This window comes from Phragmites australis, chromosome 4 (assembly GCF_958298935.1).
Source record: "Phragmites australis chromosome 4, lpPhrAust1.1, whole genome shotgun sequence".
Taxonomy (NCBI): domain Eukaryota; kingdom Viridiplantae; phylum Streptophyta; class Magnoliopsida; order Poales; family Poaceae; genus Phragmites; species Phragmites australis.
The window spans coordinates 28,075,428-28,126,811 of NC_084924.1; the positions used below are offsets into that span (position 1 = coordinate 28,075,428).

At 44.8% G+C, this 51,384-nt stretch overlaps 2 protein-coding genes and 1 pseudogene across 2 annotated transcripts; 2 read left to right on the forward strand and 1 right to left on the reverse strand.

Annotated features, from left to right (window-relative positions):
• Positions 1–17,966: 17,966 nt before the first annotated feature.
• LOC133915994 (phospho-2-dehydro-3-deoxyheptonate aldolase 1, chloroplastic-like) lies at positions 17,967–22,849 on the reverse strand. Its single transcript, XM_062359455.1, has 5 exons — positions 22,117–22,849; positions 21,718–21,995; positions 20,437–20,713; positions 20,098–20,343; positions 17,967–18,486 (listed from the first exon to the last, which is right to left on the reverse strand). Exons 1-5 carry the CDS (start codon positions 22,666–22,668, stop codon positions 18,202–18,204), a joined length of 1,638 nt encoding a protein of 545 aa, XP_062215439.1. The 5' UTR covers positions 22,669–22,849; the 3' UTR covers positions 17,967–18,201.
• A 22,085-nt stretch (positions 22,850–44,934) lies between these two features.
• On the forward strand, positions 44,935–46,630 carry LOC133915995 (metacaspase-1-like; annotated as a pseudogene).
• Positions 46,631–47,367: 737 nt separating this feature from the next.
• LOC133915996 (metacaspase-1-like) lies at positions 47,368–49,178 on the forward strand. Its single transcript, XM_062359456.1, has 5 exons — positions 47,368–47,740; positions 47,860–48,190; positions 48,279–48,399; positions 48,512–48,709; positions 48,814–49,178. Exons 1-5 carry the CDS (start codon positions 47,368–47,370, stop codon positions 48,871–48,873), a joined length of 1,083 nt encoding a protein of 360 aa, XP_062215440.1. The 3' UTR covers positions 48,874–49,178.
• Positions 49,179–51,384: the final 2,206 nt, after the last annotated feature.

Here is a 51,384-nt window from a genome sequence, read left to right on the forward strand (position 1 = left end):
AAAACCATGTGCGCAAGATATGTGACTGATGGCTCACCAAAAGAGCGCTTTGATCGCTTGACGAAGAGTATTGGCGTGCAAGGTGCTGAGAATGGCATGAACATGGCGTAGATGATTGGACCATGAGGAGCTGTAGATCAAAATGTCGTCAAAGAATACAAGGATGAACTGCCGAAGGTACAGGCATAGAACATCATTCATCAGCGCTTGAAATGTTGTCGGGCGTTTGACAACCCGAATAGCATGACCAAAAACTCGTACAGTCCCTCGTGGGTGCATAATGCTATTTTTTCCATGTTTTCTGGGTGCATGTGCACCTGATGGTACCTTGTACGCAAGTCGAGCTTGGTGAAAATGACAGCGTTGTGCAGTTCGTCGAGGAGCTTGTCAACCACTAGAATAGGGGAGGTGTCCTTCACTGTTCACTCATTGAGCGCTCGATAGTCCACGCACATGCGCTAGGACCCATTCACCTTCTTCACCTACAGCATCGATGAGGAGAAGGCCGACATACTATGCTAGATCAGACCTTGTGCTTCCATTGTGCAGCATTGCTACTCTAACTCATCTTTCTGCAATGCTGGGTAGCGATAGGGGTGCACGGCCACTGGTTATGTCCCTGGACTCAGGTGGATATGGTGGTCTTGAGACCTGGCCGGTGGCAACCCCTTGGGCTCGGTGAAGACATCTTGGAACTCGTCGAGGAGCGTATCGAGCAGATCACGGCCCATGCAGGAGCGCAGCTGCAGATTGACGGGCCTTGGTACACCTTGCCATTGAACTCGATGATCTTGGTGCCAGAATGACATTGTCAGACGCCTAAAGTCCCACAAGATTGGCCCTAGTGTGGCCAGTCATTGTGTTCCAAGCACCATGTCATATCTTCCGAAGGGAATGTCATAGATATCCGCCATGATATACTCTGTGTTGATAGCGAAACATGTGCGCCGGAACACGCCGACACAAGGAACCCGCTCAACGCCCGCCACCGTGACGTATAGGTTGCTCCTTAGCCAGAATTACAACCACGACTACGCCGCCATGGACTCAGAGATGAATTTATGCATCAAAACCGAATCGAGGAGGAAAGTCACCGTAGCCTCACCGATGTGGCATCAAACTTGCACCGTCTCCATGCTCTGATGCCTACGATGGTGTGAAGAGAGATCCACGGCGCCTCTATGTCGTTCTCGATCGCCATGTTAGCGTCCTCATCCTCATCCACCATCTTGAGTAGGAAGAGCCGCTTGCACATCTTGTTGCGGCCACGCACATACTGCTCATTGTAGTTGTAGCAAAGGCCCTTATGACATTGGTCCTCCATCTCGGCCTGCGATAGCCACTTGACTATGCGACACGCGACCATTGATGAATCAGCCACCATCATGCCTGTTGCTTAAGGAGATTTGGTGCTGGATTTTGTCAGGACCATCGTTGTGAACTGTAGAGGTGCATGTGAAAGCCGGGAGGCAGCTTGCATTGCTTGTTCCTAGTGCTCGAAGGAGTGATCCAAGTTCATTGCGACTTCCAATGTCCTAGGATTTTGTATCTGCACATCGAGGCTTAATGGTTCCTATAGGCCGATCGAAAATAGTTGGACTTGCTGGTTCTCCATGAAGGGACCTGCGCGGGCTAAGAGCTCGAGGAACTTCTCAGAGTAGTCAGAGATGGATTTGGTACGACAGCAGGCTACTAGCTCACCTAGAGGACAAGATCGCAGGGGTGGACTGAACCTTAGGTTAACCAGTTCAGAGAAGTGCTCCCACGATGGAGTGCCCTCCTCACGCTCAATGCGCATATACCATTACTGGGTTGCATCCGTTAGATGGAAAGATGCCAACCAGACTTTATCCTCCTCGCTCGTTCGTACGCCCTGGAAAAATTGCTCGCATCGGATAAGATATGATAGTGGGTTGGATTTCCCATCTTACTTGGGAAAATCAAGCTTGTGTAGGCGTGACGATCGATCGATCGTACCGCTGGATCAGTTGTCATGCCACGATTGTCTGCCCTGATGCATGTTCGGCAATAAGTTGTCTGTTGATGGCTACTGCGTCCCTTGGTTGGCCTCCAAGCGAGTGATGGCAATGTGATGCGCTCTCTGTTGGCCATCCACATCGCGGAGCACACCCCCATGGCATCCATAGTGGTCTTGAGGCGCTCAAGTTTCTCCAAGACGAGTGTCAATACTTCATTGACCGGCTTGTCCGAGGTCATGCCACTGTCATCTAACATAGCCATGGCGGCAGCACCAGGAGGCTTGGAGACTGATACCAAGATGTAATGGGCAATGTTCTTACTATTGTTGCGAAGGTTGTAGGAATGCTCGACAAGAGGGCGAGGTTGGGTACCTCGCTGCCCCGGAGCTATGGTGGAAGGCTAGTGCAGGGCACTGGGAGAGAGAGGTAGAATAGGGATAAATTCCGCTTGCCTTTATTCATCTCTTGTGCCGCTCCTTTAAAGAGAGCTGGACACCACAACCTAAACAAACTCCTGATTCTCCGCAACAAACTAAACCCTGTCTAACAACCTAACATTATCTACTAACGAATTTGAAAGTACCAAATGACAGGCAACTAACTATAGCGCTAAGCTCTCATCCTTGCCACTTCTGTTGCAATGGTCATACATTCGGCCCTACATAACAACGCATAACTGATAATTATATCTATTTTCACATACCTATCAGTTGTATGATCTATATTATATTACGCACAACTAACAATTCTACCTATTTTTTTCGCACGACAAACGGTTGTCTGAATTTGAAGTTGCAAAGGTGTTCAACAGTTTCTGGGTGCAACAGGAACTCATTCAATTAGATATTCAGATTCAAGAATTTCTTGAAAGTTATTTGAAAAGCTAAAACAGAAGTTCAACCTACCGTCGGGGAGCACGTGGAACAGGTCCGAGGGAGATAATTTTGTCTTGCTTAGCAAAATTTTCATTTGGCAGAGGTTTTCGTTGCACATGCGAGTCGATTTCACGATGTGAACTTTGACTATTCCAATAAAATCATGCTCCTGAAAGCTGCCGACAGATTAATCAAATAGATATCTTAGCATGTTTATTTTGTCTTGCCGGTGTTAGTTGTGCCGCGTCAGCTATAGAGTGCACGACAGCTGGTATCGATTCAGTTCTCCCCAGACGTCGTCCCAGGACGTCGCAGCCCTCAGCTCCTTCCACAAGCTGAATATAGCTCCCAAGACATTGTTCTCGTGTAGTATGCAGTAGCACCTGTTAACAAGACGAAAATGTCACTACCTCTGCAAGTGAGAATGCGAGTGGAGTTTTTTTTTTTTTTTATTAAAAATTTAAATAAATAAATTCCCTGCAGAAAAACTTGCAAAACTAGGCGCCTGCAGGGGGCTGCAGCCCTCTGAGAGGGCGGTTTCGGTTAGGGCCATTTTTTCCTCTAAAAATGTAATTTTTTTCATTTTTTCCTCTAAAAATGTAATTTTTTGTGTAATTAAAGAAATAAAAAGAAAGGGGTGTAAGGAAATTAAAAATTTAAATTTGGAGTAGGTTATGTAATAGCCGGAGAATAAAAAATAAGTAATTAGTAGTCGCAGCATTTTACGTGGGTATGGAGTGCGAACGAGGACAAACATAGTATTAAACATAGGGTGAAAACATTACAATACACTGTAACCGCGACGACACGATGAGGAAATAAATGTGACATGTATGGTTCGCACTAAGACCTACTTATTAGTGCGCCGATCCTAATCATAACATATCTTAGGGAGGGAAAGTATGTCAGGTTACATTAGGTACTCTCTACTGAGTGCATCTAGGATACTTTCCCTTTCGGAGGGCATCAGGACCTGCCACCTTAGCACGGCGGGCTCTCTCCCGCTTCCTTTCCCTCTCAGCCTCCCGAGCCTGAGCCACGGTACGGTCGTGCGCCACCTTCCTCACGCGCTCTTCTTCCTCCCGCTTGAGGCGAAGTTCCTCTTGCTGTTGCTCGTACTCCCGACGTATGTACGCTTCCCTTCTCCACCTCATGTTCATGTCGACTCACTACTTCTGTGAGTCATTTTGCTCATTGTCGAGCCACTGAACAAAATCACAGAGCGGTGGAGGGGACTGAACAAATGGAACAAGATGAGCGGTTAGTAAAAGAGGGTGCGAAATCGGAAGAGATGAGGCGGATATCTGTTACCGTACTGGTCGATAACCAGTTGTTGCATATCGAGGCTTGTCATACTCATAGTTGGCACACATGAAGAAGCGCAGCTCATAGGTATATGAGATGTCCTGCGACTCGCGGAGCTTACAAAGGTCACCACAGAAGCACATTGGTGGTTCGAGACCTTCAGGTATGGTAGTCCCCTAATGTTTCTTTAGTGGGTTTGATGGAGCTGAGGAAGACATTGCACTTGAGAGATATGAGAAATGAGCGATGCTTCAACGTAAGGAGGTTCGGCTATTTATAGTTGGGGGAGGCAGGAGCATTGGATTCGCTCGTGAAGAAAGGAGTGAGGGAAGGGGCGTAGCTGGTGGCAGGAGCATCGGATTCCATCTTGAAGAATGGGAAAGTTGTGTCATTGCTCATAGTCAGAGATTCCACATTTATTGGTACCCGTGTTGTCATTTATTATTTGGAAAAAGCTGGGTAGTGTTGTCACATCTTGTTTAAAGCCTGCGGCAGGAGGCATGTGTTGTCAAGTCATGGTTAAAGTTTAGTGGTGTGGTCACTTCTTCATTGAACGTGTCTGAATACGAAATGCATTTACGAAATGCTAAGTCGACCATACAAAGTAAACATGTCTTAATACATAAGAGTACATCACGAAGCGAATATGCATATGTTAGTTACATAAATTGTAAAATGCTACTGCTGCCTCCCTCGTTGCCGTCGCCCGTGCGCCCCATCGTGGTCCCGATGCCGCTGATTAACCCTCACGTGACCCCTGGAGTAGGTGAGGGGGTCGGGTGGACCGACGTGTCTGGTAGGCCTAGTAGGGACCACCGGTGTCGAGGGCTCATCCTGCGTGGGCTGTATCCGAAGGGGAGCACTGGAAACCTAGGACCGCTGGAGGATGTCGTAGTCAGGTGTGCCCCCGAAGAAGTCACGGACGATGTCGTATGCGGCGTCGGGGCCAGCCTCATCCTCCTGACTAGGGTAGGATGACTGTGAAGGCTCCGTAGGCGTCCATGTGTACTGGCTGGAGGGGTCTACGAACAAATAATCACGTTAGATACGAACAATATGGTATTGAAAGTAGTAGTAAAAATTGTATAATTGTACCTGCGTGGTACGACGGTGCAGCAGAAGAAGGCCACGCTGACGTGCCGTAGTATGGCTCGTACGTTGCGGGCGGGGTCGAGCGTGGGGCCGCCGAAGATGGACCGGCCTTGTCACTGAAGTAACCTGAGCACAATATTAACTTATTTTGCTGAAATTATTAGAAACTAGGATGAAGGGTGCCCGGAGTACCTGAGGGTGGACGCACAGGACTCGATCTACGAGGCTGCGTCGAGACTTGTGCAAGCGGACCTAATGAATGTTTAATAATAATAAGTAAAGGATATTGTTCAATATTATTCAAAAGTATAATTCGTACCATGTTGCTCCGTGCCTCCAGGACGTGGTAGAAGGCGTCGTGTGGGTGCCGACACGGAAGAACGTCGGTGCACGTCTGACGGTCGAGACGACTCGACGTGGACACCACTGGACCTGGGAGGCGCCCCTGCTACATCTGTGGTAGATCGGCAAGAGGTGAGCTTCAAGGCGCGCGTCGTCTTGTCGAAAACCCGTTTAATGAAGCTCGCAACATCCGACGCACTTAGGTGGTGCCCTTACTGGACGCGGTCCATGGCAGCAGCTGCATCACTATTTACATCATAAAGGATATCTGTCTGTGGATACGAGCAGAAGTGAACAATTACAGTATACGGTTATGTTCGTTCAATATGGACTACGGACTTCAAAAAGTAACTTACTGCTAATGCGGCGTCCTCGTCCCAATGCACCGGGTATGCCTCCGTTGTCGACGCGATGTGGGGCCGGACATCCTCAGGGGTGTAGGTGACACGGGTCCTCGTACGTGGTATATACCACCATAGGTACTCCCTGAAGTTCCGCTCACTGTGGGGACGAGCCTCCTCCACAACGTCTTGTAGCGCTTGGGCCCATGTTGCCACGTAAGGAGCCAAGCGCGCTGCCCAGAGGTTGCCAGTTGGCTGGCCTTTCCGCGTGTACCAACATTGAAACCACGGTAAATGTATGTCACAGTGAAACGAAGGTTGCTAAAACTGTAATTTTGCAAATGTACCTGTGGACTTGCACGGGGATGCTACAGATATGGACGAGCGGGAATGCCTGGTGATGGCCAAACTGTCGCATGACGCGGTGCGGTGAGTACTCTTCGACGTAGATGTCGAAGACAAGGGGCGCCTTCATGAGCCAGTACTCCTCGTCGCGGGTGCACAAGGGTGACAAATCCAACCCTGCACGCGCCTGCACGGACAAGATGCTGTATGGCTCCCATACCACATCGTCAGGACGTAGCCTGTCAAACTGGGTACGAAAATGCTCGTACGCGCTGCGAGGCTGCTCGTGCGCCTAGTGTGGCTGCGTGATAAACATCAATACAAATATTTAGAGACAAAAAGAATACGAAGGAAACTGTTAATGTAAAATACGTATCCAACGACGACACCACATCGAGGCCATAGTAGGCGCGTCCTCGTCCGGCTCGCCGTACCATTCCTCTGGGTACGGGGAGCGGTCCACCACTGGCCTGCCTATGGAGAAATGCTCGTACGACCACAACTGCAAAAGAAGTGAACACCCGGCAAAAGTGGCTAGTGGCTCCTTCTTCGTGCATGCGTCGCAGAGCGCCCGATATGTCGCAGCAAGAATAGCGGATGCCCAGCTGAACTGCGGTACGTCCTCCGCATCAGCGTCCGCTATCGACTGAGCGTACGGCACAAGCGCCTTGGTAACCAAGTGGCCTTGGCCACTAGTGAACATTACCCACCCAAACAACCAAAGCAAGAAGGCCTCCAAATGCCTCGAGACCGCGTATGCGTTGGCGTGTGGGTGTATGTACGCCGGTTGCACATATGACTGGTGTCGAAAAGGATCATTACGACATACTATATTAGTATTCGATAGGTTGTATGTTACCGTACCTGAAACTGTAGGATCCACTTCTTCGTTGGCCCTCGTGCATCGGATAAGAACTCAGGCACGTAGGGGGGTGCGTCCGCCTTTCGCTCCACCGGGCCAAAGTGCTGATGCATGTCGTTCATCCAGTCAGCCTGCATATCGATGACCCCAACCGTAGCTCCCGCGCAAGGAAGGCCTAAGAGGTAGGCGACGTCCTGCAGGGTCGGGGTCATCTCACCGCACGGGAGGTGGAACGTATGTATCTCCGGCCTCCAACGGTCGACCAGTGCTGCTATTAGCGACCGATCAAAGTAGAAACGACGGGCCGCAACCTTGGGGTTCTCCGTCGATCGGGCCTCGACCAACCGGCAAAGCGGTAGGAGTCCGGCCGCTGCCAACCTATAAGTGTTGCAGTATATCAATAATATGGAACAACAGCAGTGATATGGCAATTTCGTATCAAATTTTTGAAGTACCTATGCTTCCATCGCTCGTCTATCGTCAGCAGCTCTCTAGAGCCCCGTGGTTGAAACACTCCTAGCTCCGTCTGGTGCTCGGCGGATAAGAAGCTGTGATGCTTCTTGTCCACGGCAGGGTCTAAAAGCTCGGGGGTCGCAGGGTCAGCCATATCTGCATTTGAAAGACATGTACATTAATACATTGTTAAATAAATACAGTAACAATATACTTTGAATGCAAATTAACTATATCACTATATGCAAAATTAATGAATATTAAAATGGTACAAAACAAGCACAACACACATAAAACTCACCTAGACAACAGGTGCATCACTGCATGCATTTTTGGGACAATATTTGTAAGTGTTACCTACTTCATTGCACTGACTGCATCGCTTAATCCTAGGGCCAGCCTCGGATTCATCCATATCATTGCGAATCCGACGAGTTTGTCTTTGGCCCGGTGCGTTCTTCATCTTTCCCAAATCAGGCACATATATTCTTGCAGGCCCTGGGTTACTTGTAAAAGTGTCAACAATGCCGTAACCATATAGCTCCTGGTTCCAGGTGTTGAGTATTTAATCTTTCATAAAATACTTTGACACATATTGTCTGGGAAGCATATGGTGCTCCGCACACGCATGTGTACAAGGTTTGTGGAGTAATTGTGGCTTCTGACAACTACATATGCATGTCCCACTCCTTAGCACACACTCTTGAACATGACGCTCACGTCTACCCCCCTCCGACCCTTATCCCGACACAGGACACTGAACCTGTGCTCTGCAGTGCCCTCTTGATTTGCGTGATGCATGTGGACCTTCTTATTAGCCTTCTCCATATACTCACATAGCATCCATCCGTAAAGTATATGATTGTCCTCCATTACAACCTTAGCAGCTGCATACCGATCAATAAAGTACTTACAGGTCCCATGCAAAATGCCTTCTACAATTTCAACTAGTGGTAGGGACCTCACTCCTCGCATGACCCAGTTATAAACCTCTGCAAGATTTATAGTCATTACTTCATACCTTGCACCACTACTGTCGTACAACAGAGCCCATTTTTCATTTGGCTCATTGCGTATCCACTGTGAGAAGCTCCTAATAGATGAGCCTGATCTCCTTACAATCTGCGGAGTATCGGTTGGAAGAGGACCGAGAGCTATTGGTTCATCACCGTTAGGTGCAGCCTCCGCAGTTTGTTTTAGAGTCAGTTCATCAAGTCTTGCCCATAATGCATTGAACTTATGTTGCTAGTTCTGACTGCACAACTTCTTGAAGAGCTTCATTAACTCTTTGTTTTTAAACTGTCTGTAGAAGTTCGCACCCATATGGCGCATGCACCACCTGCTTTTGAGATCGGGCCACTGTGCTGCTACACCCCGTCGCACGCTACCATGTTGCATATCCAGCAAAGCCTGCAACAATCCTGCATATCTATCATGAATGAGACACACATCTGGTCGGTCAAGAACAATTGCATGTTTAACCCGCTCTAGGAACCAATACCAGCTTTCCCTGTTCTCACTCTCCACGAAAGCAAACCCTAGTGGCAGGACTTGGTTGTTACCGTCGACCCCTATTGCAGACAAAATATGCCCTTTGTACTTCCCAGTCAGGAATGTTCCATCTAGGCATATGATGGGTCGGTAATATCTAAATGCCTTGATAGTTGCAGCGAATGCAAAGAAAGCACGCTGCAACACTCTTTTTCCACTGTACTCCACATCAGTAGAGGGGTAATGCTTAATATCATAGTAGCTGCCTGGATTTCTTGCACAAATTGTGGCTAATTGACGAGGTAGATTGTGATATGAATCTTCATATGTACCGAACCTTATCTCAATAGCCTTTTGTTTCGCCCTCCATGCCTTCGCATAGTTTATTGTGTACTGGAACCTTTGCTCAATAGCACAGATTATTGATCGTGGCTCATACCTTAGGTTGTCCACAATCTCTCCGTACATAACATTTGCAATGAAAGCAGAAGATAGGTTCCGGTGGGCGAACTCTATTTCCTCAATGTGACAATTATGTTCCTTAACTATTGAGTATTGCCAGTAGTCTACCCATTTCCCTCTGAATGCGTGCACCCCCCAAGGGCACTGAGGCACCAAGCACTTTACATCGTACTCTCTTTTACTTGATTTAACAACCTTAAATTGCCTACGAAGAGACAACGACCAGAATTTCACTGTATCAATAACTGCCTCTTTTGTAGGGTACATAGCACCCTGTGACACCTCATTCTCATGGTACTGTCACGGTGTCCGGTCAGCCTCGCTAACCACCAACTTCAAAAATTCATGATCCCTCCACTCTGCAGGAACTGGAGCATTACCCTCCTCATCAGACGAATCCCCATCGGAAAGGCCTTCCTCCAACTCTTCATCCTCCAAATCCATATCTTCAATGATGCTAGGGATGTGCTCCCCTTCATCAGCAACACCCATCGGTTGCAGCTCTGGAACATCACCAACTTCCTCCCTGGATCCTACATTAGCCGCCTCTGACTCATCTTCCACTGCCTCACTTGGTCCTGCTACTGCTTCTGCAGAGTTCACCTCATTTTGATCTTTCAGGTACGCCTCAGCTAACAAAACAAGTGGCAGGCCATGTTCACAGCATATATCTACATACTGCCTCCAAGTTGATATGGCTTCGATGGGAACAAGCTCACCAAAGTATCAATGACTAGCATGGCTCAGGACAGCTTTCAACTTCAGCTCATATTGCTGCGGATCCAGTTGGAAAAACCGCATGAGCCATTTGCACACACCCACAATGGTCCTCTCATTAGCTTTACTAAACCCCTTTATGATATGACGAAATCCAGACAGATCTACACCGTTAGGACCGTACCTAATTTCACCCTCACCATAATATATCTGAAAAATTAATTTATCTGCCATCCTTGGAAACACCCGCAAACATAACCCATGTTAAGACAACAAACTATATTTCTGATTATCGGATAAAATAATTTCTAAATGCTACCATAGGTTCGCAAATTATCATCTACTGTTGCCTCCTACGTCCACAGGTACAAATAATATACTAAAAATAATATACTACAAATAATATACTAAAAATAATATTCTATATTGAACTGCCATCGTACCATTTTCTAAATAAATTTGACAATTTTCTAAACCTTAGGTCATAAATGTCTAAAACCTATGTCATATACTACTACTGCACTAATTAACAACAATAAAAAGGAAAAAAAACTTACCCGAAATTTTCCTTCAAATCCGCGGCCCAAATGCAGCAGGGCTTCACCGACCTCTCTTCCTCCCCTCTCCTCTCCTCTCTTCTCCTCTCTCTTCTCAATTTTTCCTTTTTTCAGATTTTTATGAATTTTTGGCCATTTTTCGGCCTTTTTATAGGAGAGGGCGGCCGGACGGGCACCGCGGCGCGGCGGGTGGGGAGGCCCCTTACCGCCCCCTGAGAGGGCGGTAAGGACCTCTACCCGCCCCCTCAGAGGGCGGTAAGGCGTCGGGCTGGGCGGGCAGGCCGTACCCGCCCTCTGAGAGGGCGGTTAGGACCCCTAACCACCCTCTCAGAGGGCTGCAGGCGACTAGTTTTGCAAATACTTCTGCCAGAATCTATTTATTTAAATTTTTACTAAAAAAATATAAAAAAAAACTCGTGAGAATGCATCATGTGCACACGCATTGCATGCCCGTAGAGCCAGGGGTGGAACCAGCCCTGGGCCCAAGCTCTAGGCTGGCCCATTCAAATTTAGTATGGGCCCTAAAAGTCTATTGTTTCTACAGTAAAACCAATGGAAATTACTGAAGCCCATCCTATCATGGGCCTGAGCCCACCCCTGCATGGAGCAGCCAAACAGATAGCATTTGGTACTGAAACTATGGGAGAAACTTGTAGGCTAGTGGTTGAGCCAATATATTTGCTTCTACCACAGTTGCGCAGCAAGCAAAATATACTTACATCATGCGATATGATGCCCTGCTGAACTTCAAATTTTGCAGACTTGTAGATATCACTGTTTGATCCCCTCTCGGAAAAGGAAGCTAGTAGCTTCGTAGGAACTCCCTGAGGAGATCATTGTCACCCCGGAAAACATCCAAGTGCAGCGGAATTATGTCACACAAAGGATCCCCTGTTAACACAAATAGAATTAGATCTCACAAGATCATTGTAAACTTCATTCGAAATTTTAAAAACAAAAACTACACATGTAGAGATCTTGTTCTATCTCTAAGAAGACAGATGAGCAAACAAGGGAAATGGACTGCCCAATTTATGAATCTCTCTCACACATGCTTATTACCATGGTTGAAGAAACCGACAGATAGCTTCTAGTATCTATTCAAAACAACAATTCTTGAAAAAATTCGTTTTAAAAATTCAAAGTTCGACACAACGGACCAGATTGATCCGGAAACCGGAACTCGGAACTGACCAAGTTCTGGGTTTTGCCCGACAAATGGTTTCATCAGTCAGTGATGCATCATGCAAATACTTTTTATATAGACATGAGAATAACATAATCAAAGCTTTGTTACTATGAAACAAAGTCAATCAGCTGCTCACCAAAGGACACATCACTGAAATCCTCTCTTTTTCTTCAAAGCTCAAGAACTCAAGAATTTCGCAAACTTAGCTCCAAACTCAAAATCGACCCACTAATTCATACATTTATACCAAAGGGAAGACTAAGGGACTTACCCACGGTGTTTGTAGAGATTGGTGACCACCGGATGATGAAGGAAAAAAAATCTCCCAGGAAGAGGAGTCCAATCGTAGTTCCTCATGCTTCAAGCAAAAACACCAAAAATAGCTTGAATCCTTCAGGGGAACAAAAATTAATTGGATGGATGTGGAGATTAGAAGATAGTGATCATATGAATACCACATGTGTACCTCGATTCAGCTTCTAGAGGAAGGAATCGAGGGAGAAAGAGAGAGAGCTTGAGAGAGAGGACTCTTCTCCTTGGCTAATTTCGAAACAGGAGGGAGAGAGAGAGAGAGAGAGAGCAGTGGGAGTGAGAGAGTGGATGGGGGCTGCTGCCCCAAGAAATGAGGTGGTTGGCCACCCATGTGGACCCCATATGCTAGAGAAAGAAGCCCGTTTTAACTGCGAATTTATTTATTTCTCTCCTGAATTTCTTTCTCTCATCCAATTGACTTAAAATCAAGTGCTCTAATGCTTTGAAAAAAATTTAATCAAAATTAAACCTAATGCTTATGAAGTATGATTAGGCTTAATTATGTTATTACGACTTTGGGACGTCACAGACAGCAACCCTGGTCCTGGCTGGATCACGTATCTACTGAAATTCATAAATTGTCCTACTATTGACTTTTGTGGAGTAAGGTCCGAAGACACGCGTAATCTCTTGTCCATGAATGGAGGAAATTGCGAATGAGAGGGGTAGTAAATTGGTATTTTCACACACCCCTTTTATGCTCTAAGTTTTATTTCGAAGCGGGACAAAGTCCCTTGCTCATGCCAAGGATCAACCAGTACGCAAGCGTGACTCCCTTGTGCCTTGACCATCGTGATCTCGCATCATATCTTTTTATGATTCAAGTGACCGAATTAGGTTTGAACGGCAAAAACTAGAGACAACCTCACGAACGAACAATTGAACCTTGTTTCTATATGGTGATCAAATCTATGATGCTATCCATGTGAAGATGAGCATCTATCTTTCTTTCCAGGATTTAGTGTGTGAGCATTTGTTCTTAAGGGGATGACAAAATGGAAAATAAGTAAAAAAAATTACCAACGCATTAGAGCTCCCTACACACCAATAAATCTCCCACTAGGCGTACTCAGATGGTCATCGCTGTCTTCACTAAGGTAGTGCTTCATCGCTCCCGCACAGGCCACTCTTCCCACTCACAACGCTTGTGGCCGATCCACAAACTTGGTTGGAGGGTCTCACAGGACTCACCACCATCAAGTCATCTAGGTGGAGGAAAATACTTAGAGTAATAAAGTGTGGATCACTCACTTTATCTAACTCTAGACTAATCACTTAGCTAGATGCACACTAGACCTAAACTAACACTAATCATATCCTTAATCTTGTGATAATTGTCTTGATCTTCAATGGTTGCACCAAGGTGTCTCAAACCCTCTCTAATATGTGTCTATGCCTTCAAGTGGGAGTTATCTACCTCAAATGACAGGCTAGGGTGTATTTATAACCTCACCCTAGAAAACTGGTTGTTGGGAGGAATTTATCCAGGATTCCTATTCACTATAGTGTATGGTGACCCCTTTTCAACGATCAGAAATTCGACATTTGAGCCTTCTCTGCACCCATAGTATTGTATGGTGACCACCATCATATTGTAGGTAGCTGATCTCTTGAGGCTCCATCTGACAAGCTCTCTATATAATTGTACGGTGCCCCACTGTTTTGTACGGTGACCCCCTGAGCTAACAATAGACGGCTTCACAAGGGAATCGTCTACCTTATATTTATCACAATCGGATTTTCCTAACTGACTATAATATCTTGTCAGATATGTGGCATTTTGTAGTAGTGTTATATCTTCATGAAGCTCTTATTTGATATTGATGTTCATCCCTTTGAGGTGTTTGTAACCCCAAGTCGATCACATAGCATCCATGCGACTAAACCTTATATACTAGCAAATAATGTTAGTCATTGACTATGTTCCAAAATCACATTGACTCAATACTAGGGTTCTTGATCTTTCAATTCTAACTAACCAAGATCACATACTCACAACGAAGCTATTGATCCTAGTAATCAAATAAATAAAGCCTCAAGGCAATGTGGAGGCAACACAAAAGGCATATAGCAAAAATAGTAGAGCTACTAAAGGAGTGCTACTAGCTACTATGACAGAAGTTCAGACCATAGTCACAGGGGCTAGGGTTGAAGCCCGCATTCCATGACCCCGGAACATCACCCTAAATCGAGGGTCGAAATCGAACAGAGTCGATGTCCCAAATAGGAGAGGGATGCCACCCCGCTGCCACAGGGAATGATCTCCCTTTCTCCCACATTGGAGGCGGTAAGGGTGGGAGAGAGTCGTCGACCAAGCTGGGCAAGCGAGCATTGTCATGGCATGATGGATCTGGCGGTGCACCTCTCACGGATCTAGGCGCACAGAAGTGGAGGTGGTGGCGGGGAACTACAAGTGTCAGATCTGGTGGCATCGCGTGCTGCGTCTATGGTTCTACTGGGGCGCCCGATATCGACGATGACGAACTAACGAGAGTTGAGGAGATGGCAGGCAGCAAAGGAGATGACACTAGACTGATCTGCAGAGGAGATGGCAGGGCAGAGTAGACGGCGAGCGGTGCTGGGAGTAGACAAAGGAGAAGGGAGAGGGTGGAAACATGGGATGGTGTTTGGTGGGCATTGGGCTCAGTGTTTGGTAGCAGTGGGCTAAGTAGGTCTAGGTTCTTTTTTCCTTTTTTTTTATTTCCATCGTTTTGCAAAAATATCCAAATCAATTCAAATGAAGTTCAAATCTCATGAAACTTGATGAAGAGGTAAATCTGACCATAGTGCATCTTTTCCGATAGAAATCAAGACAAGAAGTCAAGAAAGTTTGAAGTTTTTTAGAAAACTTGGAAGAGAGGAAAGGAAACATGTAAAAACCGAGAAAAGTAATTTTGTGGAGCTCATGGGAAGGGGTGACTCTACGTCTTTTGGGGAAGGTTCTCACATGTCATAGCTCACAAAAACACTAACAAACCAACTCCAAAAACTCAGCTTGAAGGGAAAATAAATTCTCACCTAAAAACCCTAAAATTGGACAAAACCGGGCAAATCTTTCACCTCCTTCATATTAGCTTGTCGGATCCCAATCAAATCATGCCCAGATCTATCCCCACATCATTTCTCACCAAAATATCTCAGCAAAAACATGAAATCAAGAAAAACATGCAATTTGGGCAAGGGAGCCAATCACGTATTCATGCCAGAGTGAGGGAGATGGAGATACATCATAAGGCTTTCTTCTCATTTAATCCATGAGTGTGAATAGAAAGAGAAAGAGGAGACAACCCTCTCACTTTCTTTCGATTGGATTTTACAAGCTTCATTCAAGAACACATCTCTCTCTCTCTCTCTCTCTCTCTCTCTCTCTCTCTCTCTCTCTCTCTCTCTCTACTAAAGCCCTAGCATTTAGATCTGAACGAAAGGCTCAAAGGCCCATACACACCAGACCTCTCATTATATAGAGCAAATTTAGACATCCCCAAATTGCCCTCACATGACACACACACTTACCCCCTTCATCAGGGTAAAACCGTCCATCTTTTTGTCCCTTGATCCAACGCCCATGACGTCTTTATTGCTTTGCTTCATCTTGACGTAAGCTTTGTGATGGTGTCATGTGCACCATGATCTGTCGTCCGTGGTTTTGAGGCCTACCCGTCTTGCACGTTTCTTAAAACATGACTTCCTCCACTTGCTTACATCCTAAGCAAGCTTTCCGATATCAATGTACGTCACCTCGTCCTATGATCCTGGTCACCAGTAAGTCTCTCACGCTCCAACTCCTATACCACTTTGTCACTTGCATCAGTATCCTGCTCGATTTGACTTTGTCAATACACCATCTTCATCAACCTACATGTACTTCTTGCTTTCTCCACGTGTATGGTGTGGATCGCCCTTGTCTTCACCCAGCATCATGATTGTCCGGCCCTAAGCCTCCAACTTAGTCTCGATCCTCCTCGTTATAGACTGCCAAGTTGACTCCATTGACCTACATATCATGAGACAAGAAAACACATTTCCTTCTCCTCTAACAATTTCTATCACCTTCACTAACTCTAGTTAGTCACAAATAATAACTATACATTGCAATAAGTAGCTAAAATCCCGTATTTCAACTCAAACTCCAATTCAACAAAACAAGACACCTGGTGAACATATGAGAGCCACTGAACATAGGGCAGCTCTGAACATGTGAACTACCTATCACAACTACTGAACCATGACATCTACTGAAAAACTCACAAAATACTGAACATTTGCCACATGGTATGCTACTGGTTATCTGGTTGATTGATTCAATCAAAATCGGGCAGTTTGAACAAGCACAAAAGTTCTCTGACCTCTCTCTCTAAAAAAAGAGATAAAACTAAGTTATTCAGATTTGTTGGGTCTTAAAGATTTAATGCAAAAGTTTAAGGAAGAATGATCAGGAACAGCAGGTAACAAGTCCATGGGTGATCTTTGCGGCCTGAATGTTTCCTTTGCATTCGTGATGTGCTCATGAACTCATCCATAGTCCCCCTCATACTTCTAGAGATTTAATTTCAGGATAAGTTAAATAAGTTTTGAGAGAATGTATTGTATCTAAGAAAGAATCAACGAACTACAAGATTCATATCACAAAAGCACGATAATTAGGAAAACCTGCAATGATATCAGGTCAAGAGAACCTATACATACACCTGAATGAAGTATCATGGCTCCAAGCTGTTACTGATATGCATCGTGAGGGTGGAATACAATTCTCCCAGTTATTCAGTTCGCAGCCAACATTACAGAAGCACAAACACAATCCAACCTATTTTTGTCTGCAATTAAGCACAGATATTGCCTATTGGTATGTGCTGGTGGATCCTGCCAGCCTCCTTGATCTTTTGAAACAAGGCCAAGATGGCATAATTCAACCTTTCCACAGCCCATTGATCACTGTAAATAATACTACCAAACAACCTTTTCAACTCCTCTTTCACCACGTCCCAAAATTATTGGTAGAATTCCATAGTATACCATCAGGGACTGGGGCTTTTCCTTTCTCCGTGTAGAAAACTGCTGCTTTGATCTGTTCCAGACTGAAAGGTGCAGTCAGCATATCATTTTGTTCAGAAGAAATTATTTCTTCCACTGACCACAGTCCATCCTGCAGGGTAACATGACAGCTCGTCTTCTGGGGAAAAGAATTGCTCGTAACATGCTGTGCCATGTTCCAGAATTTCCTTGTCATCACAAGTGTACATTTTAATCATACATGGCCTTGATTCTATCTTGTTCTTCCTCCATTAGCAACCGTATGAACAAATTTTGTATTATTATCTCCTGCTAACAACCATTGCAGACCTGATTGCTTCAGCCAAGTAAGCTCTTCTTCAGAACTATGCATGAGCTCCAACCTGCATCTTTTTTCCTCCTGTTCTTTCTCCAGTTTTTGTTTCATCCCATAGGAAATAGAAATTCAGTTATTGTTTCTCCAGTTATTGTTTCTTTCTCCAGGCCATTCAGTTATCTCATTTTAGAGAAATTCTACAGTAACATCTGCTCCTGAATGTGCTTGAGCTCATCCCTTCAGTTGACCGAACAACATGTGAAACTCTGGAAAAGGGCGCATCAAGTGAAAGAATTGAAGGGAATAATTGACAGTAACTTATTCACAAAGCCAACTCATCTATCTTGCATTATTCTCTTATACATGATGGAAATAGAAAAGTAAGTGTCGACGAGTGCAGTCATACATAGCATTACATAGTATTTACCAATGCAAACGATAAAATTTAAACAGATCCTCCCCAGCGCCCAGAAAGCTCACAGGTATATGATTTTACCAAGGGCAACCACCAACAAATGGAATACAGATATCTATCCTCCCCACGTCTGCCCATTCAGAGACCAAAAGGCGACAAGGGCAAGATGCTGTTGAGCCCAGATGATGACCGGATCCTCCTATTCCTCAGCCTCTCAGCAATGATGAATGAGAGCTCCAGAGACTGGGACGCGTTCAGCCTCGGGTCACAGTGAGTGTGGTAGCGGTCGCTCAGGTCATCGAAGGTCACGGTGCGTGATCCACCAATGCATTCAGTTACGTTTTGCCCGGTCATCTCAAGGTGCACACCTCCTGGGTGGCTTCCCTCTTGCTCATGCACATCAAAGAAGGCCCGTACCTCAGCCTGTTACAGACGAAAAATCCTTGGTCAGTCCATTTACATAACTGCAAAAGGCTATAACTAAAAGAAGAATGTGCAACTAATGCTACCCGATAATTTCCACTGCGCATTTTATTGAAATAAGACAAATAGGGCAGAGAGTATTCTGAGTTTCTCCTTTCCAAGGCACAGAAGGATTATTGGAATTTCAGATCAGCTTTAATTCATCTTCCAATAGTAACTGATTCGATGGTAATACAATAACCAGGTGGCAAGGTGTGCTTCGTTGTACGTGTTCTGTTAAACTGTTATTGTTAGTTTTATAGAACGCATAAGTAATTTCTGTGTGATGTAAACTTAAAAAAAAATACATCAGCCCAACTAAAAAACTTATACGATAAGCAAGTCTGTGTTGTCACCATCCTCTGCCCTTGGACTTACACTACTAACAAAACCATCTTGCTTTATTCATCAACCATGGTCACCATCGCAGCAGTTGTAGGAAAAAGACTCAAAGCAATCGTTTGTGCTAGAAAGATGCTTAATGCACCTAAAAATTTCTGAATGACAAGACCGTCCAACCTCCAGTATTGCAACCAATCAGTTCTCAACTCACAAACAAGTGACTTCAGTAGACCCACTTGAATCAATAACCATATCATTTGACTTGAATATATGACATGCACTACATTGTGACCACCTATGATAGTGACGAAAAGAAAGTTTTCTATTACAGCGTGCCAGTCCAAGAACCACCATCATCCTGAAACCTAAGATGGACGTCTGTATCGATACTCCATGACTATATGTTTTTTTCACGGTCTAGATTCTACCCAGAGCATACAAGCTTTGTGACAATAATGACCGGTGACCAACTTTCGTACTGTGTATTACTTTTTTCTGATAATAGAAGCTTTATTGACTATCATCGGCACATCAAACCGATACAATCACATAAAAGTTCACTCCTAGTCCTTGCATAGCTAGGATGCACATAGCCCATCATACTATGTATTACTGACAACTAGTAACCAACTAGTTAAGTGACTCGGTTGGAAACTTGGAATATGCCAACTTTGACAATTCATCAGCTAATTAGCTCGTTCCATTGTTCCTCAGAAAGTAATCCTCCATATTGCTTTTATTCGTACAGGTGAGCATATGCCCAAACTATGGTTCTTTTTTTTTTGGGGGGGGGGGGGGGGGCGGGGGTCTTCTAATTCTAATGGGATAGCATACCAGACGAGGACTAAAAGAATCATATATACTAGAGGAATGTAAATGTGCAAGCAAATTTGGGGTTTATTTGAGGTTGAACAAATTTAGGGGTGTTGCTAGGATTGGATGATAGGGGGCCGAGGAGAGACAAATTTGAACTGTTATAGAAGCTATTGAATTAATCCTTGTAAAAAAACATAATTTTCCCTTAATATTGGTTAATTTATTTTCTATTCTTTAAGAGAACAAAATACATGTGTTGCGATGAATCTATTTTCTATGATCATCTTAAAACATCATTTTTTCTTATTCATAGACAAATTAGTTGTATCATATGTTTTGTTTTTGCAAAAGAAAGGCTGTATTATATTTGTGAAAGCCAAAAAAGGAATACAGTTGATAGAAAGATGGAATTACCAGAATGGAGTCAAAGGGACGAGTCTTCAGACCGCAAGGAGCCTTAATGGTGTTCCCGTGCATGGGGTCAGTGATCCAGGTGACAATTTGTCCAGCATGGCGGACAGCACGGATAAGATGAGGTAACTTGACCCTCATGTTCTCCGCCCCCATCCTTGTAATGATGGTAATTCTTCCAGGCTTGTTTGATGGGTTCAATATCTCGATCAGTTTCACCAACTCGCTGGGGTTCATTTTGTCGCTCACCTGCAATGAATATTATTTTGCAAACCATTTTGTTATATGAGAATCTGTAGGTATATTTCATTTTTTTTAATGAAAGTTGGTTTCAGAAACAACCTTGATGCCGAGAGGATTGGCAATACCCCGGAGGAACTCAACATGGGCACCATTGAGCTGGCGAGTGCGCTCACCAGCCCAGAGCATGTGGGCAGAACAGTCATAGAAAAGACCAGAGGTGGAGTCCTGACGGGTTAGAGTTTGCTCATAGGGCAGGAGGAGGCACTCATGTGAGGTCCAGAATTCAGTGCTCTTCATCAACGGGTGGTCCGCTGTTAATCCAGCTACAGACATGAAGCCAAGGGCTTCATCAACCCTATGTGCCAATTCGCGGTACCTACACGCATCCCCACAATGGTCGGATCATTAGATAACTTCACAGTTGAACAAATTGATGACGAAACTTTAACATTTCCACCATAACAGTTTGATAACAATCCTACAGTTCTTTAACATCTGAACACAGCTATTATTGAACAGGGACTGATTTGTTGTCCTCCACTACCGTAGTAAACTAACATCGAGATATGATTAGTTAGTATCAAGTCGACAATGTGCATTATTGAGAACATATATATCAAGTTATATGGTCATGCTGTTAACGTTTAACCTCAAGAAAGGAAAAGAAGTAGAAAAGTTTTGGAAAAGGAGGATGTGAACATGATGAAGGGTGTCGACAAAAGATAGTCCCATTAGGTAGGTCTCGCACTAGCATTTGATGTGACTATGAGACCATCTCTAACTATATTCTCTTTATTTCGTTCCATTCTCGGTTCTCTTTCCCGTTCCTATTCCCTCTATTTTCTTTCATCTCCTACAGCTTCACTTTGAGGGAAATCGTGAAGGGAAAGGAAAGAAAATCCCGTCCTGAAAGGAATAGCCTAGGAATCTTTTCTTGACGGAAACCGTGAAGGAAAACTATTGGAACGTTGAAGGGAACAAAAATCTTTTCACAACGAGATTTTCGTCCCCGACGGAAAACCCTTGGGCATAGTCTGACAATTGCTAGAGTCTAATAACTTCGGAACGAAAAATATAATTTGCAATAGGTGTTTTTCACTTCAGCGTCTAAATATTTGGACAGTTTTGGATACTCCCCACGCGTTCCTGCAGCACCATCATTTTCAGTATCATCTTCGAATCAAGTTTCTTCTCCTTATCTTGATAGGGAGATGAGTGAGGGAACGTAATTCATGAAGCAGGCAATTTTAACTGGACAGTGACGCTGCGCCACATTTTTCACATTTGCACCGCAGAAAGCAACAAACGGTTGTCGGAGTCACCAAAAAAAAAAAAAAAAACCCAAACAAGTTGAAGTGCATGGATGGAAGATCTTTTCACCTGTCGCCCTGCTCGCTGTGTTCGGTGAAATCCAGGTTCCACTGCGTGACGCGCTGCATGGCAGCGTACCCTCCGGTGGCGAACGCGCGGAGCAGGTTGAGCGTCGCGGCCGATTGGGCGTAGGCCCGGATCATCCTATGGGGGTCGGGGATGCGGCTCTTCTCGTCGAACGCGTCGCCGTTGATGTTGTCCCCTCGGTAACTGGGCAGCTTCACCCCGTCTCTCACCTCGAACGGGTCCGACCTCGGCTTCGCGAATTGCCCGGCCATCCTACCAACCTGCGCACCAATCGAACGCACATCAACTCAAGATTATATCAGAAATTTTTTTAAGGGGAAATTTGGTTGGGTGTTGCATTGTTGTGGAGGTGGGTGATGGAAATGGTGGTTAACTGGTTACCTTGATGACGGGCATCTGGGCGCCGAACATGAGCACGGCGGACATCTGGAGGAGGACGCGGAAGGTGTCACGGATGTTGTTGCCGTTGAACTCCTTGAAGCTCTCAGCGCAGTCGCCGCCCTGGAGGAGGAAGGCGCGGCCCATGGCGGCGTCGGCGAGGCGCTCCTCCAGGCGCCGCGCCTCCCCGGCGAACACGATCGGCGGGAAGGCCTCGATTGTCTTCAGCACCGCCTCCAGCTCCGCCGCGTTGGGGTACTCGGGCAGCTGCAGCGCCTTCTTCGTCTTCCAGCTGTCCACCGTCCACCTCGCCGGCGTCGCGGGCATCTTCGGAGGCGGATCCACCGGCGCGTCCTTTTCTGGCGCCACCGTCGGCGACGAGGTCTTCGCCGCCGCCGGGACGGCGGAGTTCTTCGACGGCTCCGCGGCGTGGATGGCGCGGATGGTGCGGCGCTTCAGCGGGAGGAACGCCGGCGCACTGCGGGGCTGCGACACGACTCCACCGGAGATGGCGGCGGATGCGGCGGCGGCGGCGGCGTTGGTGGCGAGCGCCATTGCGAACGGAAAGCTGCGCGGCGGCGAGTCGGGTTTAAGTCTACGGTTAGGGTTTCGGTAATGGATGAGGAGGCGGTGCCGGTGCGTGCGGGCGGCGGGCGCGGTGTCTCCTGGGTCGAAGAGGAGCGGAGCGGGGGATACTTATAGGTAGCCGGAGCTGGGCTCGCCGAGGCCGAGGCCGAGGCGGGGTTGGTGAGACCGTGAGAGAGGTGGCGCGGTAGTTGGATTGGACACATGGAGGAGAGGAGTGCGGGGGTAGTCACGTGATTTTTTTTTTTTTTTTTGGGAGCTGGCTGCTTGGTGCTTGCCGCTTGGAACTGGACTCGGAAGGTTAGGTAGGAGGATGACTTGTGGGACCGCGTCGCGAGTAGGTTGGTGAGGTTTGTTGGCTCGGCTTCGGTGAATTTTTTTAATATTACTTTTTTACAGATATTATAGAAATAATATAAAAATAAAGAAATTACAAAAATAATACCTATTGGTCTAATGGTTTCGCCCTACCGTACGGCAAAAACACTAGTTTCACTGTATCGTATGACGAAAATAGGTAATGTGTCCCGGCGTTAGTTTAGGGGTCTTTAGCGATAGCTTTGAGACTATTTTTACTAAACCGTTGAACGAAAACTATTTATCGTCAAACCGTATATGGAAAAATAATTTTCGCCAAATGGTTGAACGAAAACTCCCCGTGAACTCAGCGTGAACCCTATCTCCTACGAGCTCAGTGTGAACCATATCTCCTGCGTCGGAATAGCCGAAATTTTTTCTTGTATCGACAAAATATTATATTAGTTTTTTATTTTACGATTGAACTTATTTCTTATACAGAATGGAAATATATAAAATAAATCGTAGAATCACTTGTTCGATAATGGGATGTAGCTGATAAATATTACATGGAAGGCTACAATAGTAGTTGTAAAATATAAATAGCATAGAACCCGATATAGAGATTACATACGCAGATGAATATTACATGTAACATGAGGTTTTTCATCGTAGCGCGAATAGAACTAACATGCCTTAGGGAAAGAAAATATATCGAATTACAATAGATGCTCTCTATTGAGTACATATAGGATATTTGATCTTTCATGGCATCGATGCCCGCCGCCCTAGAACGACGAGCCCTCTTTCGCTTCATTTCCCTCTCTGCTTCTCGTACTTCAGCAGTGGCACGCTCAGTCGCTGCCTTCCTCATACGCTCCTCCTCCTGACGCTTCAGCCGCAGTTCCTCTTACTGTTGCTCGTACTCCCTGCGTTCGTACGCTTTCCTCCTCCACCGCGTGCTCATGTCGACCCACCTCTTTTAGTGCTCATTTTGCTCTATGTTGGGCCATTCCATAAAGTCACAGATGGGTGGAGGAAACTTCATAAAATCGAATGGAAAGTGCCACATAAGTGATCTATGTCGCTATACTGGTGGGTACTCATACAATCCATATCGAGGCTTGTCGTACTGGTAGTTGGCACACATGAAGAAGCGTAGGATATATATGTAAGATATGTCCTAGGGCTCGTGAAGCCTACAAGGGTCGTCACAGAAGCATATCGGCGCTTGACCCCCTGAGGGATGAAAATCACTCAATGTTTCTTAGGTGGGTTTGATGGAGCTGAGGAAGACATTGCAATTGAGAAAGATAAAGAAGGAGTGGTCTACCAATGGATGTGGGTGAGGTTATTTATAATGGATGGTGGCTGGTGCATGGACTGAGTGCACGAGTTTGGCTAGGGGCTGGAGCATAAGATTTCCTGTGAAAGCTGAAAAACTTGTGGTATTGATGCTTGGCAGAGATTACTTGTGAAAGTTGTTGCTTAGTGTGTTCATTTCATTCTGCAAAAGTTCAGCAAATAGTTATTATTGCCTCTGCATATAAGTCAAGGAATCTAATGAAATTATTGGGCTTAAAAATGTATTGATAGAACGATAAATCTCGATTATTTTATTGAAGAAAATAAAGTACATCACATATAAAGGCTATCGTAAGCATTTATTGTATGTCTGTGGCTACAGTATGTAAGGTAATATTCCCACCATAGTAACATAGTAGAATAAGATAGTAGCATCATAATAATTAAATCACTCCATAAACTAGCAGTCTAAACTAATAAAATGGAAAGTTGAACAAATGATATTTATTAAGTATAAAAGCAACATAGACTACTCCTAACCCCTTCCCTGGGCACTACCTATGGCACGCTTTCACCTACGTGCTGACGCTGGAACGTCAGCCTCCACCTCGTCCCGAGGATGCTCGTAGGCCGAAAGTGTGTACCATTCAGGCGCGTGGTGCTCACGTCTGGGCAACTCGGGACTATAATTGCCTCCTGCTGTGTAGTCTGAGTGGGCAGAGGTATACCGTACAACTGTGATGAGACCAGCACTTCTGAGGCTCCTACATAGTCAAAAAATGGGTTCCCGTTAGACTGCGGCATACCCCCAGAAATCTGTGTGGTTATATCGATATGGATCAAACCTGTATTTATATTGTGCAGAAACAAGTGAGTATTAGCGAAAAATGCATAATAAATCAAACATTATGTAATAAAGAGGTGTGATATACCTGACGTAGGAATACACACAGGTGTGGCAAAACCAGAGCCTCCTGCATGGACATGTTACAAAGGCTGAGGAGTTTCATATCCATACTCGGTCCATCCATGGCCTCCTATGAATTGGGGGCCGGCCCATCCAGAGCCTCATGTGAATTATGGGGCGGTCCATCTAGAGCCTTCTGTGCACTGGGGAGAGCCCATCCAGAGCCTCTTGTGCACTGGGGGCAGCCCATCCAGATCCTCCTACCTGCATAATTACTCAAATCGACACCATATGGATAATTATGGATTTGAACATTTGCATAGAAAGCTTTAAGATTTCTAGTATTTGATACAATTGTGGCATAAAATAAATGTATCAAACAAAATACCAAGTTAAATGACCGTACATAGATATAAAACAACATATTGCTAAGATTACATAAATGCACAACAATATTACAAAGAAAAAATTAGTACAAAATATTTATCTTCCTTTAAGACTTATAGCGCTTGACATATCTGTGATATGATATAATTTTCAACGAAATAAAAAATTCTTAAACTAAATAAAAAATTCTTAGAATAATAATATTATCTGATCAGGGAGCAGAGGCTGAAGACTAGCATATTGTTAGTGGCCGAAGGTGGTGAGGGCCTCTGCGTGGAACGCGTGGCCGACGGCTGGGGTGTAACAACGTTGGTTGCCGGCATGATGTGCGCTCTACGATGTGCACTCCACGTCGGGCTGACGGCTCGCGAATTTTCAAATACATAATGTTCATTGAATTTTAAAATTTTAACATAAATACTTCGGTGTTGTATTACTTTTTGGATGCTCTCTTTGTTTTTTATTTTTTGTTAGAAACCACTAGTCCTAAGTCACATATTATTACAATCCAATAAATATCGTATTTTAGTGTAAACACATATTATTACAATCCAATAATATAATCCTACATACATTATCTTAACTAAAGTCACGAGATCTAATATTTCTACGCATATTTTTTTTTCTTAACCTAATACTAAAAATAACCTAATACAAAGATTTGTAATAAAATCAACATTTAAAAAAAATTATTTTTTCTAATCCCTAATTAAATTTACATACATATAAAGTAATAGACATACATCTAAAAATAAATTAAAAGAAAAAATAATTTACCTTACTCTTCTTCTTCCTCTTCCTCTTCCCCTTCTCCTTCCTCCTACTTCTTCTCCTCCTCCTTCTCCTTCCTTCCTTCTTTCTCTTTTCTCTTCTCTCTTCTCCTCTCTTCTCTCTTATCCCTCGCGCTAGGCAGTGAAATGAGATAGACTTCACGGGTGTAGACACAGGGGTGAGGGGTCACGGGGGTATAGAGTTTTTGTTCAACCGTTTGGTGACAATTATTTTTCCGTGTATGGTTTGGTGATAAATAATTTTCATCCAACGGTTTGACAAAATAGCCTTGAAGCTGCCGCTGGGGACCACTAAACTGCTGCTGAGGACACGTCACCTGGCGAAAATAGTGTTTTCGTCGTACGATAGGGTGGAAACTTGTTTTCACTACATCGTTAGACGAATAGGTATTATTTTTAAAATTTCTTCATTTTCAATATTATTTATGTAATATCCGTAAAAAGTAATATTAAAAAAATTCCGGCTTCGGTCGAGCTGAGCTGACATTGGCTGCAGCTGGGTTAGATAGTTGGTGATTAGTGGTAATGGTGGGGGATGGAAATGAATTATACGTATGATGTTAAGCTGCCAACAGACGACGACACGTGTCTGTTTATGGTTTGAGTTTGTTTTTTTCTTTTGAGACAATGGTTTGGACTCAATTTGTACACCTACTGCTTGATTCTAATTAATTTAGTCATTAATTGGAGACTTGGGAGTACATGTTCGTACCATAGCCCTCGGAAGCGTGTTAACGTTTCTAAGAGGGATTATTTATGAGATGTAGCGAAAAGGGTTGGTGCTATGCATGTATGTCGTCATTGCTTACCTGGTTTCTTTTCATATTGGATTACTTAACAAGCGCATAGGGCGGATCCAGCCGAAAACACTGTATGGGTTAGCTCATTACATTACTTAGTTAATCTTAACTATGGACATTATTTTATGATAGGATTTTATAATTTTATTATAAGGTTTACAAATTTCCATTGGGGTCGTTCACTATTGCAAAAAGGTATAAGAGTGCCGGTTGAAAAACGACTTCAGTTCTGGTTTTCAACCGGCACTCTGTACTCGGCACTGATAATCACTGACTATCAGTACTAGGTCTGTAATCGATACTGAAAGTTCTTTCAGTGTTGGTTTGTGCCTTCAACCGGCACTGAAACAGGTTCCCGAGCTAAAAAAATAAACGAGCTGGTTCGACTACCACTCCTACCGCTGCCACCGCCGCAGTATGCTCAAATCGACTCATCACATCCATCTTATTCATGTTATTTTGAATATTTCAGTACTCATCTCATGCATCTCAACTCAAGAACATAACTCAAGAACATTTCGGTACTCATCTCATGCATCTCAACTCAAGAATATTTCGTGATTAGTTCGTGAGCTGGATGACGCATACATGCAGTACTCATCACATCTCATCTTAACTCAAGAACAAATCAACTGGATGAATCTCATGCATGCAGAACTTGGAGGGCGCTGGGGTCGTCGCCGTAACTGTGGAGCTCCGGCCTCCGCGCGCGAGACCTCCAGGAGGTGGTGGCTGCCCACTAGAGCCCCCCAGCCGCTGTGGCCGGGGTTGTAGTTGTGCCCGGCGTGGCGAACGCCAAGGTGGAACCTCAGCACAGAGACATGGTCGACGGCGGACGCCCACATCATGTGCCACGAACCTCAACACGACGGACGCCCGGCGTGGCCTAGACCTCCGAACTCCGCGTTCAGTGCTCAGACTATCAGTGCCAGTTGTGACTAGAATCAGCACTGATAATTTGAGCTGGATATTTGGTTGAGCCAAAATTAGAATGGATTAAAATTTCAGGTTCCGATGAACTATCAATGCTAGTTTGTAACACAAACTGACACTGATAGTCTGTATCGGTGCCGGTTTTTAGCGGCTCCATCACTATTCAGGCGCGGGAGGTTAAGAACCGATATTGATACATCTTCAATGGCAGTTTCTGTACAACCGTCATTGATGTGTCGCTACTTTTGATCAGTTCTGTAGTAGTGGTTTGGCCCCAATGAACAAGGTTGGATCTGTCTCTGAATAATCAACTAAGAGACCTTGTGATTGCCATGAAGCCACTGGAATCACTGAACCCAATGCTCCAGCTGAGGATCCATCTCTACCTTAGTTGTTGACTTTGTGTATATTGCGCTTGGTTATTAACAGTTTGAACAATGCAAACCATAATTTCATTTGCCAACCATAACTACTTTTGAAACAGTATGTTTTGCAACTAATACATTTGTAGTGTAATACATCTCCAACTCTAAGTTAATCATCCCGTATCCTAATGACAAGTTATCCTACCTCAATGATGAACCTAAGTTGTCGACACGCATATATAGTGTAGTTGACTAAGCATGCATGCATATTAACAGGACCCTATCCTCTTGTTCTCCATGGTGAGGAATGAGAGATAGGAGGGAGAAGAAGAGTGAGAAAGAAGAAGAGAGGGGTTGTGGGAGGAAAAAGGAGATGAACCTCCCAAGAAGTCCATCTTACATCCACAACTACATATTAAACCATAAAAAATACTTGAATTGTTGTATCCCGTGCATCTGTCTGTCGCAATGTTTGGTGCAAGCACAATTGTGAGTCCGCTTCCTCTTTTTTTGACTAGCTTGCCTACAACAGTTGGTGGGCCAAGGATATGGGGCCCTAATCAGTAATGACCACCACACTAAGGGGTTAATTAGTTGTTCGTATGGGAGGATCTTGGTCTAACGGATGCGTATAATCTCAAGAAGAAACATGTTTGGTTGTCCACATGCACTATTCTAGCATGGCCCGACAGATGCAGATGTACACCTGCAACCTAGCTCCGCGGATGCAGGCTCCTGCATTCGCTCGTGCAGTTAGACACACTTATCAGTATCGCAAAATCATCTTTATGAAAGAAACCAATCATAATCTCAACTTTTGCATCTACTCATGCAGCTTTAGATTCGAACAACTAATAGAAACTCAACTCAGCCTATCTAGACAAATATAACTAACCAAATATTCTTCTTTTCAACAAATATGATTCCGTTTAACCTGCTTGCTCTTAGGTTGGATATATGGTAATTGTGGCCAAACCTCATACGGGCAACAATAACACCCTAATAGCACTACTTTTTTTTAACCAAAAACTCGCTCTTTCATTTCACTGGGGTTCAGCCATGTCGCGAACCACAAGGTTGTTTACAAACTCCAGGAGGGAATCATACCACATCCTTGGCTGATTCAGGTCCCCAGCTAAGCCCAATCGAGCAAGTTCACGAGCACAATAATTGCATAAATGCGATACAAAACTAACATCAACAAAAGTAAAATTCAAAGCTAGGTTTTTGGTTCTTTGAATAGCACTCATCCTGGCGATTGGTCAAAAGCATCGGTCTTAATGGCACTCGCCAGATTAGATGAGTCCATTTCCAGGATAATCCTTGTCATACCATGTTGAGTTGTCATTCTCACTGCCACAAGGCATGCTTCAGCTTCTGCACACAATGCGCCATGCACAGAAAACAACTTGCCTGCCCCGGCTAGGATCGCTTGACCATTGTGATCCCTAAAAATGAAGCCTCATACCCCTGCTTTTGTTTCATCGATATAGGCCCCATCAATGTTAACCTTCAGCACATGTTGAGATGGAGGAGACCATCTTGCTTTAGGTCATGAAGATGGTGACTTCTTATGCAATTCAAGCTGCTAAAACTCGAGAATCAAGCATTTCACTCGCTGCATTATTTCGTCAGTCAAAAGCATGCATTATCTACCATTTGCCTTGTTCTTGGCATCCCACCAGAACCACATAAAAGCGATTACCAACAATCGGTTCGTCTCATTTAGTGATAGAATCTGCTTGATCATTTGTTGTGCCATGCTTTGATTCAGCAGTGTGATCCTAACATGTTCCATATTCAGAGCACTCCAACATTTCCTCACAAGCTTGCACTTTAAGAATAGGTGGCCACCATCTTCATCTAGGCGCATGCATACTGGGCATCGGGTGTCGATGCTCATTCCTCTTCTTTCAATATTCCTGCGAAGAGGTAAGCTATTGTGTGCCAGTCTCCAAATGAACCGCCTAATCTTTGGTTGGTATTTCAGGTTCCATACCTTGCTCCATTCAAAGCTGTGATCCACACTGGCTGACGATGATTCACCATGATGCCGAGTTTCCTGCCTTTCCTTATGGTCCTTTAGTACATGTTATGCATATTTAACTGTAAAGATCCCTTTTGTATCAAAATGTCAAGCCAAGAAATCTTCAGTATCATTGCGAATAGGGATTGCCAAGTATGTGTTTCGAATCCTCTTCCCAGAATAAGTGCTCCACTAGTTGCCTATCCCATGTACCCGTTAGGGGGTTGATAAGTTCAGATACCCTGCTGACTAGACTTTGGCCTCGAGGTGTAATTGGCTGCATTGTAATCCCTCTTGGGATCCATGGGTCTAGCCATATATTTATCCGTTCACCACTGCCCACTCTCCAAACTAGTCCATGTTTTAGCTCATTGATTCCATGCAAGATACTTCTCCATGAGTAGGATATACCAGGTTTTTCACTTGCAACCAGCATACTACCATCTGGGAAATATTTGGTGCGTAGGACTTGCGCACACAATGTGTCTTGCTCCACCAAGAGACACCACCTTTGCCTAGCCAGCATGGCTAAGTTGAAGATGTGTAGGTCACAGAAGCCCAAGCCCCCTCTCTTTTCCGGTGGCATAGTGTATTCCATGACAACCAATGTACCTTGTTCTCTTTGTCCTATTGCGCCCACCAATAGCGATCAATCATAGTACTAATCTGATCACAGAGAGGTTTTGTGAGGTCGAAGTAAGACATGACATAGGTAGGCATTGCCTGAGCTACGACCTTTATCAAGATCTCCTTTCCGGAATTAGATAGCAATTTCTCCTTCCATCCTTGGATCTTCTTCCAGATTCTATCTTTGATGTAAGCAAAGGTTTTAGCTCTCAATTTGCCCATATAAACTGGCAAGCCCAAATACTTCTCATTTCTAGTCTCAATCGTGATCTCCAGTGCATGCATCATTTTCTGTTTGTCCATCATTGATGTGTTCTGGCTAAACATCATAGATGATTTATCCTTATTAATAATTTACCCCAAACAAACCTCATACAACGTAAGAATATGTCACAGGTGATATGCACTCCGTTCATCTGCTTTTAGGAGTAGCAACAAATCGTCTGCGAACAATAAGTGGTTTATGCTCGGTGCATTATTGCATACTTTCACCCCAGCCAAATCTCCTCTAGTATTTGCTTCATTCAGAAGAGAGGAGAAGCCTTTAGCACCTATTAGGAATAGATATGGTGATAGGGGATCTTCTTGTCTAAATCCACGCTCTGGCATAATGACATCCGACAATTCACCATTGATCTTTATTCTGTATGAAAATGTGGTGATGCACTTCATGATAGTGTATACCCATCCGGCCATGAAACCCATCTTCAACATCATTTTCTTCAGGATATTCCATTGAACTCTATCGTAGGCTTTACTCATGTTGAGTTTCAAAGCAGCATAGCCATCTGCTCTAGATCTTCTGTTCTGCATATAGTGGGTAAACTCATAAGCAAGTAACACATTATCGGTGATCAGGCGACCTGGGATGAATGCACTCTGGTTCAAAACAATTATATCAGGCATGATAGTCTTCATCCTATTAGAGAGAACCTTTGAAGTAATCTTGTAAACCACATTGCACAAATTGATGGGTATCAGATCCTTCATTCCTTCTGGGTGTGGCACTTTAGGAATCAACACAACAACCATACTATTCAAACCTGCAGGCATTTCGCCTCCATTTAGGAAGTGTTTCACTTTTCTAGTCACATCCTCTCCCACCACATTTCAAAATTGCTTGTAAAATAATGATGGCATTCCATCTGAACTTAGGGCTTTCAGATCACCTATATTGTGGAGAGCTTGTTTTATTTCATTATCAGTGAACTCCTTCATGACTGCTTGATTCATCTCGTTTGTCACACGTCGATGTACATGTTGAAGAAGCTCCTCATATCTAGTAACTGCATGGGATTGAAACAAACTTTTGTAATAGTTAGTAATCACTTCATTCTTCCCCGCCTCCCCCGACACCACCATGCCATCATCTTTTATCAACTTTTTTATTTTGTTTTTTCTTTTCCTCTCCGATGCATATTAATGAAAGAAATTTGTGTTTATGTCACCTTTTATCAGCCAATGCACTTTGGCCCTTTGGCGCCAGTACAAGTCCTTCTGTTCTTCCATTTTTTCAAGCTTGTATTTCAACAGTTGTTCTCACGCCATTGCTTCTGGATTGAGAGTGCCCCGATGGCATGCCTCCAATGCCTTCTTTGTTGTCCTTGTTCTCTTTTTGAGGTCTCCTAGGATGTTCTTGCTCCAATCCCACAACTCACCCACCACCTCACGAACCGCCTCCTCTACCTTCCCTGAATAACAATTCATTGTCAGGTTCCATGCATTTTGAATGATAACCACACATTGTTCTTCCTGCACCCAACCAGCCTCAAAGCGAAAACATGGGTCACCATTTGTGTGCTGCCTTACATCCTCCTCATCAGTAGTCACTATCACCGGACGATGATCCGAGTGGTGGTGATTACCATTTTTTACTCGAGCTCGTACAAACCGAGTGCGCCACTCCACATTTGCAACAGCTCTATCCAACCTTTCCCGAATGTAATGCGCATGTGTATGGCTATTATTCCTCCAGGTGAAAGCATCACTTGTAAATCCCAAATCCACCAGATCACACTCCTCGAGCACCTCCTTAAACCGATCCATGTATACTTATGCCCGTGATTGTCCTCCCTCCTTTTCACATTACATTAGAATTTCATTGAAATCACCCGTCATAAGCCATGACCTTCTGGTATGTGTGTTCAAAGTTCTGAGAGCTCACCACGTGAGATCTTTATAGTTTGTTCGTGGCTCACCATAAATCCCGGTGAAGCGCTAGATGAAGTGATCTTTCTCCACCACATCTGCATCCATATACAGTTGAGATATTATAGGCAAATGAAAGTTTATTTCCTTCTTCCAAAACACCACCATACCACCACTCTGCACAACACACTTTTTAACAATCAAATTGGTCATACCCAATTTCCACCAAAACTGATGGATCCTACTCCTATCGATCTTTGTCTCAGATAGGAAAAGAATGCCGGGGTCCTCCTCCCTCTGAAGGTTCAGAAGGCCTTTGACTACCAGGCCATTCCACAACCCTGACTGTTCCACGCTATTATCTTCATTACTTCTCATAGGGCTGGTTCGACAACCCCGCCTCAACGTTTGAAACATTCCTCTCCCTTTCCTCACCCTCTCCCATTCGCACCTTCTTACTGCCATCACCTTCTTTCTCCTCTTCATCCCCTCCAAATCTCTCTTCTTGCTTGCCTTCTCCAGAATATGGACCGCATTCTCAGCTTTCGCAGTTGTACGCAGTAGCCTCTTGAAAGATTTTTTGTTTGCGGCCACTACCCTTCTAACCATCATTTTCAACATGCTTCACAGGACCTTCATTCTGCTTCATATGCTCCACGTGCGTGGACTGCATGAAACTGTTCACTTGAGTATCGCTGCTTTCATTGCCAATGCCTGTACCATCTTCCACCTTTTTCCCTGTACCTTTTCTACCATTTCTTCTGTGACTAGCTCCTTCATATTGATATCTCGTGATCTCCTCCCTTCATCTCCCATCTTCTTTGCCTCACTGAACAGAACCTTCCTGACTCCCGTATTTAGCTGCTCATCACTTAAGTCTTCTTTGTCTTTAATCTTAAGAGGAATTTCCATCTCATCCTCCTCATCAACTCCCCCTTTGTCACCAGCACTTTCACTCCCACTGTTGTCTCTCCTCCATGAAGGCACATCACTACGTGAATTGTTTAACCCCCATCTTTTGCTCGGCCCTCCCAGAAAGCCTCTCTCCCTCACTGAGCCCGAACTCCTCAGAAGGCTACTCCAATTTTCCCATCTACCAACCCCCACCATATCTCCTTTCCCATGTTGTGACTTATCATATGGTTTCACTTCAGTCTTTCCCATCTTGATCTCACACCACTTATTTGTGTGCCCAATGATGCCACAAATGTAGCAGAAATTCGGCATGTATTATTACATCAAGGGGCACCATTTCTGCTGTCCTTCTTTCCTCATCACCACCGTAACTCCACGCATAAGTGGTTTGCAGATGTCAAGGCGATTTTTCACCCGCAAGAACCTCCCAATTGCCACCTCACCATCTTCCTCATCTACCTCCAAGAATTCGCCCACCTTATTGCCTATGGTTTCCCCTGTGGCTTTGTTCATTGTTCCAATTGGCAGCTTCGTGACCCGGATCCAAATAGGTATTGAGACAAAATCAATCTCATCTAGGGTTTTCGAAGGATCCAGATCCACCATGACCATCAATTCATTGGAAAACATCCATAGTCTCTCCTCTAGAGCTCTTCTCTTCTCCGATGCCTGATAAAAGGTGAACATGAATTTGTTCTCACCAAGACTCTTGCAGTTGATACCGTTTATCGGGCACCACGCCTTCCCTAGAGCCCACGCCAGCACATCAGTATGCGCTAGCTTCTTTGACAACAGCTTCCCGATTGCCTGCACCGGCTGCACACCAGATCTCGCCTCTGCATCCCCTCCGATCCTCACCTCCTTTTGCTCCACCTCTGAGAGTTGCAAGTTCTTCAGCATGCCCTCTACGTTCTCCATCATGATGGAAAATGCAAAGCAAACCACTTCTTGATACAGAGGAAACGGTGGTGGTGCCAACCGATCTAGGGCTAGCAATTTTAGGGTTATAGGCTGCACGCATAACGTTTGACGTGGACTCAAAAGAGGGATGGGACGTGTACTCTAGATCTATCCTGGGGAGAGATCAGATCAGGAATAGGGAGAGAGAAGAGAAGATTGTGGAGAAAAACCTAGCAGACACCACCGAACGCCTCCAACCGCCTAGAAACCCTAGGCACCGAGGAGAGAAAAACAGTTATATCCTCCAATCAACACCCTAATAGCACTGACAGAGAAGTCTATGTACGAGCACTGGACTTGAACCGAACGAGCAGGCTTGACCTTGCAAGCCGATCGAGCCAGAAGCCACAGGGCCGGTAACTGCTGTAACCACCACAAAGTGTCCGAGGCTCGCGACACCTCACTGTAGGTTGGGTCAGTATGTCAGGATTCTGAGCCCACCAGCTAGCCCCGTGTGAAAGGATCCATCGGGATTGTGTGGCTCCGAAGTCAGTGACACTATTGCACGGCTGCATGATATATCATCGTACACGCACGTGACATTGAGCTCATATTGGCATGGACTTGAGCAGGCACATAAATCATCGTACACACATGGTATTGCCTAAAACTGAATCAAAAGATGTTATACCAAATCTCTTTTAGGACTTCGGGTATCATGACAAAATTTAGCTACTAATTTTTGTGATGCTAGCAGATGTACACATATTTCACATAGGTAGAATAAATTCAAGATATAATAATTAAAAAAATAAAAAAATATAGCATAAAAAAGATATTTACATATACAAAAGTCGTAACATGATCATATAATTTTAGAAGGGAGGAGAATAACGAGTATCTGGATAAGAGGGTAGAGAGGATTGTATCCTTCAGAGTTGGCCATCCGTAGTAACACAATAAGGAAGATTGAGATGGTGATCAGTTTGTGAGGGGATGAAAATAATTCTTGTATAGTACTGGGTGTAAAGATAATGCGACAGATGCAACCTCCATGATAGATGACAGTAGAGGCTACGTGTGGATAGCGGCACACCCTCTGCAGAAAGCCAGTGCTGTAGGCGAAGTGTGGGAAGCGACACACCACCTGGAGAAAGCCAACATTGTAGGTGAAGTGCGGGAGGCAGTGCAACCTCTGGATAAACCTAACAGTGAATCTATAGAAGGCAAATATTAGATGTCTAGATATAGAAAATAAACAATAAGAGGTTAAATGTATTTTTAGAAGTATGAAAGATACATATTATAATTCTAATTATAGAAGATAAATAATGAGAGATTAAATGTATTTTTAGAAGGAGAAATATGATCTAACTTTGTATAGTGACTATTTAATCAACTTGGGTAAACGTTGAAGATCGATCGGATCTACCACAACTCTTGCATTTATAGGAGTATAAATAATATAGTTATAAGCTATAACAAAAAACTATATAGCACTACTATAGAATAGGGTTTCACTGTCGGTTTTAAATCCTATATCACTACAGTTTTGGAACCGACAGTAGACAATCGGTAGTGATAGTCCCAACACTATCATTGTCGGGTTCCCCACGAGTAGTGTTGCCTTTTTCATAAACAAAAAGAAAAAGGAAAAATCTTGGGCGCCCGCTCAGCTCCCCGCACCAGCTCTGCCGTCGCTCGCTCTCCGACACCCACTACTGCTCAAGCTCGCTGGAGCTCCTCTCTCACCAACACCCACTACTATGAGCTCGAGAGCAGTTGGAGGAAGGCAGCCCTCGAGCCGGAGGGCAACCAGCCGTGTCCGCTGCCTCCTGCATGTGACACATCGCCGCGCTGGTCGAACATGCAGACCTCCTCGCCATAGCGCCCTCCTCGCCAATCGAGACGAGCGAGTTGAGAGAGAAGAGAGACCACACGCCGCTCGGAGGAGCTATAGAGTCGGTCGCGACGGCGCCAGAGAGCACGATGTAGACGAAGTTGAGGTTGCCGTCGCCGACCTCCTTGATGATGATGGAGTCGAGGCTACTCAAGCTCATCGGCACCCACTACTGTTCAAGCTCGCTAGAACCCCTTGCACTCTGCACCCATGACACTCGATGTAGGCGACCAGAGACGCCTCGTCGAGTGGGTGAAATCCCTGGTCTGCCTCTGTGGTCATGGCTGAGGCTAGCTTGTGGGGCAACTCGGGCGATGCCAACACCAGGAGAGTGAGGAAAAGGGTGGTATGGATATGGGCCGGTGGGGAGGGAGTGATAAGGCCGATGTGTAAGGATGTGGTCGAGGTGGGATCGCACAAAGAGAGAGAGAGAGAGCGCGAGGACTTAGAGATTTTTTAGGCCGAACACGGACGTGAACACAATAAAGTGGATCCAATTGATTTTTCAGGTCTGACTCCCAGGTTCACTGCTGGTTTTTGTTAACCTATCACTACTTGTTCTTCGCTAAAACCGATAGTGATACTATTTTTGTTACGAACCGGCAATGAAAAACGTATCAATGCTAGTTCTAATTGATCCGGCAGTGATAAGTGGGTAAAAAAATACCATTTCAGTAGTAGTGTAGGACTATAGGAAGATAACAAAATTATATGTCCATGGAACTACTTTTACTCGTACCATTTTCAAATGTTTATTCTCAATACACTCGTGTTTTGATAGGTCAGTATGCAGCCCAAAACGTCATTTTCTTTTACCAAAATGAGTAGTAAATCGTCCATAAATAAAAACAGAACCTTAGAGGCTAGTGGCAACAACAAAGAAGCCATGACACAGGACAAATAAACAATCAATTTGAACTTGACGAGCATTTTTTTTCTCAGAAAAGAAAATTCTAGGGCAATGGCCGTCCGCTGCGCGAAATGCTGTCTACATTCTCCACTGATAGTATCTGTCTACAAACAATGGCAAAGCTAGAACCAACATCATAGTGGTGTATGCTGGTCTGGACTGACAGCTTTTTGATGCACATAGCTAGATTTAAGTGGTACATAAAAAGTGAAACTGAAAAATTGTTAGAACTCTAATGTCGATACACTAGGATGGGCTCAGTAGCTTCGCCTCTGTCTACAAACTAACACCACTTCATCCTTTATATAAAAAAAAAACATAGCATAAAACTAGCAAGCTAGGAGCGCAAACAGAAACCGGGAGTGCTCGTAAATCAGCCACTACCATTTTGTACTTCTGGTATATATAGGATCAGTGGAGAGATCCAAAAGGATATTTTTGCTTCGTTTTCACCTTCACCCACCAAATCCAAGCACCTTTGATTTCTCTTCACCTACCCAAATCCAAATCAAGGACGAGGTGCATGCGTGCCTTTGAGGTGAGTTTCCTTTGTTACTTAACTCCAATGGAAGATTCTGAAAAAAGTCACCTACCACACAACCAAGTAGAAGAGGTGCCACTATCACCAACCCTCAGCTCGTTCATGCATCTCACCGTACTTGTTTCCTTCATCTGTCTCCAATCAATTTTTTGGAAATTTTGTTGACCATCATATATAAGCGACCTCATTTTCTTTCCTCATTACAACATGTGTTTAGGAAACGTGAATTTGTAGTTTTTTTATTGTGAGCACACAGATGTGCTTTACCACTCAGAGCACTCATGAGTTGGTGAAAGATGGACATGAGGGTTTGAACTCTGGAGGGCGGAGTTCATGGCTCCCCGCCACCCATCCAAGAGTTAGTTTTCAAAATGTTTGCATTTCTTTCTTCAATCTTGTGTTAGGGAAGAAGGAGATATTCTTTCTCATGGGAAAAAAAGAACCCTAGGTTCTAAGAAGGCCTAACTAAATAAAATGAGAACTCTGATAAAATATTCCCCCTCTTTCTTCTTATTTGAGATTGACTTTTGACGGCCTTTGGGACGTAGCTTTAATCTCTCCCCCGACCCCCACAAATTTAAGTATAGTAACTCGGTGTTAATACAATATTTTCCTTAGGGAAAATACGTCGGCACAGATTCTAGAACGCCGAATAAAAAGAATAACGAGAGTAGTAATTTAAATGTTGTGCTACACATTTACAACACATTGGCATTTCGTCAATATGTTCTTGAGAAGAAGTAATAGTTCGCATGGTCGATGACACGGTATTAATGATTAGGACCTGTTTAGATCGATATTATAGGACTATTGCTCGGGGTGTTTGTGTTCGAATCTGAAATAACTACTCGGGATTTGTATCCTAATCCTCTTATTTAAAAAGGCCAAGGCCAGCCAAGCTGGGAAGTGCAAAGAAGAAAGGAACTATATATGAAGTATGAACAAAAAACACAAGTGTCTGCCAGATGAAGAAAAAGAAGGGAAAGAAAACAACCGATACTGAGAGATACTACTTAGGATGATTATGCAAATACTAATTTAAAGTACAGATATCTATTTATTAATTGTGTGTACGGAAAAGGAGTATACCAGATTTTATATAAGTTTAGACCTCCTTATGATAATAACTCTATATCATGTGCTGCCTTGATTAATATCAGAATAAGACAATTACAATAGAGGTGTATCTAGATCTACTCTGTAAATTTCGGTGAGTTCCCTCGTATTTTAGATCCTGAAGCTATTTGTCGGATCAATATGATCGGATGTATATTTTAATAAGTTATTTCTGCTTGTATCCTATCTCACATTGCTGGTCTATTTTGCTTTATCCCACCTGTCCGACCTGTTAGACCCATTCAACTCCTCTTTTACGTACCATCTCTCCTTTTTATATAGTTGGGTCGGGGTCTCGGGGAGGCATACTGTATTCGGAGTCTCGATCACAACCTTTTCGGATTGTGCTATTTAGATGGTTCTTTTCTGATCCGATGATAATTTTCATGTAGAACAGATAAACTGTCTAGAATATTCATACATACCTTATTTACCTTATGGCGGTTCTTAAACCTACCGTCCAATGTAATGGATATATATACGATAGTACTCTATTTTAATGGTATATCATATTTTTAATAAATTATTAATTATCAAATCCTTGTTAAACTCATATTAATCTGAGACATGCAAACCAGTTGGCATCTAAAGCCAAATCTTGCAAGCTATCCAGCGCCAATTTCTTACGCGCAGCTACAAGTTTTCGCAGCATGCCGTCACCATGGAGTAGGTGCATTATTTAAGTTACCACACTGGTGTTCACAAGGCCTAACAAGCAACATAGATGTCAAAGAAATCAAGTGAAAATATGTTTTGATTTATATATGATGGATGATTAATAAATGTGTTAATTTAGTTTGATGGATTTTAGATTGCAAATGTATGTAGATGTGTTGTAATTATGATCATGACTAACTAAAATTGTAAAGAAAATTGAGTTGACGTGTTTGTCTCTGAGTTCAAGAGGATTGTCCATGTCGGATGGTTCGGCGCTCTGGAATTTGAATACACTTGAGTATTTTAAATAGAAGTAGAGAATGAAGTGGACATTGGATGGTCCGGTATGGGGTGAAGTGAACGTCAGAGCATTTCGTGCAGAGAGTTTGTAAACTGGTTCTAATGGGTTTGAACACGTCGGATGGTTCGGTAATGGGTATGAATATATGTTGAACTATTTTTTCCAGAAAAGATTCCAGACGGAGGGATCTTCTGAGTTGCACATGTCGGATGGTCTGACGCTCAGGACGATTATGCATTAGATCATCTATTGTTCATGATTTTTCTAAGATGTGCTTTGAACTGAGGATTCCAATTTAGACTAACTACAGGTGGAGTTATATGTTATTAGATATGGGTGTTTGCTTGTCTTATATTGTGCAGGCGATAGATGCAACTTGGTGGACGATGACGGGATGATCGAGATCAAGCAGGGTGCTTGGTGTCGGATGGTCAAGGAGGCCGGACAAAGTCAAGGGTGATTCTAGCTGTGCAAATGAAGTGCAAGTAAAGTATGAGAAGATGGATGAAGACGACGTATTGACAAAGTCAAGCAAACGGGATGTCGGTGAGAGTGATAAGGCGACCCAAGGGATCAGGAGTGGGAGAGACTTGCCAACGGTCAAGATCGCAAAATGGAGTACATATGTCGATATTAGGATGCTTGCTTGGGGCCAGAGCGAGCGGTAGTGAGTCACGCTTTGAGAAGCACTCAAGGCGGTTTCACGGTTTGACCTCAAAACCGTGGGTGGATGGAGTGCACATGGTATCACCGTAAAGCTAGCGTCAAGGTAAGGCTAAGTTGTGAAGAAGCCACGGCCGTTCGATAAATGAAGCGAAAAATGGACCAAAATACCCACGATGGTAGGTAGGAGTGTACTACAAAAGAAAGGTATTTTAGGAACAAGAAAACTTAGCATCTAAGGAAGCTCCTAAGGCCTATACATAGAAGAGTAGGACTGTTAGGAGAGAGAGCCAGTCATTAGAGAGTTGTGTGGTTGAGTTTTTGGAGATGAAGAGAGGGGAACTTAACCTTTCTAATAGGTGAGAACTTTTGTGAGGAAAATACTTTGTAATCTGGTTAAAAGTGGGTTGACTTCATCCAAGAAATGAAATGCGTGTTTCCTCCGATGCTCATGTTCATCTCTTTGTAGTTCCTTTTTATTGGCTCCGTTGATTTGTTGCAAGTTTTTTCTTTTTGAACGAGATTTTCGTTTTAATTTTCGGGTTGAATTTTTTTTCACCTTAGGAAGTTGTTCTTCTTATTGTTAGAACCATAAAATTCTCATACATATGTATGCAGGTGAGTACTGAATTCCCTTGTCTTTAGATCATCGACTCGGAGAATTTTTTTTGCTAGTGATCTTTTCTTTACTTCGAAGGTCTCTTTCCTCATGTTGTTATCTTTTATGGTGATAACCTGTGAGATGAGTTTCAATAAAATCGAGTCATGTGTTTTTCTGTATATTTTTTTAGTAACTTGATTTTCTCTAATTTTGTTTTCGCTATTGATTTTTGAGATATGTTAGGTGACAAAAACAGAAAGTCGTCTGTTTCGAGAGGAATTAGTAAGACATATCCACCCGCGCAATGTCACCACGCGCGCACAGCTACTCATACTAAAATATCAAGCGCCTTCGACTTTCCATACGCGCATGTTGAGCACGTTGCGTTTAATTTGTGATCAAAAGAAAAATGAATTTTCGGCTGAGAGAAAAAGGCTTCGGAAACCGTATGCTTATCAAAGCGTAGACGAACCACTAACCAACGGTTTCTGAAAAATGAATTTTCCCTTCCATACGTCCTTTGACCCGGTCATCGGCCGTCGTTCCTTATTTCTCTCCTCCCCGTAGCTTAATTATTTCCAACATGAAAGTGGAAATGGGGCGTGTTTAATAACGAAAATGATCTGTTCGTGTACTAAGAACTACTACATGAGATTGTATTTGTGAGAAAAAAAGGCTCAGCATATATACTGATTGATTCATGGCTACTTCACCAATGATTTATGAACTCCGATCCCGAATCATTGTACTCCATCATCTTGCCGCAGCAGCGTGGCAAGACAACACAAGGAAATAGTAAAAAAATCAGATTATTTTTTATCGTGCAGTGATATAAAATTCTATTGTCCAGCTGAGGGGACTACCGGCCGGTGCTTGCCCTATTCACACACGTCAGATGTGCACACAGCTGACAAGAACCAAACTCTGACTGTCTCGTCCAAATAAACGTGATCCCAAATAGAGGTTCTAAATTTATCACACGAAAATGAGATAACATTAATTTAAATATTTGTGTAGCATAAGTTCTGCTCGGGCTTAGAGCAAGGGTGAAACTAGATTATGGAAGGTGAGTGCATATACATCCTCTTCTAGCGAAAATAATACTAAAATTAGTTATAATAAACAGTAAATTATTGTAACTCTAATAAACCGTAAAGAGTCATACACCTCTCTCTCCGACACTAGCTTCGCCCGTGGCTTAGAGTGCTGTTCTGACGAGAGAATCGTAGATCAGGAGGTCCCGGTTTTTGTTGTCGTCGTGGAACAGCGGCTAGTTCTGTAGCATTATTGTTATCGTGGTACCGGTACGTCCCCACCGAATTATTGTCCTTGTAGATTTGTTCATTTCTTGAAGTGACAAATCATTGTACGTACTTTTGTTCTTGTCTACTCCTTGCGTGGCTGCTTGCACAATATATATAGAATTGGCAGATTCATCATTCCGTCGTGGTCCGGTCCAAATAAAGTAGAGGGATGGTGTGGGGATAAAAACAAATCCTCTTCCACCAGTGCAGTCGCGACTCCAACTATCCAATGTGCTGGTCCAGATTGGATTCCGCCTAGTGGTGAATGCAGAATAATAAGTAGATTGAGCTCATCTCTCTCACTCCTTTCTTCGCTTCCTCTTCTTCTCTTTTTTTCTTTCTGTTCCTCATCTATAAGAAAAAAAAAAATTTGTTAGGAGGAAGAGGCTTCCATTGATTGCCAAACATTATTAGAAACCCTGATTAACCGTCCATGTTAGCCATGTGTCTCGCACAATGACAAGGCCCTCATCTTTCTTTTCCTGAGCGACAACAGAATAGGCCTTCATTAGCTAGATTTGGGCTCGAAAGTCGAAACCATCTCGACAAATTTTAGCCCAACCGAAAATGGCGGTTACCCGCTGTGTCCATCCAACTATCCAATTCTTGCATCCGAGCGTCGGCTCGGTTGGCAAGGACGGCGCGTGCGCCCGAGCCAGCGCGCGTTCGAGCGTTGCTCAACGCGAGTTTGCACCGTGTTTTTCGTTTATTTCTAGGTCTGCCTCTCGTGCGTGAAGCTATAAGGGGATCGTGACGTGCCCGTCACCTACGGAACCAGCTGGTTTCGTCGATTCCTAGAAGGACGCTTTGCTTCGTATAGATGTAGGTCTGTGTGTTTGTGTTGGGTGGTGTGTGTTGTTGTGTGTGTTTGTTTGTTCGAACAGATGCTACATTTGTACCCAGTCGAGAGGTGTTAAAAAAAAAAACTATCCAATTCTTTGATTGGCTAGACTTGTCTACAAAAATATCACGGGGTGGTGGCGCAGTTGGCTAGCGCGTTTGTCTGTAAGGCCACGCTAAAGGGTTTTCTTTCGCGGGTGAAATTTTCGTTGTAAGGAATTTTTGTTTTTTTTATGTTTTAATGATTTCTCTTCACGACAGGATTTTTAGATCATTCCTTTTATAAATGAGATTCTCTCCTTTCCTTTCACGATTTCTCTCGAAGGAAAACTGTTAGAGATAAGAGAAAATAAAAAAAATAGAAATGAGGAAGGAAATCGAGAAGGAAACTAAACGAAGGAAATATATTAGTGGTGAGTGATCCGAGGGCGAGGATTCGAGCCTCTCTCAGCTCAGTTCTTTTTTGTCATTTTCTTCTTCCTGCCCTTGAGCCTCGACAACCAATGCATGTTTTTTTTTTCTCTCTCCATTACTAGAGAATGCGAATCGTATTCCGCCTAACAAATGCGTAGGTATTACACGTCGAATAAAGCATCCATCAAACAAGATGCTCCTCGGAATAAAGCAGGCCGCAACTGAAAGGAGCATCGACATGTTCCTAGCCAGAACGCATCACACTACCAACGCAGTTCCATTGCCACGTCTGGCGTCTGTTAGGCTCGTATCAAAATTTATCACGTTTAAAATTAGTTAAATATGATTTATTATAAAAATATAGCTAACAAATTTTTAATCATAAATATGACAAAGTTAATACAAAACTAAGTATACAACATATGATTTAGGAGACTAACATAATTACAACAGTTACCTAAAATCTATAAAATAAGTAACTTCAAATATAGTAAATTTAAACACGAACTAAACAAACCCCATCAATCATTAACCAAGAATGTTCCTCGCATGTAGAAAAGACCTACTTATCACTTGGCACCTGTGCCTTTGCTGCTGTGCTTCAGACACGTGCCCCTCCCGGGAAGCCGCACGGAGCAACAGCAACCTGCGGCTGGCATGGCGAGCACGAGGCCGCCACGATGACGTGGTGCGGCGGCTGCAGCGCGTACCTGTCCGTGCCCCCGGGCGCGCGCTCCGTCCAGTGCGCGCTCTGCTACGCCGTCACGCGCGTCGAGCGCCGCCCGCAGTGCCTGCACCACGCCACGCCGCCGTCGGGTTCATCAAGGGCCTCATCAGCGCGATCGTGTCGCTGCAGCAGCCGCCGCCGACCTCGTCCGCGGCCTTCCAGCTGCCGGCCAGCTACCCGCGCGTCCGCGGGAGCAAGAAGCGCGCGTTCCTCGTGGGCATCAGTTACGCCGGCACCAAGTACGAGCTCAAGGGTGCCGTCAACGACGTCAACTGCATGGCCTACCTGCTCCGCCAGAGGTTCGGGTTTCCCGGCGACTGCATCGTCGTCCTCACACGTAAACAACTCTGGATCCATCTCTTGGTGACCAAACGAAGATCTGGTGAAGAGCAGGGTTTCATTCGATTTTCTAGCGTTGTCTGGTGATGATCGGCAGAGGACGAGAAGGACCCGTACAGGGTGCCGACGCGGGCGAACCTCTTGCACGCGATGTGCTGGCTTGTGGACGGCGCCACCTCCGGCGACTCGCTTGTGTTTTACTTCTCTGGCCACGGCGTGCAAAAGGTGGACAACAACGCCGACGAGGTCGACGAGGCGCTCTGTCCGATGGACTTCGAGGACCGCGGCGTCATCCTGGACGACGAGATCAGCGCGACCATCGTCCGGCCCCTCGGCCCGGGCGTGAAGCTGCACGCCAACGTCGACACCTGCCACAGCGGCACCATCCTTGACCTCCCCTACCTCTGCCGCATATCTAGGTACACCGTACACATATGAACAGCATAACACAGCTAGGACCAAGCAAACAATCCTGACCAAATCCCTCGTCTTCCCAAGGACTGGATACTGGCAATGGGAGAACCACAGCCGCCCGTCCGGCGAACCCAAGTGCCCCAACGGCGGCCTCGCAATCTCGATCAGCGGCTGTAGCGACAGCCAAACCTCCCAAGACACCACGGTCAGGGAGATCAATCAACCCGGCCAGCCGCTAGACACCGCCACATTATTCAGAACGCTTTGACCTGATCAATGCAACTGCCTTCGTCCGCACGTGCAGGCTTTCGCAGGCTCCACCTCCACGGGCGCCATGACGTACAGCTTCATCAAGGCGGTGGAGTCGGAGCCGGGCACCACCTACGGCCGCCTGCTCACGGCGATGCGGGCGACGATCCGCGACAACGGCGGGGAGTTCGGCATCCCCGGTCCCATCGGCACGTTCTTCCGCCGGGTCATCACCTTCGGCGCCTGCGCGCAGGTAGGTAATCAAGGTCAAAAATCTCTCAAGGAAACTGCATTCAACCCTGCCTCACTTCTCGTATTGGATTGGTTTCGCAGGAGCCCCAGCTGTGCGCCTCGGAAATGTTCGACATCTACAGGATTGAACCCCAGCTGTTTAACTCGTCAACTATTTCAATCTTCTCGCGTGAACACGAGCGCTGCTGCCACACAATTGTGCCCTTGAGTTGCTATCTCACAAACGCCGCCATTAAGGATGCAATCGGATACCCAACTATCCACTCTAGTTCATTTATCCTTCAAATCCAAATAACAAAATGAACTAGCAGTAAGGTGCAATACTATTTTTAGTTGGATGGGGTGAGTTTTGAGTCGACCAAACGAAAAAAGAAATCTAAACTTGCATTGCTAGCTGCCACTCGCCACTCCACTTCCTTCTCCATCGCCGCACTTTCCCATCGTTGACCACCTTACTCCCCGCCTCCGGCAGCTACCCAAAACCGCCCGCCCACCAACACCCAACTCGTGGCTTGTGGTCACCATTGGTCCATCGTCCTCGCCCTCTTCCAATCGCATGGCCCGCGGCGGTGCCACCACTTTGCTGCACCACTCACTATTCATAATCTGCCGGTGTTGCACGATAAACGCGAAACTAGTTTTTTTTAAATATATTAACCATGAAATAGACTACCAAGATGCAAAGATTGTTAGTGGCGCAAACACTCGTTCAAGATTCTCCCTTCAAGTTCATACACGCCTTAATTTTGATTCTCATCCTGACTGACACGAATCACATTCTGTGTTAACCACAGATCGGAAGCTGCAGGAACCACACTGTGGAGAAATGGGCCAGCCATTGTTCGGTCCTTGGAACAAAGGTAGAGCTTCTTTGCTTTGTTGACATATGCCGTTCTCAAGGCACGTGTGCACGACGGGCGGGCCACCATGGATGCTGGCATGCTGCCGTGCAAAACGCATATCACTTGCTCGACGCACTTCCAACATCTAGAACATTGCTGCGTGTGTGAGAGACGACGAGGAAGACGAGGCCGCTCGGCATGGCGGGAGCAAGGACGACAACGTCGTGGTGCAGCCACTGCGGCGTGGGCCTCGCCGCGCCGCCCGGGTCCGCCTCCAGCGTCCGGTGCGCGTTCTGCCACCGGGTGACGCGCGTCGAGCACCACCGTGGCGTGGGCGAGAGCGCCATCACGCTGGCGGCCCCGTCGCCGCCGCGTCCGCCGTGCTCTGCGAGGCGCGAGCTTCCGGCGGGATACCCCAGGGTGAGCGGCAAGAAGCGCGCGCTCCTCGTCGGCGTCAGCTACACGGGCACCCCGCACGAACTCCGGGGCACCGTCAACGACGTCAAGGAAATGAGGCGCCTCCTCTGCGACAAGTTCGGGTTCCCGAGTGGCTGCATCCTGGAGCTCACCGGTAATCAAGAAAATCCAACAACCGCGTGCTCCAGCGTCCATCTCATTCCATGGATATAACCATGTGAAGATATATCATGAAATGAATTAGTTTAACGGATTTAACGCTTGTGGTGCCAGAGAAGGAGACCGATCCGTATAGGGTGCCGACGCGGGAGAACCTGCTGCTGGCGATGCGGTGGCTGGTGGAAGGGTGCGCCGCCGGAGATTCGCTCGCGTTCCACTTTTCCGGCCACGCCGTGCAGAAGCTGGACTCCAACGACGACGAGATGGATGGCTACAACGAGGCGCTGTGTCCGGTGGACTTCGAGCAGAGCGGCAAGATTCTGGACGACGAGATCAACGAGACCATTGTCAAGCCGCTCGGCAGGGGCGTGAAGCTTCACGCCATCGTGGACACCTGCCACAGCGGCACCATCCTCGACCTCCCTTACCTCTGCCGCCTATCAAGGTACGCCCGCACCGTAAACAAATCTCTTCAGCTCTGACCACGGAAAACATCCCAGATCTCACCACTCTGCGTTTTTGCTTCTTTCAAGAACCGGGTATAGGCAGTGGGAGAATCACTGCCGCCCTTCGGGGATGGCAAAGCGCCCGAACGGAGGCCTGGCCATCTCCATCAGCGGCTGCAGCGACGACCAGAAGTCCGCAGACGCCAGCGTACGTTTCTGACTGAACACAAAAGAAACTCTGTCCCCATCTTCTGATGAAACTCTGTGTCTTGGTCTCGACGATACATGTTCTGTTGGCTGTTTACACTTGATATGTGCAGGGATTTTCTGAATCGGCTTCGATCGGCGCCATGACGGACAGCTTCATCAAAGCCGTGGAGGCTGAGCCCGGGACGACGTACGGGCGCCTGCTGAGCGCGATGAGGGCGAGGATCCGCGACGGCCAGGGGAGCCGCCGCCTCGCCGGGCGGTTCGGCTCGTTCGTCCGCAGGATGATCCCCTCCAATAGCGTGGTGCAGGTGAGCTTCATCTGGCCGATCGATCGCCTCTGCTTTGTTAGTTTGACAGGGCTCAGGTGTCGGACTGAGTTCACTCACACTCTCACTCTGGACTGCATATGCAGGAGCCTCAGCTGTGCTCCTCAGAGCCTTTTGACATCTACCGGAAGCCATTCCTCCTTTGATTGAGATGCTTGTCCAACATCTACAACGTACTAATTCGGGAGTTGATTCGAGTGTTATGACGGTGTGCAGCTCGATCAGCTTGATGCTGCTTCAATCAGTGTAACTCTGGCAACATGTATTGATGTATACTCCGGTCTGGTTAAAAGTTACACCGTCATCAAATGGATGGGGTTGCGTGAAACGCCTTCGGCATGCGAGCATAATCCATAGTAAACATCAAACTAGGCTAGCAGTTCGATGACTAAGGGTGCATTTTATTGGAGAACAATATTACATGAGATATGACTATTTATATTTTGTTGGATGGGGCGATATAATTTCTTGTTTGTTACTCACTCCGTTCAAAAATAGTAGATGTATCTCTTTTGGATTCGGTCTTCAAAATTACATTTTGACTCAAATTTTCTCATAAAATATATCATTTACAGCTACAAAATATATAGTGTAAAATCATTTTAAATTATGAATCTAGCTGTATAATTTTTATATACTAGATATTATTATAATTTGATTAAATGTTAGTCAAATTATTATACAAAGTTTTTTTAAAACGAAATACACCTACTATTTTGAACGGAGGGAGTAGCATGAACAAGGTGATCCAAATTCTTGTTTGCTTGGATAGATAGAACTTAGATAGGATTAGTCAAAATTTTGTGAGACCCGCCTATCATATATTTTGTTTTTTCATCTTGATAGTGTCACAGTTCGGTATACAACAATTTGGTCTACTATCACAGTTGTGGCTTGCCACATTAATATTCTAACCCAAGTTATCATAGATATTTTTCTACATTTGTGGCAATTAGGGAAAACATTACCGGCGGTAAACCGTTGGTAAGTGGACCTTGGTAAAAAAAAAACCCAACTGGTCAAAAAATTCTAGTTGAATTTAAACTTTATTACACTAATATAGGTTGTTTATCCTTCATGAAGAAAATATACACTCGTACGCTGGCCCAAATTTCCCGAGTATCCCTTCTTAGTTTTCTTGGCCCAACATGCGCCACCATGGGCCAGCCCTAGTCATTGTCAGGTAGCCTAAAAGGCCCTAGTCCTCCTTTGTGCTAGGCCGGTCTATGCCCGAGCGCTGCCCCATGTGCTTCCCCTTCTGGCCCGTGCGCCTAGGCTCCCCTCTCCACCGTGCTGCACAAGTTCGATATACAATAGTTTGGTTTACTATCACAGTTCGGTATACAACAGTTTGGTTTACTATCATAGTTGTGGCCTGCCACATTAATATTCTATCCCAACTTATCATAGACATGTTTTTCTACCTTTGTGGCCTAGTATTGCGCCGGCCTTCCTTCCCTCCACTCTTTCCTCTGTCTGGCCGACCGCTTAGGCCCACAAGTTATCTTCCACCTCGCGTCGGACTCTTTCCCCTCTCACTCCGAGCCACACAACAAATTCAAAAGGAATATTCCTCTATCTCACCGACCACCATTGATGAGGATATATTATTATTATTATTATTATATAAAGACCATATATCTATAAGATGTTTATGACGATCCTACATATCTTTCTCAATCCGAGGCTAGTTGTAGCTGCCACAGAATAAGGGTATAGAGAAATACAAGGAAGGTAATCGAATCGGATAGGGAAGTTATCTCCTATTCGGTTGGAATCCTAGATATTTGGCAATTTATCAAAGACTACGCCCGAAGGAACTCGGGTAGGACATGCTTGAGTCCCCCCTATTATAAAATAAGGGGAGAGGAGCACGTTCAACAAGAGCCAATTCAAGCCAATTCAAGCCTCGTAGCAATTCGTGTCTTTAGATCTTCAAAGTCATGAAACCCAAAGCATGTCTAATCAGGTAGAACACCAACACCCATCAAAGATCCACGACAGAATTAACCATCATCAGGAAAACAAAAAAATTCACCTAGTTCTTAGGAATAGATCCATACACAAACCTTTTGTACTCTGCGATCCTGAGAATAATCAAGGTGAGACATGATGTATGGCTATCATGCAACTCATAGGTCTGAACATGTATAAATATGTGTCCCTATTTGCGATACTATTCGATGACTACACAGTTATCCCTATTTTCATATTATGAATAATAGGCAGTCATGTACAAATCCTCGATCGCTAGTGCCTTTCATGGGGATATGAGCAGATGATTCAACTTCAAAAGATATTGCATCCCTAGGTATCTACGGTCTTGACATCCTCGCCTGGCTAAACGAATTACTGGAGATCAACCGATTTCTGAAGGCAAATTACAGTCAGTCGACTTCTGAGTCGGTTGGTCAAGGTGGTCTTTCAGGCGATCGTGTGAAGGGGTCGGGTTACTCGACTTCCAAGCTTGTCCCATCTACTGGCAAAATAAGCTACCGAGGAATAGATGGCTCTAATGAGAAAATTCCAGAGGATGAACCCTGATTTACTGAGTTCGATGTTTGTTCCTCTTCAAATTCATCTTGCAACGAGAAGGAACTTCATGAGGTTAACATTCTTGAAGTTGGGAACCAAGAAAACTGGGATAATCCCGAGAT

What these genes read in the sequence shown, in the direction of transcription:
- LOC133915994 (XM_062359455.1), bottom strand. Translation starts at nt 22,668, where the DNA reads ATGGCGCTCGCCACCAACGCCGCCGCCGCCGCCGCATCCGCCGCCATC. An exon ending in CCAATCCTCTCGGCATCAAG is followed by an intron (nt 20,344 to 20,436) that starts GTTGTTTCTGAA and finishes TATTCATTGCAG; the next exon opens with GTGAGCGACAAAATGAACCC. An exon ending in GTCCCTTTGACTCCATTCTG is followed by an intron (nt 18,487 to 20,097) that starts GTAATTCCATCT and finishes CGTCTGTAACAG; the next exon opens with GCTGAGGTACGGGCCTTCTT.
- LOC133915996 (XM_062359456.1), top strand. Translation starts at nt 47,368, where the DNA reads ATGGCGGGAGCAAGGACGACAACGTCGTGGTGCAGCCACTGCGGCGTG. An exon ending in CTGCATCCTGGAGCTCACCG is followed by an intron (nt 47,741 to 47,859) that starts GTAATCAAGAAA and finishes TTGTGGTGCCAG; the next exon opens with AGAAGGAGACCGATCCGTAT. An exon ending in AGAAGTCCGCAGACGCCAGC is followed by an intron (nt 48,400 to 48,511) that starts GTACGTTTCTGA and finishes TGATATGTGCAG; the next exon opens with GGATTTTCTGAATCGGCTTC.